Source organism: Tamandua tetradactyla, chromosome X (genome assembly GCF_023851605.1).
Source record: "Tamandua tetradactyla isolate mTamTet1 chromosome X, mTamTet1.pri, whole genome shotgun sequence".
Taxonomy (NCBI): Eukaryota; Metazoa; Chordata; class Mammalia; order Pilosa; family Myrmecophagidae; genus Tamandua; species Tamandua tetradactyla.
The window spans coordinates 97,885,886-97,944,431 of NC_135353.1; the positions used below are offsets into that span (position 1 = coordinate 97,885,886).

A 58,546-nucleotide genomic window follows, 5' to 3' on the forward strand; every position below is an offset into this window, starting at 1 on the left:
TGGTGGGGTGACCCAAGCCTTCATTCCTGATTTTTTAGAGCTATTGGTAGTCTTGCCTGGATTGGGTTGTTGCAGTTTTCCATTGATTTTAATCACAGGACATGGTAGTACCGAAAGATGCCCTAGGGGATCTCCTATATTCCAAGAAAACTCCTCTTTACCTACAATGCAGTTGCAGTCCTATTTCCCCTGAAAGACAGGGTCAGTCACCCCAGACAATAATGTAATCCCCTTCTTGGCTTGTTGATCCAGGGGCATAAGTAACCCAAAATGACCAGGTGGCAGTCTTAGAGTCCAAATCAATGGAATCATTGCTGTTTGTCCTGATGGAAGCACTCCCTGTTTTGGAACTAAAATCTGTAGACCAGCAGAGCTCAGGATCGCAGGTACAGGAAGCAAAAATTTCCCTAGTGGATCGCTAGTGGTAATAGTAAGTGGTACCACTCCCATTTCCACCCCTTGGTTCCTGGACATGGATCCTGGCTATGGGAGAAACAGCACCATACAGCAGAGGCTGATTCAGAGCATATGCAGCTTCCTGGAGAACAATAACCCAGCCTTTCAAGGTATTGCCACCTACTTGGCATTATAATTGAGTTTTCAAAAGGCCATTCTACCGTTGTATCAATCCAGCTGCTTCTGGATGATGGGGAACATGGTAAGACCAGAAAATTACACGAGCATGTTCTCCTTTCCACACTTCATTTGATGTGAAGTGTGTTCCCTGATCAGAAGCAATGCAATGTGGAGTACCATGGTGATGAATAAGGCATTCTTTAAGCCCACAGATGGTAGTTTTGACAGAAGCATAGTGTGCAGGGAAAGCAAACCCATATCCAGAGCATGTGTCTATTCCAGTTAGAACAAATCACTGTCCCTTCCATGAAGGGTGTGGTTCAATGCAATCAACCTGCCACCATGTAGCTGGCTGGTCACCTTGGGGAATGGTGCCATATTGGGGGCTGACTGTGGGTCTCTGCTGCTGATAGATTGGGCACTCAGCAGTGGCTGTATCCAAGTCAGCCTTGGTGAGTGGAAGTCCATGTTGCTGAGCCCATGCATAACCTCCATCCCTACAACCATGACCACTTTGTTCATGAGCCCATTGGGCAATGACAGGAGTTGCTGGGAAAAGAGGCTAACGGTATCCACAGTACAGGTTATCTTATCCACTTGATTATTAAAACCTTCATCTTCTGAAGACACCCTCTGGTGTGCATTCACATTCGACACAAATATGTTCGTGTTTTTAGCCCACTCAGAAAGTCTATCCACATACTTCTTCCCCAGACCTCTTTGTCACAAATTTTCCAATTATGTTTTTTCAAAGTCCCTGATCATCCAGCCAGACCATTAGCAATAGACCATCAGTCAACATACAAATGCACTTCTGGCCAGTTTTCCTTCTAACCAAAATGAACAACCAGGTGCACTGCTCAAAGTTCTGCCAGTGGGAGGATTTCCCCTCACCACAGTTATTCAAGGACACCCCAGAAAGGGGTTGTAGTGCTACAGCTGTCCACTTTCAGGTGGCACCTGCATATCATGCTGAACCATCGATAATCCAGGCCCGAGTTTTCTCTTCCTCAGTCAATTCACTGTAAGGAACTCCCCAAGAAACCATAGCTCTGGTCTAGGAAAGAGAAGGTAATGTGGCAGGAGTGGAGAACATAGGCAATTGGGCCACCTCTCATGTAACTTACTTGTGCCTTCAGGACCTGCTCTGGCCCTATCTCGTATATACCATTTCCATTTTACAACAGAGTGCTGCTGCACACATTCAATTTTAAGGCTTAGTGGGTCAAACAACACCCAGCTCATGATAGGCAACTCAGGTCTCATGGTAACTTGGTAGCCCATGGTTAAGTGTTCAGTCTCTATTAAGGCCCAGTAGCAGGCCTAAAGCTGTTTCTCAAAAGGAGAGTAGTTATCTGCTGCAGATGGTAAGGCTTTGCTCCAAAATTCTAAGGATCTGCATGGGATTCTCCTATAGGGGCTTGCCAAAGTCTCCAGACAGCATTTCTATTTGCCACTGACCCTTTCAGCACCATTGAATCTGCTGGATCATATGGCCCAAGTGGCAGGCAGCTTGTACAGCAGCCTGGACTTGTCACTGAGCCTCCTCTTGTTCAGGTCCCCACTCAAAATTAGCAGTTTTTCTGGTCACTTGATAAATGGGCCAGAGTAGCACACCCAAATGAGGAATATCTTGTCACCAAAATCCAAAAAGAACAACTAGGCATTGTGCTTCTTTTTTGGTCATAGGAGGGGCCAGATGCAGCAACTTATCCTTCACCTTAGAAGGGAAATCTTGACATACCCCATACCACTGCACACCTAGCAATTTCACTGAGGTGGAAGGCCCCTGTGTTTTTGTCAGATTTATCTCCCATCCTCTGACACACAAATGCCTTACCAGTAAATCTAGAGTAGTTGCTACTTCTTGCTCACTAGGTCCAATCAACATTATATCACCAATATAATGGAGCAGTGTGATGTCTTGTGGGAGGGAGAAACGATCCAGGTACTTGCGGACAAGATTGTGACATATGGCTGGAGAGTTGATATACCCCTGAGGTAGGACAGTGAAAGTATATTGCTGACCTTTCCAGCTGAAAGCAAACTGTTTCTGGTCGTCCTTACTAATAGCAATTGAGAGAAAAGCATTTGCCAGATCAACAGCTGCATACCAGGTACCAGGGGATGCATTAATTTGTTCAAGAAAAGGTACTACATCTGGAACAGGAACTGCAATTGAAGTTACCACCTGGTTGAGTTTACAATAATCCACTGTCATCCCCCAAGACTCATCTGTTTTCTGCACAGGCCAAATAGGAGAGTTGAATGGGGATGTAGTGGGAATCACCACCCTTGCATCCTTCAAGTCCTTAAGAGTGGCAGTAATCTCTGCAATCCCTCCAGGAATCCAGTATTGCTTCTGATTTACTATTTTGCTCTGTAGGGACAGTTCTAGTGGATTCCACTTGGGCTCGCCCACCATAATATCCCTCACTGCATGAGTTAGAGAGCCAATGTGGGGATTCTGCCAGTTGCTCAGTATGTCTATACCAATTATATATTCTGAAACTTGGGAAATACCTACAGAATGGGTCCAGGGGACCACTGGATCAACTGTGAGATGAGCCTGAGCCAAAATTCCATTGATCACCTGGCGTCCATAAACCCCTACTCTGAGTGGTGGACCAGAGTGACGTTTTGGGTCCCCTGGAATTAATGTAATTTCTGAACCAGTGTCAAATAATCCCCGAAATACCCGGAGAAGATGGCGGCTTAGTAAGATACGTGGGTCTTAGTTCCTCCTCCAGAACAGCAACTAAGGAAGTAGAAATGGTACAGAACAGCTCCCGGAGCCACAACAGAGACCAAGAAGACAGCGTACCCCACTCTGGAACGGCTGACTGGCTGGTAGAACCCGCTGCGGTGAGATCACCGAGGGGCGCGAGATTCCCCGGGCCGGGGCGGCAGGTGGCTGGAGTCCCTCCCTCCCTCCTTCCCGGGCCTGCTGGGAGAATTGAACAGGTGATCCCCTCAAGCCACAGCGGCTGGCACCCCCCCTCACGTGAAGCCCCCCGGACCAGCTGGGAGAATTGGATCAGAGATCCCCCAAGCCGCGGAGACTGGAGACCGGGGTCTGTTCCAAACACGTGGCTTCCCGGTCTGGCTGGGAATGGTGGATAGGCACTCCCCCAAGCCATGGTGGCCGCTGTCCCCACGCCATGCTTGGCACCCCGGGCCGGCTGGGAAATTTGGACAGGCGCTCCCCCAAGCCGTAGAGGCCAGCGCCCCCCCACCACACTTGGCACCCAGGGCCGGCTGGGAAATTTGGACAGGTGCTCCCCCAAGCCACTGAGGTCGGCGACCCTCCCCATGTGTGGATTCTCAGGCCAGCTGGGAGATTTGGATTGGCACTCCCCCAAGCTGCTTCAGCTGGCGACCCTCCCCTACAGCAAGAGTTTTCCAAAGTTAAAGGAGCCGCAGCATCTTTTACTGGTGGGACCCGCAGACAGATGAGCGCCACGAGTGCCACCCACTGGGCAGGATAAGAAAAACAGAGCCCAGAGATTTCACAGAAAAATCTTTCAACCTGCTGGGACCCACACCCAGAGAAATCTGATTAAATGCCCAGACGCCAGCAGAAGATAACGGATCATGCTCGGAAAATTGAAGCTAGGGCCCAGTCAAAGGAACAAACCAATAGTTCAAATGAGATACACAAGCTGAAACAACTAATGCTGAATACACGAACAGAAATGGAAAACTTCTTCAAAAACCAAATCAATAAATTCAGGGAGGACATGAAGAAGACATGGGCTGAACAAAAAGAAGAAATGGAAAAACTGAAAAAACAAATCACAGAACTTATGGGAGTGAAGGATAAAGTAGAAAAGATGGAAAAGACAATGGATACCTACAATAGTAGATTTAAAGAGACAGAAGCTAGAATTAGTGAATTGGAGGATGGAACATCTGAATTCCAAAAAGAAACAGAAACTATAGGGAAAAGAATGGAAAAATTTGAACAGGGGATCAGGGAACTGAATGACAATATGAAGCACACAAATATACGTGTTGTGGGTGTCCCAGAAGGAGAAGAGAAGGGAAAAGGAGGAGAAAAGCTAATGGAAGAAATTATTACTGAAAATTTCCCATCTCTTATGAAAGACCTAAAATTACAGATCTAAGAAGTGCAGTGCACCCCAAAGAGAATAGACCCAAATAGGCATTCTCCAAGACACTTACTAGTTAGAATGTCAGAGGTCAAAGAGAAAGAGAGGATCTTGAAAGCAGCAAGAGAAAAACAATCCATCACATACAAGGGAAACCCAATAAGACTATGTGTAGATTTCTCAGCAGAAACCATGGAAGCTAGAAGACAGTGGGATGATATACTTAAATTACTAAAAGAGAAAAACTGCCAACAAAGATTTCTATATCCAGCAAAATAGTCCTTCAAAAATGAGGGAGAAATTAAAACATTTTCAGATAAAAAGTCACTGAAAGAATTTGTGACCAAGAGACCAGCTCTGCAAGAAATAATAAAGGGAGCACTAGAGTCAGATACGAAAAGACAAAAGAGAGAGGTATGGAGAAGAGTGTAGAAAGAAGGAAAATGATATATGATATATATAATACAAAAGGCAAAATGGTAGAGGAAAGTATTACCCAAACAGTAATAACACTAAATGTCAATGGACTGAATTCCCCAATCAAAAGACATAGAGTGGCAGAATGGATTAAAAAACAGGATCCTTCTATATGTAGTCTACAGGAAACACATCTTAGACCCAAAGATAAACATAGGTTGAAAGTGAAAGGTTGGGAAAAGATATTTCATGCAAATAACAACCAGAAAAGAGCAGGAGTAGCTATACTAATATCCAACAAAATAGACTTCAAATGCAAAACAGTTAAAAGAGACAAAGAAGGACACTATCTGCTAATAAAAGGAACAATTAAACAAGAAGACATAACAATCATAAATATTTATGCAACGAACCAGAATACCCCAAAATATGTGAGGAATACACTGCAAACACTGAAAAGGGAAATAGACACATATACCATAATAGTGGAGACTTCAATTCACCACTCTCATCAATGGACAGAACATCTAGACAGAGGGTCAATAAAGAAATAGAGAATTTGAATATTACTATAAATGAGCTAGAGTTAACAGACATTTATAGGACATTACATCCCACAACAGCAGGATACACCTTTTTCTCAAGTGCTCATAGATCATTCTCAAAGATAGACCATATGCTGGGTCACAAAGCAAGTCTTATCAAATTTAAAAAGATTGAAATCATACACAACACTTTCTCGGATCATAAAGGAATGAAGTTGAAAATCAATAATAGGTGGAGTGCCAGAAAATTAACAAATACGTGGAGGCTCAACAACACACTCCTAAACAACGACTGGGTCAAAGAAGAAATTACAAGAGAAATTAGTAAATATCTCGAGGTGAATGAAAACAAAAACACAACATATCAAAACCTATGGGACACAGCAAAGGCAGTGCTAAGAGGGAAATTTATTGCCCTAAATGCCTATATCAGAAAAGAAGAAAAGGCAAAAATTCAGTAATTAACTATCCACTTGGAAGAACTGGAGAAAGAACAGCAAACTAACCCCAAAGCAAGCAAAAGGAAAGAAATAACAAAGATTAGAGCAGAAATAAATGAAATTGAAAACATGAAAACAATAGAGAAGATCAATAAGACCAGAAGTTGGTTCTATGAGAAAATCAATAAGATTGATGGGCCCTTAGCAAGATTGACAAAAAGAAGAAGAGAGAGGATGCAAATAAATAAGATCAGAAATGGAAGAGGAGACATAACCACTGACCCCACAGAAATAAAGGAAGAAATAACAGGATACTATGAACAACTTTATGCTAATAAATACAACAATGTAGATAAAATGGACAGCTTCCTAGAAAGGCATGAACAACCAACTTTGACTCAAGAAGAAATAGATGACCTCAACAAACCAATCACAAGTAAAGAAATTGAATCAGTCATTCAAAAGCTTCCCAAAAGGAAAAGTCCAGGACCAGGTGGCTTCACATGTGAATTCTACCAAACATTTCAGAAAGAATTAGTACCAACTCTCCTCAAACTCTTCAAAAAAATTGAAGTGGAGGGAAAGCTATCTAATTCATTCTATGAAGCCAACATCACCCTCATACTAAAATCAGGTAAAGGTATTACAAAAAAAAAGAAAGCTACGGAACAATCTCTCTAATGAATATAGATGCAAAAATCCTCAACAAAATTCTAGAAAATCGAATCCAGCAACATGTTGAAAGAATTATACAACACGACCCAGTAGGATTCATCCCAGGTATGCAAGCATGGTTCGACATAAGAAAATGAATTAATGAAATACACCATATCAACAAATCAAAGCAGAAAAATCACATGATCATCTCAATTGATGCAGAGAAGGCATTTGACAAGATTCAACATTCTTTCCGGTTGAAAACACTTCAAAGGATAGGAATACAAGGGAACTTCCTTAAAATGATAGAGGGAATATATGAAAAACTCAGAGCTAATATCGTCCTCAATGGGGAAAAACTGAAAACTTTCCCCCTAAGATCAGGAACAAGACAAGGATGTCCACCATCACCGCTGTTATTCAACATTGTGTTGGAAGTTCTAGCCAGAGCAATTAGACAAGAAAAAGAAATACAAGGCATCAAAATAGGAAAGGAAGAAGTAAAACTATCACTCTTTGCAGACGATATGATACTATACGTTGAAAACCCGGAAAAATCCACAACAAAACTACTAGAGCTAATAAATGAGTACAGCAAAGTAGCAGGTTACAAGATCAACATTCAAAAATCTGTAGCATTTCTATACACTAGTAATGAACAAGCTGAGGGGGAAATCAAGAAACGAATCCCATTTACAATTGCAACTAAAAGAATAAAATACCTAGGAATAAATTTAACTAAAGAGACAAAAAACCTATATAAAGAAAACTACAAAAAACTGTTAAAAGAAATCACAGAAGACCTAAATAGATGGAAGGGCATACCGTGTTCATGGATTGGAAGACTAAATATAGTTAAGATGTCAATCCTACCTAAATTGATTTACAGATTCAATGCAATACCAATCAAAATCCCAACAACTTATTTTTCAGAAATAGAAAAACCAATAAGCAAATTTATCTGGAAGGGCAGGGTGTCCCGAATTGCTAAAAACATCTTGAGGAAAAAAACGAAGCTGGAGGTCTCGCGCTGCCTGACTTTAAGGCATATTATGAAGCCACAGTGGTCAAAACAGCATGGTATAGGCATAAAGATAGATATATTGACCAATGGAATCGAATAGAATGCTAAGATATAGACCCTCTCATCTATGGACATTTGATCTTTGATAAGGCAGTCAAGCCAACTCACCTGGGACAGAGAGTCTCTTCAATAAATGGTGCCTAGAGAACTGGATATTCATATGCAAAAGAATGAAAGAAGACCCATGTCTCACACCCTATACAAAAGTCAACTCAAAATGGATTAAAGATGTAAACATTAGGTCTAAGACCATAAAACAGTTAGAGGAAAATGTAGGGAGATATCTTATGAATCTTACAACTGGAGGCAGTTTTATGGACCTTAAACCTAAAGCAAGAACACTGAAGAAGGAATAAATAAATGGGAGCTCCTCAAAATTAAACACTTTTGTGCATCAAAGAACTTCATCTAGAAAGTAGAAAGACAGCCTACACAATGGGATACAATATTTGGAAATGACATAGCAGATAAAGGTCTAGTATCCAGAATTTATAAAGAGATTGTTCAACTCAACAACAAAAAGACAGCCAACCCAATTACAAAATGGGAAAAAGACTTGAACAGACACCTCTCAGAAGAGGAAATACAAATGGCCAAAAGGCACATGAAGAGATGCTCAATGTCCCTGGCCACTAGAGAAATGCAAATCAAAACCACAATGAGATATCATCTCACACCCACCAGAATGGCCATTATCAACAAAACAGAAAATGACAAGTGCTGGAGAGGATGCGGAGAAAGAGGCACACTTATCCACTGTTGGTGGGAATGTCAAAGGGTGCAACCACTGTGGAAGGCAGTTTGGCGGTTCCTCAAAAAGCTGAATATAGAATTGCCATACGACCCAGCAATACCATTGCTGGGAATCTACTCAAAGGACTTAAGGGCAAAGACACAAATGGACATTTGCACACCAATGTTTATAGCAGCGTTATTTACAATTGCAAAGAGATGGAAACAGCCAAAATGTCCATCAACAGACGAGTGGCTAAACAAACTGTGGTATATACATACGATGGAATATTATACAGCTTTAGGACAGGATAAACTTATGAAGCATGTAATAACATGGATGGACCTAGAGAACATTATGCTGAGTGAGTCTAGCCAAAAACCAAAGGACAAATACTGTATGGTCCCACTGATGTGACGGACATTCGAAAATAAATTTGGAATATGTCATTGGTAACAGAGTCCAGCAGGAGGTAGAAACAGGGTAAGACAATGGGCAATTGGAGCTGAAGGGATACAGACTGTGCAACAGGACTAGATACAAAAACTCAAAAATGGACAGCACAATAATACCTAATTGTAAAGTAATCATGTTAAAACACTGAATGAAGCTGCATCCGAGCTATAGGTTTTTGTTTTGTTTTGTTTTGTTTTGTTTTGTTCTTACTATTATTACTTTTATTTTTTTTTCTCTATATTAACATTCTATATCTTTTTCAGTTGTGTTGCTAGTTCTTCTAAACCGATGCAAATGTACTAAGAAATGATGATCATGCATCTATGTGATGATGTTAAGAATTAGTGATTGCATATGTAGAATGGTATGATTTCTAAATGTTGGGTTAATTTCTATTTTTCCGTTAATTAAAAAAAAGAGAGAAGGGGTAATTGGAGCTGAAGGGATACAGACTGTGCAACAGGACTGGATATAAAAACTCAGAAATGGACAGCACAATACTACCTAATTGTAATGCAATTATGTTAAAACATTGAATGAAGCTGCATGTGAGGTATAATTTCTTTTTTCTCTCTATTATCGTTTTAATTCTTATTCTGTTGTCTTTTTATTTCTTTTTCTAAATCGATGCAAATGTACTAAGAAATGATGAATATGCAACTATGTGATGATATTAAGAATTACTGATTGTACATGTAGAATGGAATGATTTCTAAATGTTTTGTTAATTTTTTAATTAATAAAAAAATAAATAAAAAGTTAAAAAAAAGTTAATGGACTGAATTTCCCAATCAAAAGACATAGAATGGCAGAATGGATTACGACCCAGCAATACCACTGCTAGGTATCTACTCAAAGGACTTAAGGGCAAAGACACAGATGGACATTTACACACCAGTGTTTATAGCAGCAGCATCTACAATTGCAAAGAGATGGAAACAGCCAAAATGTCCATCAACAGACGAGTGGCTAAACAAACTGTGGCATATACCTATGATGGAATATTATGCAGCTTTAAGACAGACTAAACTCATGAAGCATGTAATAACATGGATGGACCTAGAGAACATTATGCTGAGTGAGTCTAGCCAAAAACTAAAGGACAAATACTGCATGGTCCCACTGATGTGAACCGACATTCGAGAATCAGCTTGGAATATATCATTGGTAACAGAGACCAGCAGGAGTTAGAAACAGGGTAAGATAATGGGTAATTAGAGCTGAAGGGATACAGACTGTGCAACAGGACTAGATACAAAAACTCAAAAATGGACAGCACAATAATACCTAAGTGTAATGTAACTATGTTGGAACACTGAATAAAGCTGCACCTGAAATATCGTTTTTTGTTTGTTTGCTTGTTTGTTTGTATCTTTTGTTTTTTTCTTTTTCCTTTTTTTATATATATATTTTTATTAGTATTATTATCTTAATTCTCTTCTCTATATTAACATTCTATATCTTTTTCTGCTGTTTTGCTAGTTCTTTTCCTAAATCAATGCAAATGTACTAAGAAATGATGATTATATATCTATGTGATGATACTAAGAATTACTGAGTGCATGTGTAGAATGGAATGATTTCTAAATGTTGTGTTAATTTCTTTTCTTTTTTTGATTAATAAAAAAAATTAAAAAAAAATTGTGGGGTGCAACAAAAGCAGTCCTAAGAAAGAAATTTATTGCCTTTAACAGCCTACATTAAAAAAAGAAGAAAGAGCAAAAACCAAGGAATTAACTGTTCACTTGGAAGAACTGAAGAAAGAAGAGCAAACTAACCACAAAGCAAACAAAAGGAAAAAAATAACAAAGATTAGATCAGAAATAAATGAAGTTGAGAACATGAAAATAATCAAGGAAGTCAACAAAACCAGAAGTTCGTTCTTTAAGAAAATCAATAAAATCGATGGGCCCTTAGCTAAGCTTACAAAAAAAAACATGCAAATAAATAAAATCAGAAATGAAGGGGGGCATAACCACTGACCCTGAAGAAATGAAAGAGGTAATGAGAGGATACTATAAGCAAATAAATGCTAACCAACTAGACAATGTAGATGAAATGGACAACTTCCTGCAAAAGCATTGCCAACATTGACATGAGAAGAAATAGATGACCTCAGCAAACCAATCACAAGTAAAAACATTGAAACCAGTCATCAAGAAGCTCCCCAAAAAGAAAAGTCCAGGTCAAGATGGCTTCACATGTGAATTCTACTAAACATTCAAGAAAGAATTATTATCAATCCTTCTCAAACTCTAAAAAAATTGAAGTGGAGTGAAGCCTACCTAACTCATTCTATGAAGTCAACATCACCCGAATACCAAAGCCAGACAAAGATACTACAAGAAAAAAAATACAAACCAATCTCTCTAACGAATATGATGCAAAAATCCTCAACAAAATTCTTGAAAATCAAATCCAGCAGCGCAATAAAAGAATTATACACCATGACCAAGTGGTATTTATTCCAGGTATGCAAGGATGATGACACGTAAGAAAATCAATTTACATAATACACCATATCAACAATCAAAGCAGAAAAACCACATCATCATATCGATTGATGCAGAAAAGGTATTTGACAAAATTCAACATCCTTTCTTGAAGAAAACTCTTCAAAGGATAAGGATAGAAGGGAACTTCTTCAACATGATAAAGGGAATATATGAAAAATCACAGCTAACATCATCCTCAATGCTGAATAACTGAAAGCATTTCCTCTAACATCAGGAATAAGACAAGAATGCCCACTGTCACCATTTTTGCTAAACAATGTACTGGAAGTTCTAGCCAGAGGAATTACACAAGAAGAACAAAGAAAATGCTTCCAAATTGTAAAGGAAGAAGTAAAACTCTCACTGTTGGAAGATGATATGATACTATATGTCGCAAATCCAGAAAAATCTACAGCAAGGCAACTAGAGCTAACCAATGAGTACCACAAAGTGGTAGGGTACAAAATCAACACCCAAAAATCAGCAGTGTTTCTATAAATGAGTAATTAGCAATCTGAGGAAGAAATCAAGAAAAATTTCCATTTACAATAGCAGCCAAAAGAATCAAATGTTTAGGGCGGGCAATGGTGATGCAGTGGTGGAGTTTTGCCTGTCATGCTGAAGACCGGGTTCAATTTTCATGCCTGCCCATGCAAAAAAAAAAAAAGAATCAAATGTTTAGGAATAAATTAAGTAAGTATGCAAAAGACCTGTACACAAAAAACTACAAGAAATTTTTAAAAGAAATCACCAAAGACCTGAATAAATGGAAGGGCATACCTACTTCGTGGGTTGGAAGACTAAATATTATTAAGATGTCAATTCTACTGAAACTGATTTATAGATTCAATGCAATACCAATTAAAATCCCCAAATACTTCATTTTCAGAACTACAAAAGCCAATAATCAAATTTATTTGTAGGGGAAGTATGCCCCAAAAAGCTAAAAATATCTTGGAATGAAAAATATTTCACTCTACCTGACTTTAAAGTATATTACAAAGCCACAGTGGTCAAAGCAGCATGGTGCTATCATAAAAACAGACATACAGACCAATGGAACTGAATAAACTGTTCAGATATATTCTCATTTATAAACAACTGATTTTGAAAAAGCAGTCAAGCCAACTGACCTAAGACAGAGCAGCCTCTTCAATAAATTGTGCTTTGAGAACAGGACATCCATATGCAAAAGAATGAAAGAGGATCCATATCTCACATTCCTTACAAAAATTAACTCTGAATGAATCAAAGACCTATATATTAGAGCTAAGACCATAAAACTTTTAGAAGAAAATACATGGAAATATCTTATAAATCTTGTAATAGAAGGCAGTTTCCTAGACCTTACATCCAAAGCATGAACATTGGAAAAAGAAATAGATAAATGGTAACTCCTCTAAATTAAACATTTGTGTGCATCAAAGAACATTGTCAAGAAAGTAAAAAAAAACAGCCTAGGCAATGGGAGACAATATTTGGAAACCACATATCAAATAAGGGTTTAGCATCCAGAATATATAAAGAGATTCTTCAACTCAACTACAAAAAGACAAGCAACCCAATTAAAAATGAGCAAAAGACATGAACAAACACTTCTCAGAAGAGGAAATACCAATGGCTAAAAGACACATGAAAAGATGTTCAAATTCACTGGTTATTAGGAAAATGCAAATCAAAGTCACAATGAGATATCACTTGACACCCACTAAAATAGTCATGATCAAAAAAAAATTACAGAAAATGACAAGTGCTAGAGGATGAGGAGAAAGACGCACACATATTCACTGTTGGTGAGAATGTAAAATGGTACAACTACTCTGGAAAGCAGTAGAGCACTTCCTCAGGAAGCTAAGTATAAAATTGCCATATGATCCAGCAATCCCATTCCTTGGTATATATTCAGAGGACCTGCAGGCTAGAACACAAATAGATATTTGCACGCCAGTATTTATAGCAGCATTATTTACGATTGCCAAGAGATGGAAACAGCCCAGATGTCCATCCACGGATGAGTGACTAAACAAGCTGAGGTATGTACATATGATGGAATATTACATGGCTGGACAGAATAAAGTCATGAAGAATGCAAAAAAATGGATGAATCTTTGGGACATTATGCTGAGTGAAATTAGTCAGAAACAAAAGGACAAATACTATATGGTCTCACTAATATGAACTAACATTAATGAGTGACCTTTGAGAACTGAAGAACACAGGTTATCAGGAGATAGAAATATGGTAGAAATTGGGCCATTGGTGCTGAAGAAATACAGATGGGTGAACAGGACTGATTGTAAAAATTCAGAAATGGATAGCACAATGCTACCTGGTTATAACACAACAATATAGGTACACTGAATGTAGCTGAATGTGAGTATGATTGAGGGAGAAGAGCTGAGGGCACGTATGAAACCAGAAGGAAAGATAGAGGATAAACACAGACGGTATAATTTAGGATTACCTATAGTGGACAATGAAGGTGATTAAATGTACAAGTGAAAAAACTTTTTTGCATGGTGGGGAACAAATGAATGTCAATATTGCAGGGTGTTGAAAATAGATGGTATACAGGAAAAAGTATAGCCAATGCAAACTATGGTCTGTAGTCAACAGCAACATTGTAATATGCTTCCACTGAATGTAACAAAGGCATTATGCCAAAACTAAATGTCAACAATTGCTGGGGGCAGGGGGAAGGGGGATGGATTCTTTGTGGGAGAAAAGGAAATGTCTTCATATAGATTATGGTGGTGAAGGCATGTCTATACACTTAGATTGGATTGTATGATGTGAGAATAAAACTGTTTAAAAATGAACAGAGAGAAACAAGGGCTAGAGAAAATGTGGAAAAAGAGATGTACCTATTCACTGTCAGTAGGAAAATGGAGAGGTGCAGCCCCTTGGAAGGCAGTGTGGTGATTCCAGATTGGCTAGGTACTGAGTTGCCATATGATCCTGAAACATCATTGCTCATTATATACCTGGAAAACTGAGTGTGGGGGCACGAATGAGTATTTGCTCACTGGTGTTTATGGTGGCAATGTTCATGATCCACACTGGATGAGGGTGGTCTAAGGGTAAAATGCCTGAGGAATAGAAGAGGTAACTGTGGTATATACATACAATGGACTACTGAGAGGCCCTAAGAAGGAATGAAGTTGTGAGGCATGCAAATTGTTGTATGAACCTTAAGGACTGTATGTTGAACGAAATGTCAGAAACAAAAAGACAAATATTATCATGCCTCAATCATATAGACTAACTATATTATAAAAACTCACTGATGTCGAGAACATGGGTTATCAGGTTGGAGGCTACTGGAAACAGTTCTAAATTGTAAGCTCTTACAATAGTCACATATATTCAGGAGGTGTAACTGATATTTCTAAATTCTGAGGTGCTGAGATGTTTGTTTATAACCTGGTCACTCCCAGAAATTTCGGGTGTTTATGTGACACCTGAAACTCACAGTTAGATCTCAGAAGCTATGAACGTCAGCAGTACCTCATACAGGAACTGTTTAAAAAGTTGAAATATGATCAGATTTTGACTAGAGATATGAAGGAATCTGATTTGGATAGGACTAAGGTAAAAAAAAATACAGGCTAAAGGATGATGGTGTCCATATTTTAAACTTCAACTTCTGTGTGAGACTAAAGGGAGAGATATTTATTTTGTGCAAAATTTATATTTTGGGTAGTGCATTTCTTAATTTAACTTTTGTAGTCAGTTTAATTGAACACCATAAATGCATGGAATCTTGAATAGTGTGTGAGATTTTGTTGGTTAGTGTGATGCCCTGATGTACCCCAGAGTAATTTGGGCAGGGAATAAAGAAGTATTTGCAAAGTTTCCTTGGAGACTGGAGGGAAAGGAGAAAATATTCAACTTCCAAATTTGGAGAATTTCTGATATTCGCACAAGCAGTGGGGATAACCAAATCAATAAGCTGAGCCCTTGATCTTGGGGTTTGCCCCTATGAAACTTATTCCTGAAACAAATAGGCTAAGCCTACTTAAAATTATTCTTAAGAGTCACCCCCAGAAAACCTCTTTTGTTGCTCAGATGTAGCCTCTCTCTCTAAGCCAACTTGGCAGGTGCACTCACTGCCCTCTCTACTATGTGGGACATGACTTCCAGGGGTGTAAATCTCCCTGGCAATGTGGGAAAGAAATTCTGGGATGAGCTGGCACCCAGCATCAAGTGATTGGAGAAGCATTCTTGACCAAAGGGGGAAGAGAGAAATGAGACCAAATAAAGTTTCAGTGACTGAGAGATTCCAGATTTGAGAGTTTATCCTGGAGAGGTTATTCTTATACATTACATAGATATCCTTTTTTAGTTTATAGTGTATTAGAGTGGCTGGAGGGAAGTACCTGGAACTGTTGAGCTGTATTCTTGTAGTCTTGATTGTTGAAGATGATTGTTATAAAGATATAACTTTTACAATATGACTGTGGGATTACAAAAACCATGTGCTGTTGCTCCTTTTATCCAAGATATGGACAGGTAGGTAAAAAATATTGATAAAAATAAATAATAAGGGAGAGAAAGGATAAAATAAATTGGGTAGATAGAAATATTAGTGGTCAATGAGAGGGTGTGGTAAGGGTCATGTTATGTATGAGTTCTTTATTTTTTCTTTCTATTTCTTTTTCTGGAGAGATACACATGTTCAAAAAAATCATGTTGAGTACACAACTATGTGATGATACTGTTAGCCATTGATTATACACCATGTATGAAATGTATGTGTGTGAAGATTTCTCAATAAAAACATTTTAAAAATAAGATGCTATAAGAAAGGAAAATTATAGACCAATATCCTTAATGAACAGAGATGAAAAAGTCTCAACAAAATACTTGCAAATTGAATCCAACAACACTTTAAAATAATTATACACCACAACGAAGTGGAGTTTATACCAGGAATGCCAGGATAGCTCAACACAAGAAAATCAATGTAATGCAGCATGTAAACAAAATGAAAGGGAAAAATCATATGATCATCTCGATTGATGCTGAAAAAGAATTCAACAAAATTCACCATACTTTTCTAATAAAAACACATCAAAATGTAGGAATCAAAGATAACTTCCTCAATATGAAAAAGGTCATATATGAAAAACCTATAGGCAGCATCGTACTCAATGGAAAGAGACTGAAAGTTTACCCCCTAAGATCGGGAACCAGATAAGGATCCCCTCTGTCACCACTATTATTGAACATTTTACTAGAAATTTTGCTGAGGGCAATCAAGCTGTAAGAAGAAATAAAAGGCATTCAAATTAGAAAGGAAGAATTAAAACTTTCATTATTTGCAGATGACATCATACTACACTTGGAAAATCCTGAAAAATCTACAACAAAGCTATCTGAGCTAATAAACACATTCAGCAAGGTGGCAGGATATAAAATTAATTTTGCCAAAATCAGTAAGGTTTCTATACACAAGCAATGATCTAACTGAAGAGACAATTGAGGAAAAATTTCCATTCAAAATATCAACTAAAGAATCAAGTATTGACTTCCAGAGAAGATGGCGGCTTAGTAAGACGCGCGGATCTTAGTTTCCCCTCAGGACAGCTACTAGGGGAGTAGAAACGATACAGAACAGCTCCCAAAGCCATGACAGAGATAAAAAAGACAGCGTACCCCATCCTGGAATGGCTGGCTGGCTGAGAGAACCCGCTCTGGTGAGATCGCCGAGGGGCGCGGGCTTCACCGGGCGGGGTGGCAAGCGGCCGGAGTCGCTCCCTTCCCCCTCCCCGGGCCGGCTGGGAGAATTGGACAGGCGGTCCCCTCAAACCACGGTGGCTGGCGCCCACACCACACGTGCCCCCCCGGACCAACTGAGAGAATTGGATCAGAAATCCCCAGGCCACGGGGAACAGCGATGGGGGGGGCCCTTCCAAACCCGTGACTCCCTGGGAACGTGCACTCTCCCGGGCAGGCCGCTGCGGCTGGCGCGCTCCCGCCAAGCTTGGTGCCCCGGGCCGACTAGGAAATTCGGACGGGTGCTTTCCCGGGCTGCGGCGGCCAGCGACCCTCCCCGCGTTCGGACCCCAGGCTGGCTGGAACTCTTCCAAGCCGCTTCGGCTAGCGAACCTCCCGGACGGCGAGAGTTTTCCAAAGTTAAAGGACCCACAGCACCTTTAACTGGTGGGACCCGCAGACAAACGTGTGCCCCGAGCGCCACCTACTGGGCAGGATAAGAAAAACAGAACCCAGAGATTTCACAGAAAAATCTTACAACCTTGTTGGTTCCAACACCCAGGGAAATCTGACTAAATGCCCAGACGCCAGCAGCAGAAGATAACTGTCCATGCTCAGAAGCTTGAGAATATGGCCCAGTCAAAGGAACAAACCAATAGTTCAAATGAGATACAAGAGCTGAGACAACTAATGCTGAATATACGAACAGAAATGGAAAACCTCTTCAAAAATGAAATCGAAAAATTGAGGGAGGACATAAAGAGGACATGGGCTGAACATAAAGAAGAAATAGAAAAACTGAAAAAACAAATCACAGAACTTATGGAAGTGAAGGATGAAGTAGAAAAGATGGAAAAAACAATGGATACCTACAATGAGAGATTTAAAGAGACAGAAGATAGAATTAGTGATTTGGAGGATGGAACATCTGAATTCCAAAAAGAAACAGAAACTATTGGGAAAAGAATAGAAAAATTTGAACAGGGTATCAGGGAACTCAAGGACAATATGAACTGCACAAATATACGTGTTGTGGGTGTCCCAGAAGGAGAAGAGAAGGGAAAAGGAGGAGAAAAACTAATGGAAGAAATTATCACTGAAAATTTCCCAACTCTTATGAAAGACCTAAAATTACAGATCCAAGAAGTGTAGCGCACCCCAAAGAGATTAGACCCAAATAGGCGTTCTCCAAGACACTTACTAGTTAGAATGTCAGAGGTCAAAGAGAAAGAGAGGATCTTGAAAGCAGCAAGAGAAAAACAATCCATCACATACAAGGGAAACCCAATAAGACTATGTGTAGATTTCTCAGCAGAAACCATGGAAGCTAGAAGACAGTGGGATGATATATTTAAATTACCAAAAGAGAAAAACTGCCAACTAAGACTCCTATATCCAGCAAAATTGTCCTTCAAAAATGAGGGAGAAATTAAAACATTCTCAGACAAAAAGTCACTGAGAGAATTTGTGACCAAGAGACCAGCTCTGCAAGAAATACTAAAGGGAGCACTAGAGTCAGATACAAAAAGACAGAAGAGAGAGGTATGGAGAAGAGTGTAGAAAGAAGGAAAATCAGATATGATATATATAATACAAAAGGGAAAATGTTAGAGGAAAATATTATCCAAACAGTAATAACACTAAATGTCAATGGGCTGAATTCCCCAATCAAAAGACATAGATTGGCAGAATGGATTAAAAAACAGGATCCTTCTATATGTGGTCTACAGGAAACACATCTTAGACCCAAAGATAAACATAGGTTGAAAGTGAAAGGTTGGGAAAAGATATTTCATGCAAATAACAACCAGAAAAGAGCAGGAGTGGCTACACTAATATCCAACAAATTAGACTTCAAATGTAAAGCAGTTAAAACAGACAAAGAAGGACACTATATACTAATAAAAGGAACAATTAAACAAGAAGACATAACAATCATAAATATTTACACGCCAAACCAGAATGCACCAAAATACGTGAGGAATACACTGCAAACACTGAAAAGGGAAATAGACACATATACCATAATAGTTGGAGACTTCAATTCACCACTCTCATCAATGGACAGAACATCTAGACAGAGGATCAATAAAGAAATAGAGAATCTGAATATTACTATAAATGAGCTAGAGTTAACAGACATTTATAGGACATTACATCCCACAACAGCAGGATACACCTTTTTCTCAAGTGCTCATAGATCATTCTCAAAGATAGACCATATGCTGGGTCACAAAGCAAGTCTTAACAAATTTAAAAAGATTGAAATCATGCACAACACTTTCTCGGATCATAAAGGAATGAAGTTGGAAATCAATAATAGGTGGAGTGCCAGAAAATTCACAAATACGTGGAAGCTCAACAACACACTCCTAAACAACGACTGGGTCAAAGAAGAAATTGCTAGAGAAATTAGCAAATACCTCGAGGCGAATGAAAATGAAAACACAACATATCAAAACTTATGGGACGCAGCAAAGGCAGTGCTAAGAGGGAAATTTATTGCCCTAAATGCCTATATCAGAAAAGAAGAAAAGGGAAAAATTCAGGAATTAACTATCCACTTGGAAGAACTGGAGAAAGAACAGCAAACTAATCCCAAAGCAAGCAAAAAGAAAGAAATAGCAAAGATTAGAGCAGAAATAAATGAAATTGAAAACATGAAAACAATAGAGAAAATCAATAAGGCCAGAAGTTGGTTCTATGAGAAAATCAATAAGATTGATGAGCCCTTAGCAAGATTGACAAAAAGAAGAAGAGAGAGGATGCAAATAAATAAGATTAGAAATGGAAGAGGAGACATAACTACTGACCTAACAGAAATAAAGGAGGTAATACCAGGATACTATGAACAACTTTACGCTAATAAATACAACAATTTAGAGGAAATGGACGGGTTCCTGGAAAGACATGAACAACCAACTTTGACTCAAGAAGACATAGATGACCTCAACAAACCAATCACAAGTAAAGAAATTGAATCAGTCATTCAAAAGCTTCCTAAAAAGAAAAGTCCAGGACCAGACGGCTTCACATCTGAATTCTATCAAACATTCCAGAAAGAATTAGTACCAACTCTCTTCAAACTCTTCAAAAAAATCGAAGTGGAGGGAAAACTACCTAATTCATTCTATGAAGCCAACATCACCCTCATACCAAAACCAGGCAAAGATATTACAAAAAAAGAAAACTACAGGCCAATCTCTCTAATGAATATAGAGGCAAAAATCCTCAATAAAATTCTAGCAAATTGTATCCAACAACACATTAAAAGAATTATACATCATGACCAAGTAGGATTCATCCCAGATATGCAAGGATGGTTCAACATAAGAAAATCAATTAATGTAATACACCATATCAACAAATCAAAGCAGAAAAATCACATGATCATCTCAATTGATGCAGAGAAGGCATTTGACAAGATTCAACATCCTTTCCTGTTGAAAACACTTCAAAGGATAAGAATACAAGGGAACTTCCTTAAAATGATAGAGGGAATATATGAAAAACCCACAGCTAATATCATCCTCAATGGGGAAAAATTGAAAACTTTCCCCCAAAGACCAGGAACAAGACAAGGATGTCCACTATCACCACTATTATTCAACATTGTGTTGGAGGTTCTAGCCAGAGCAATTAGACAAGAAAAAGAAATACAAGGCATCAAAATAGGAAAGGAAGAAGTAAAACTATCACTCTTTGCAGACGATATGATACTATACATTGAAAACCCGGAAAAATCCACAACAAAACTACTAGAGCTAATAAATGAGTACAGCAAAGTAGCAGGTTACAAGATCAACATTCAAAATCTGTAGCATTTCTATACACTAGCAATGAACAAGCGGAGGGGGAAATCAAGAAACAAATCCCATTTACAATTGCAACTAAAAGAATAAAATACCTAGGAATAAATTTAACTAAAGAGACAAAAAACCTATATAAAGAAAACTACAAAAAACTGTTAAAAGAAATCACAGAAGACCTAAATAGATGGAAGGGCATACCGTGTTCATGGATTGGAAGACTAAATATAGTTAAGATGTCAATCCTACCTAAATTGATTTACAGATTCAATGCAATACCAATCAAAATCCCAACAACTTATTTTTCAGAAATAGAAAAACCAATAAGCAAATTCATCTGGAAGGGCAGGGTGCCCCGAATTGCTAAAAACATCTTGAGGGAAAAAAACGAAGCTGGAGGTCTTACACTGCCTGACTTTAAGGCACATTATGAAGCCACAGTGGTCAAAACAGCATGGTATTGGCATAAAGATAGATATATCGACCAATGGAATCGAATAGAGTGCTCAGATATAGACCCTCTGATCTATGGACATTTGATCTTTGATAAGGCAGTCAAGCCAACTCACCTGGGACAGAACAGTCTCTTCAATAAATGGTGCCTAGAGAACTGGATATCCATATGCAAAAGAATGAATGAAGACCCATATCTCACACCCTACACAAAAGTTAACTCAAAATGGATCAAAGATCTAAACATTAGGTCTAAGACCATAAAACAGTTAGAGGAAAATGTAGGGAGATATCTTATGAATCTTACAATTGGAGGCGGTTTTATGGACCTTAAACCTAAAGCAAGAGCACTGAAGAAGGAAATAAATAAATGGGAACTCCTCAAAATTAAACACTTTTGTGCATCAAAGAACTTCATCAAGAAAGTAGAAAGACAGCCTACACAATGGGAATCAATATTTGGAAACGATATATCAGATAAAGGTCTAGTATCCAGAATTTATAAAGAGATTGTTCAACTCAACAACAAAAAGACAGCCAACCCAATTACAAAATGGGGAAAAGACTTGAATAGACACCTCTCAGAGGAGGAAATACAAATGGCCAAAAGGCACATGAGGAGATGGTCAATGTCCCTGGCCATTAGAGAAATGCAAATCAAAACCACAATGAGATATCATCTCACACCCACCGGAATGGCCATTATCAACAAAACAGAAAATGACAAGTGCTGGAGAGGATGCGGTGAAAGAGGCACACTTATCCACTGTTGGTGGGAATGTCAAATGGTGCAACCACTGTGGAAGGCAGTTTGGCGGTTCCTCAAAAAGCTGAATATAGAATTGCCATACGACCCAGCAATACCATTGCTGGGAATCTACGCAAAGGAATTAAGGGCAAAAACTCAAACGGACATTTGCACACCAATGTTTATAGCAGCGTTATTTACAATTGCAAAGAGATGGAAACAGCCAAAATGTCCATCAACAGACGAGTGGCTAAACAAACTGTGGTATATACATACGATGGAATATTATGCAGCTTTAAGGCAGGATAAACTTATGAAGCATGTAATAACATGGATGGACCTAGAGAACATTATGCTGAGTGAGTCTAGCCAAAAACTAAAAGACAAATACTGTATGGTCCCAATGATGTGAATCGACACTCGAGAATAAACTTGGAATATGTCATTGGTAACAGAGTTCAGCAGGAGTTAGAAACAGGGTAAGATAATGGGTAATTGGAGCTGATGGGATACAGACTGTGCAATAGGACTAGATACAAAAACTCAAAAATGGACAGCACAATAATACCTTATTGTAAAGTAATCATGTTAAAACACTGAATGAAGCTGCATCCGAGCTATAGGTTTTTGTTTTGTTTTGTTTTGTTCTTACTATTATTACTTTTAATTTTTTTCTCTATATTAACGTTCTGTATCTTTTTCGGTTATATTGCTAGTTCTTCTAAACCAATGCAAATGCACTAAGAAATGATGATCATGCATCTATGTGATGATGTTAAGAATTACCGATTGCATATGTAGAATGGTATGATTTCTAAAAAAAAAAAATGGGCAGCACAATACTACCTAATTGTAATGTAATTATGTTAAAACACTGAATGAAGCTGCATCTGAGGTATAGTTGTTTTTTTTTCTTACATATTTTTGTATTTTTTATTTTTATTTTTATTTTTTCTCTATATTATCATTTTATTTCTTTTTCTGTTGTCTTGCTATTTCTTTTTCTAAATCGATGCGTATGTACTAAGAAATGATGATCATACATCTATGTGATGATATTAATAATTACTGATTCCATATGTAGAATGGAATGATTTCTAAATGTTGTGTTAGTTAATTTTTTTAATTAATAAAAAAAAAGAATCAAGTATTATGAATGAAGTTAACTAGGGATGTAATGGACTTGTACACAGAAAGCTACATGACATTGCTAAAATAAATCAAAGAACATCTAAATAGGTGGAAAGACATTCCCTGCTCATGGATAGAGAGGTTAAATATAGTTAAGATAACAATTCTGCCCAAATTGATCTACATATTCAATGTAGTACCAATCAAAATTCCAACAACATACTTTGAAGATTTGAAAAAGCTTCTTACCAAATTCATCTGGAAGGGTAAGAACCCCCAAATAGCTAAAAACATCCTTAAAAAGAACAAAGTGAGAGAATTAACGCTTCCTGATGTTAAAACTTATTATAAAGTCACAGGGGTCAAAACAGCATGCTCCTGCCACACATATAGAGGTATTGACCAAGGGAATTGCATCAAAAGCACAGAAATAGACAATCAAATCTATGGTTAACTGATCTTTGGCAAGGCCCCCAAATCCACTGAACTGGGACAAAACAGTCTTTTCAATAAATGGGTGTTGGAGAGCTGGATATCATTAGCAAAATGAATGAAAGTGGACGCTTACCTTACACCCTATATAAAAATCAAACCAAACTGTATCAAATATCTAAATGTAAGAGCCAGTATCATAAAGCTCCTAGAAGAAAATGTAGAGAAATATCTTCAGGACCTAGGAATAGCAGGTAGCTTCCTAAATTTTACACGTAAAGCACAAGCAAAAAAAAGAAAAAACAGATAATTGGGAACTTCTCAAAATCAAATGCTTTTGTGCCTCCAAAAGACTGTCAAAAAGGTGAAGAGGCAGCCAACTTAATGGGAGGAAATATTTGGAAAGTTCATGTAGGATAAAGTTTGATATCCTGTATGCATACAGTAGTCATACAACTCAACAACCAAAGGACAAACAACTCAATTATAAAATGGGCTAAAGAAATGAATAGACATTTTTCTGAAGAGCAAATGCAGATGCTTAAAAAAGCACATGAAGAGATGTTCATTTTCCATAGCTATAAGGAAATGCAGTGCAATACTGCAATGAGATACCACTTCACACGGATAAGAATGGTTGCTATTAAACAAACAAGAAACTATAAACATTGGAGAGGATATGGAAAAATTGTAACATATATGCACTGCTGTTGAGAATATATAATGGTACAGCTGCTATGGAATACAATTTGGCAGTTCCTAAACGAACTAAATATCGACTTACCCTATGACCCAGTGTTCTAGTTTACTAGCTGCCAGAATGCAATACACCAGAAACAGAAGAGCTTTTTAAAAGGGGAATTTATTAATATGCAAGTTTACATTTCTAAGGCTGTGAAAAATGTCCAAATTAAAGCAAGGCTATACAAATGTCCAACCTAAAGCATCTATCCAGGGAAAGATACCTTGGTTCAATACTACTGATGACATTCAGGTTTTCTCTCTCAGCTGGAAAGGCACATGGCAAACATGACAATGTCTGCGAGTTTTCTCTCCTGGCTTCTTGTTTCATGAAGATCCCCAGGGGGCATATTCCTTCTTCATGTCCAAAGTCTCTGGCTGCATGAGCTCTCCTGGTTCTTGTGGTCCTGATGTTCTCTCCAAAATGCTTCCTCTTTTAAAGGATTCCAGTAAACTAATCAAGCCCACCTGGAATGAGTGAAGTCACATTTCCCTCTAATCAAAGATTAATACCCACACTTGGGTGAGTGTCATCTTCATGGAGATAATCCAATCAAGATTCCAACCTATAGTGCTGAATAGGGATTTTAAAAATGGCCACCCCCATGAGATGGATCAGGATTAAAATATGGCTTTTCTGTGGAACATAATCCTTTCAAACCAGCACATTTCACCCTCTGGATCCTAAAAACGACTTATTTTTTCCATATACAAAGCACATTCGTTCCATCACAATGTCAGGAAGACTGAAAGCATTTCAGTAGCAATACAAATACAATACAATTGAGAAACAGTACAAATCTCAAAGTTATTTGCAAGCATGGCATGTCCTAAGGCACAATTCTCCTCTGTCTCTGGTGCTGTAAAACTCAGAACAAGTTATCTGCTGCCAATATACAAAGGAAGAATAGTCATAGAATAAATACCTCCATTTCCATAAGGAGAAATTGTAAGGAACACAGGGGTCACCTGCAGGACAAACTCCATTAGATTTCAAAGTCTGAGTCATTTATCTGCAAGGCTTTAGAAAGCAACAGTCCTGCCCTTTCCAAGGGCCTACACAGTCAATGGCCCACCTCTCTCCAAATGCAGCTTTGGGGGTTATTGGGAAGACCACTTTTATCTCAGCTCCACCCACTCCAAGCTTCAGCGCCACACTCGGGATCTCTGCTATCACTGGGGCACATGTTCAACTTCTCCATGTGGTGGCAGCCAGGTTGTCCCCAACCCCCAAAGAATTTGCTTCACCCTCTCCAAGACCTGATGTGGCAAAACTCTTCCACTGCAATGAGGTAAAGGCCCATCCTCTGCCTTCAGGACAAACTCACTCTCTTCACATGCTTGGGTGAATCCACCCTTCTTGCCTAAGTCTTCTTGACTTCAAACCCCAGCCTCCATGGTTCTGGCTCTAAAGACATTTTTACCTTCACTTTTTCCTTTTTCTGAGTCCCACAGTCAATACAGGCAGCAGTTCCATTTATATAGGTCCCACAGCAGGCTTTTTATGTAATAAGCAAGGATCATGCCCTTAGGACATAACAAGTTTCCACAAATCCTTCCTGGATAAGTTTATCTGCAATCCTGGCTTTCCCTGAAATGGTTGACAGGCTCCACATTTGGTTAAATCCTCACATGGGGCACTATTCTCTGGGGTCTCCCTTCCTGGAAGCCCAGAACTTTCCAGAACATCAATTTCTGTTTTTTTGTAACCAAGAATTCAGTTTTCAACTTATCTCTTTCCTCTCATATTTTACTATAAGCTTAAAAGGAGCAGACAGGCAGCATTTTCCACATTTAGTTTGGAAATTTCTTCTGCTAAATATACAAGATCATGGCTTTTAAATTCTACCTCCTAGCCAAAGCCACTAATCAACTTTGCCAGATTATCTTCTATATTAGATAAGGTTCTCCAGAGAAAGAGAATCAGCAGGAGATATCCACAGATATAAAATTTATAAAATTGTCTCACATAGCCATGGGAATGTACAGTCCAAGGTCTGTAGGGCAGGCCACAAGCTGGCAACTCCAATGAAGGTCCACAGCAAACTCTCAGGAGAAGCTGACTAGGCAACCAGGGGAATGTAAGGTTCCAAGACCTGTAGGGCAGGCCACAACATAACTCTGATGAAGTTTCACAACAAATTCTCAGGAGAAGCTGGCTGGACAACTGGGAGTGGGAGAGTTCAAAATCCACAGGGCAGGCTGTAAAGCTGTTGACTCCATCAATGGGTCTGGATGAAGTCCACAGGAGAGGCTCATCAGCCAAAGCAGTAAGAGTGTCTCTTCTGAATCCATCTTTAGAATCTTCCATGATTAGATTAAGCATCACTCATGCAAAAGACACTCCCGTTAGCTGATTACAAGTGCAATCAGCTGTGTATGCAGCCATTTTAACCATGATTTAAATCCATGGAATGTTCTCATAGCAACAAACAGGCCAGTGCTTGCCCAACCAGATGATCAGGCATGAGTACATAGCCAAATTCACATGTGAATCTGACCATGACAGTCCACCCCTTGTCAACTTGGCAGTTATACACATCACCCCAAGGCATACTTAATCTCTAAATAGAAAACAATAGCAGACATATTTTTTCCTTGCCTAACAATACTCAACTGTTCCATGTACAACCAGAAATGCATTAAATCTCCCCAGAATATGGTGCAAGTCCTTGGGTAATATGCACTCTTAAACCTGATATCTTACAACTTAAATACTATAACATGAACAAAACAGCATTACAGTCCTTGCTTCTGAAATTGATCACGTGATCATAGTTCATATTCATCACCACCTTCTTCTACTAATCATTCCTTTTTCCCTTTACTTTCAGTAAGCACTTCAGCTGGCCATGGTTCTTTGTCTGGCAGGATGACCCAAAACTTCATTCCTGAAGTTTCAGAGCCATTGGTAGTCCTGCCTGGATTCGACCCTGGATTGCACCCTGTCAGATCTCCTATATTCCAGGAAAACTCTTCCTTACCTCCGTTGTGTAGTTGCAGCAGTATTTCACCCTGACAGTCAGGGTCAATCACACCAGCCAGTAAAGTAATCCACTTCTTGGGCTTGTTGATTCAGGAGCATGAGTAGCCCAAAGACTCCAGGCACAGTCTTAGATTACAGTTCAATTGAATCATTGTTGTTTCTCCTGGTGGAAGCACTCCCCCTTCTGGAACTAAAACCTGTAGAGCAGCAGAGCTCAAGGTTGCAGTAACAGGAAGCAAAACTCTTCCTAGTGGATTGCTAGGGGTAATAGTAAGTAGTGCCAATACCATTTCCACCCCTTTGTTCCTGGACCATGGATCCTGGTTATAGGAGAAACAGCACCATACAGTGGATGCTGATTCAGAGTATACACAGCCTCCTGGAGAACATCACACCAGCTCTGCAAGCTCTTGTCACCAAATTGGCACCATAATTGAGTTTTCAAAAGGTCATTGCACTCTTCTATCAATCAAGCTAGCTCTGGGTGATGGGGAACATGGTAAGACGAGAGAATTCCATGAGCATGTGCCCATTCCCACATTTCATTTGCTGTGTAGTGGGTTCTTGATCAGAAGCAATGCTGTGTGGAATACCATGAAAATGGATAAGGCATTTTTGTAAGTCCACAAGTGGTAGTTTTGGCAGAAGCTTTGCATGCAGGAAAAGCAAATCCACATCCAGAGTATGTGTCTATTCCAGTTAGAACAAATCATTGCTCCTTCCATGATGGAAGTGGTCCAATGTAATCAACCTGCCACCAGGTAGCCGGCTGATCACCATGGGGAATAGTACCATATTAGGGGCTGGGTGTGGGTTTCTGCTGTTGGCAGATTGAGCACTCAGCAGTGGCTCTAGCCAGATCAGCCTTGGTGAGTGGAAGCCCATTTGCTGAGCCCATACATAACCTCCATCCCCACCATGATAATCACCTTGTTCATGAGCCCATTGGGCAGTGTTAAGAGTTGCTGGGGAAAGAAGCTGACTGGTATGCACAGAATGGGTCATCTTACCCACTTGATTATTAAAATCTTCTGCCACCTAATTAGCACCATAATTGACTTTCAAAAGGTCATTCCGCTCTTCTATCAATCAAGCTAGTTCTGGATGATGGGGAGCACGGTAAGACCAGAGAATTCCATGAGCGTGTGTCCATTTCCACATTTCATTTGCTGTGTAGTGAGTTCTTGATCAGAAGCAATGCTGTGTGGAATACCATGAAAATGGATAAGGCATTCTACAAGTCCACAAATGGTAGTTTTGGCAGAAGCATTGCATGTAGGAAAAGCAAACCCACATCCAGAATGTGTGCCTATTCTAGTTAGAACAAATCACTGCTCCTTCCATAATGGAAGTGCACACTCACATGTGACAAAATATCTTCATGTTTTTAGCCTCTCAGAACGGTCTATCCACATAACTCTTCCCCCAACATCTTTGTCACCAATTTTCCAATCATGCTCTTTCCAAGTCCCAGATCATCCAGCCAAATCATTAGCAATAGCCCATGAGTCAGTATATAAATGCACCCCTGGCCAGTTCTTGTTCCAAGCAAAATGAACAACCAGGTACGCTACTCAAAGTTTTGCTGACTGGGAGGAATTCCCATCACCACTGTCCTTCAGGGACATCCCATAAAAGGGTTGTAGTACTGAAGCTGTCCATTTTCAGGTGGTACCTGCATATCATGCAGAAATATCTGTAAACAAGGCCTGGGTTTTCTCTTCCTCAGTCAATTCACTGCAAGGAACTCCCCAAGAAGCCATGGCTCTGGTTTGGGAAAAAGAAGGTAATGTCACAGGAGTGCAGATCAGGGGCATTTGGGCCACTTCTTCATGTAACTTACTTGTTTCTTCAGGACGTGCTCTGGCCCTATCTCATATATGCCATTTCGATTTTATGATGGAGTGCTGCTGCGCATGCCCAACTTTATAGCTTGGTGGGCCAGACAACAACCAGTTCGTGATAGGCAACTCAGATCTCATGGTAACTTGGTGGTCCATGGCTAAATGTCCAGTCTCAACTAAGGCTGAGTAGCAAGCGAAAAGCTGTTTCTTAAAAGGAAAGTAGTTATCTGAAGATGGTAAGGCTTTGCTCCAAAATCCTAAGGTTCTGCATTGTGATTCTCCTATAAGGTCTTGCCAAAGTCTCCAGACAGCATCTCTATTTGACACTGACACTTCAGCACCATTGGATCTGCTGGATCATATGGTCCAGGTGGCAGAGAAGCTTGTACAGCAGCCTGGACCTGTTGCAGAGCCTCATCTTGTTCAGGTCCCCATTCAAAATTAGCTGCTTTTCTGGTCACTAGATAAATGGGCTGGAGTAGCACACCCAAATGAGGAATATGTTGTTGCCAAAATCTAGAGAGACCAACTAGGCATTGTGCCTCATTTTTAGTCATAGGAGGGTCCAGTTGTAGCAACTTATCCTTCACCTTAGAAAGGATATCTGGACATGCCCCACACCATTGGACACCTAGGAATTTCACTAAGGTAGAAGGCCCCTGTATTTTTGTTGGATTTATCTCCCATCCTCTGACACACAATTGTCTTACCAATAAGTCTAGAGTAGTTGCTACTTCTTACTCACTAGGTCCAATCAACATGATATCATCAATATAATGGACCACTGTGATGTCTTGTGGGAAGGTGAAACTATCAAGGACCCTGCAGAAAAGATTATGACATAAGGTTGGAGAGTTGATATACCCATGAGGTAAGACAGTGAAAGTATATTGCCGATGTTGCCAGCTGAAAGCAAATTATTTCTGGTGGTCCTCACTAACAGCTATTGAGAAAAAAACATTTACATGATCAGTAGCTGCATACCAATTGCCAGGGGATGTATTAATTTGTTCAAATAATGATACCACATCCGGAAAAGTAGCTGCAATTGGAGTTACCCTTGGTTGAGCTTACAATAATCCACTGTAATCCCTTAAGACTCATCTGTTTTCTTCACAGACCAAATACGAGAGTTGAATGGGGATGTGGTGGGAATCACCACCCCTACATCCTTCAAGTCCTTAAGTAAGTAATCTCTGCAATCCCTCCAGGAATCTGGTATTGCTTCTGATTTACTATTTTTCTAGGTGGGGGCAGTTTTAGTGGCTTCCACTTGGCCTTTCCCACCATAATAGCCCTCACTGCACGACTTAGAGAGCCAATGTGGGGATTCTGTCAGTTGCTCAGTATGTCTACTCCAATTATGCATTCTGGAACTGGAGAAATAACTACAGAATGGGTCCAGGGGCCCACTAGACCCACTGTAAGACAGACCTGAGCTAAAACTCCATTGATCATCTGACCTCCATAGGCCCCCAATCTTACTGGTGGACAAGAGTGACATTTTGGGACCCTGGAATTAATGTCACTTCTGAACCAGTGTCTAATAATGCCCAAAATATATGATCATTTCCTTTTCCCCAATGCACAGTTACCCTGGTAAAAGACCACCGGTGTCCTTGGGGAAGGTTTGGAGGAAGATTAACAGTATAAATTTGTGGCAGTGTAACAGGGTTCTTCCCCAAAAGGACCTGGCCTCCCCTTCATTCAAGGGGCTCTGGGTCTGTAAATGGTCTCAATACTGGAAATTGATTAAGGGGCCACAACCTTTTGTTTTGTAATTCAACTTAGACTTCTGTTCACTTCACCTAGAACTCTTGCTTACACAGCTCAAACAAGAATTTAGTAGACTGCCCATCTATTGTACTTCTCAGTACCCAGTGATCTACCAACCAATGCCATAAGTATCCGCTAGTCAGATTACTTTGACTCCTGCTTTGAGTCTGCTGTCCATTATGATAGCCATGTCGACCTTATCTTTGGTGATTAGTGCTGCCACCTGTTTTCTGTCAACTGGGGATCTGATCATCCCCATTGTGTTTAAGGATTCCGGCTCAGTGACAGCAATTCCCAAAATAATATCTGACCTACAGAGAAGGACGACTACAGAACTCTTCAGGGATGATGGAGCTAGTTTCACAAATTTATCTCAGTGTTCTGGTAAAAGGTGCATCCACCAGAGATTCCTGGGGTGTATGAGCAGACCTTCCATGATAAGTCCACTCTAACATTCCAACCTCTCTAAGCCTCTGGATCCCCTCATCAACATTATACCATGGCAGTTCTGGTATTTCAACCTCAGGTAATATCAGCCACCTTTTAATCCATATTTCAGCCACCCATTCAAACAAACTGTAAATGCCTTTTCTAACCCCTCAAGCTATAACATTGAATGCAGAATCTCTGCTTAGCTGGCCCATATCAATAAATTCAGCCTGATTCAGCTTTAAATTCCTCCCACCATTATTCCACACCCTTACGATCCATTGCCATACATATTTCCCTGATTTCTGTCTATATAAAGTGGAAAACTCATGCAGTTCTTTTGGAGTATAACATACTTCCTCATGGGTGACACTTTGTATGTCACCTTTTGGCGCCTGTTGGGACTTTAGTCTGGTTATAAATCTGAAAGAAAGGAAGGGTAGTGGGGGTGGATCATGAAAAGAATTAGAAGTGTTTTCCAAGCCAATTGCTTCAGGGCATTCATTTGCAGTTTCATCTGGTGAAACAGGATTAATCACTCTAGGGTTAATTCCTTTAGGTGGAGGTTGGATGGACAACTCCTCAGGGAAGGCTGGAGGATGGGCATCTATGTCCTCAGGGCAGACTTTTACAGGGTTATCTATAAAAGACTCACATGACCTAGGGTTCCAAGCTCCCCGCCCACATCATTATCAACTCATATGTCACCATCCCGTTTTTGAGGGTCCCACTGCTTTCCAATCAATGCCCTCACTTTAACAGCAGACACCATGCAAGATTGAGATTTCAGTTTACATTGTAAACTTGCTACTCTAACAGCAGGATTCTGAGTCTCATTTTCAGAGATCTCAAGTCAGTGGCTACAGAAAATAAGATTTCCCTTCAAGGCACTCATAGAAACACTTACATCAGCCATGCGGTGTGTAAGCTTCTCATTTGAAGCCTTCAGCTCATCCGTTTCCCTCATTAATGTATACAGCATATCTAACAACAACCAGCCAACATCTCTATACTTCCTATTTCCACAAAATTCTGTAAAGGTGTCAAAACATTATCCATCAGAACCTGGCTTCGTACAAGTGAAGTATTAGAAGAATCCAATAGCAATATTTTGAGTATCTCTTCTGCCAACTCACCCCATGGATTGGCAGTGTTGTTCTGATTAAAGGAAATAGAGTCCTTAGTGCCTTTGAATCCAATCATTAAAGCCCATTTTTAAGATTCCATTTCTTAAGAACAATTCCCAGTACCAAGCTGTATTAGGTAGGGTTCTCTACAGAAATAGAACCAGCAGGAGATATCTATAGATACAAAATTAATAAAAGTGTCTCACATAACCATGGGAATGTAGAGTTCAAAGTCTGTAGGGCGGGCCATAAGCTGGTAACTGCAATGAAGTTCTGCAATGAATTCGCAAGAGAGGCAGGCTGGGCAACCATGGGAATGTAAGTATTCAAGGTCTGTAGGGCAGGCTGGAGGCTGGTAATTCAGATGAAGTTCTTCAATGAACTCTCAGGGGAGACTCGCTGGACAGCCATGGGAATGGAAGAGGTCAAAATCCACAGGGCAGGCTGTGAAGGTGGCAACTCTGATGATGGGTCTAGATAAACCCCACAGGAGGGGTGCACCTGCCAAAGCAGGAAGAGTGGCTCTCTCTTCTGAATCCTCCTTAAAATCTTTCCAGCGATTAGATTAAGTGTCATTCATTGCAGAATACACTCTCCTTAGCTTATTACAAACACAATCAGCTATGGATACAGCCAACATAATTGTGATTTTAAGTCCATGAAATATCCTCATAGCAACAGAAAGTCCAGCGCTTGCCCAACCAGATGATCAGACACCACCACTTGGCCAAGTTGACTCATGAACCTGATCATGACATCTGCCATTTTAAAACAAGAATCACCTCCATTCCAGTTGGCAATAACACGTGTCGTTTCTGTCTAGAGCCTCATCAGAGGTTGTTTTAGAGTTCACATTTCTACCAACAATCTCTTCAAAGCATTTTAGGCCTTCTCTGTCAAGCACCTCATAACTTCTCAAAAATCTTCCCCTTCTCCATTTAAAAAGCCATTACAACATGTTTTGGTATTTGCAAACTGCAGCAGCATGCCAATTCTCCAGTACCAAAATCTGTTCTAGTTTGCTAGCTGCCAGAATACCAGAAACAGTATGGTTTTTAAAAGGGGAAATGTATTAAGTTGCATGTTTTCAGTTCTAAGGCTGTGAAAAATGTTCCAATTAAAACAAGTCTATAAAAATATCCAAATTAAAGTCCCAACAAGAGGTTACCTTCACTCAAAAAAGGCTGATGAAATTCAGGGTTTCTCTCCCAACTAAAAAAGGAAATGGTGAACATGATAATGTCTGCAAGTTTTCTCTCCTGTATTCCTGTTTCATGAAGCTCCTGCAGAGGCATTTTCTTTCTTCATCTCCTAAGGTTTCTGGCTGCATGGGTTCTCGTGGTTCTCATGGCTCTGATGCTCTCTCCAAAATGCTTTCTCTTTTAATGGATTCCAGTAAACTGATCAAGACCCACCTGAAATGGGTGGAGTTACATCTCCCTCTTATCAGAGCTTAATAACCATAATTGGTTGAGTCACATCACCACGGAGATAGCCTAATCAAGATTCCAACCTATAGTGCTGAATAGGGAAAGGACTGCCTCCACGAGATGGATCAGAATTAAAACATGGCTTTTCTAAGGCACATAATCCTTTCAAATTGACAGAGATACGATGGAATATGATGCAGCAATAAGATAAAAAGAGATCTTGAATCATATGACAAGATGGATGAGACTTGAGGGCATAATGCTGAGTGAATTATGCAGACAAAAAGGAAAGATACTGTATGATTTCACTTTTATGACCATGGTAAAGATCAAATCAGAGGCTTATAATGTAGCATATAGGGGACCTAGAGATACATGGAAGCTAAAGATGACAAATGGTTAGCTAATGAGGTTGAACTAAATGCAAGGGAATAGATAGCAGTGAATGCAGTTCGCCTGTCAGTCTATAAGTAATAATACCATATTGAGGGTGAACATGATTGAAAGGAATTATATAGAACCCATGTGTCCTACCGATTAACACTACAAATATAAATAAGTTCTTGCATGAACTACTTCAAAAGTATGAATCTTGAGTAAGTGTGTAAGTTCGGGGTATATGGAGAAAACTGCTATCACATGCTAACGGATATGTTTAACAGGAAAACATCAACAGTACCATAGCAACAGAAGAGGTAAATAATGGGTGGAGGGACAAGAGTTAAGGGGAGGTTTGGATTTTCTATTTGGTGAGGGTGTGTTTATTAATTATCTTTCAATGAAATGAGAAAAAATGAAAGTATCTAAAATTGAGAGTTTTGATGGACTGTTAATTTTGTACCTGAAACTTAATGAATGGAGGTAGCTGAAGGGTGTCTGACTGAGAAGTTAACTGGTGAATGATAGCATATACATATGATCAGATATCGTGTTGCTATAAAAAGGAACAAGTTGTAAGGTATGCAACATTGTTAATGAAACTGTGAGACATTGGGTGAGCTTAAATAAGCCAGATACAAAAGAGCAATTATTGTATTGTCTCATTTAGAAAATACTTGTAAGAAAACAGGGGTTTAGATTGTAAGATCTTATAGCAGTTACATTTATCTCAGAGTCATAATTATTATTTCTGGACTTTTCAAGGCTGTGTTATATGTGTATAACCTGGTACTTAGGGTTAAGAATGAAGCCAGTCAGGTCAGTATTAAGGTAATTCCGAATACAGGAGTAAGGAAGACATTGTCTATATTTCACAACTTCATAAATTCTTTGAGACCAAGGGAAGAGACGTTTATTTTCTCCAGAATGTAAATTTTCTATAGCACATAATCCAAATCAATAATAGATCATTTAAACAACCCAAAACACAGGAAGCCCAGAATAAGAATGAGGACTTTTAATCCTGTATAGGGTAATGTAAAGCCTGGATACATCCCTAAGTATATTAAAAAGATAACCAAAAAGTATTGGCACCTTCCAGGCCAAGACGGCAGTTTAAAAATGTGTGCATTTTTGTTCGTCATCCAGAAAAACTACTAAATAACCAGAAACAATACAGAACAGCACCTGGGGCCATGTCAGTGACCGGACACACAGTGTACCCAAGTCTGGACCAGCTGGACTGTCTGCAAGCCCCCCCCTCCCAGAACTGTGAGTTCCCTAAGCTACGGTGGCTGGGGCCCCTCCCCCATGGGCTGCTTCCCAGAGGGGAAAGGAACAAGACTTTACCAGCAGCAGGGGCTGAGCCCAACTAAACGCCAATTGTAGAACTGATTCAGAAATTCTGACTACTAAGAATAGGTCCCCAGCTCAGGTGAACCTGGTCAAAGGAGAGGTCGCTGATTGTTGCACTGGCAATGAGGGGGTGGGGCTGATGGAAAGAAAAACAAAAGGAAACGGAGGTTTTTCTTGCTGTGTTTCTACAAAGGCCTGACTGCCTTTGGATACAGCAGCAGGGCTTCTCAGGCTACAACTGACGCAGGCATAGGCAGAAACAAGCTCATTTGAGGACTTGTCTGGAGCCTGTGCCTTCACCAGGGGAGGGCTGAAGCCCAAATCAGGTGGAAACCCTCCCTCAAGGAATTCAGACACCAGGGCTTGGTAATTTGAAGCCATTAAAACCAGCCTACGGGCGGGCCGCGGTGGCTCAGCGGGCAAAGTGCTTGCCTGCCATGCCGGAGGACCTCGGTTCGATTCCCGGCCCCAGCCCATGTAAAAAACAAACAAACAAACAAAATACAATAAAACAAGAAAATGTTTAAAGATGTTTCCCTTTCTTCCTCCCTTCCTTCCTTCCATCCTTCCTTCTCTCTGTCTTTCCTTCCCTTCCTCCCTCTCTCTTAAAAAAAAAAAAAAAAAAAAAAAACCAGCCTACAACCTCTCCTCTGTCTCCACCATGCCCCGAGCAGGGAGAGTCTGCCAAAGTTAAAGATACCACATCATCTTATGTTGGTGGAACCTGCAGGCAGACAAGCACCACATACTGGGAAGGATAAGAAAAACAGAATCCAGAGACTTCACAGGAAAGTCTTTTAACCTGCTGGGTCTCACCCTCAGGGAAAACCGATGCAGGTGACTTTCCTCCTAGTAGGAGGACAGTTTGGTCTGGGAAAATCCAGCTGGGGTCTATAATACCTAAGTAGATCCTCCTAAGTGTATGTGTGTGTGGGGGGGGGGGAGGCACCATACAAGCAGGACAAGAAACAAGAAAACAAGAACTGAAAAATTCTCTGTTAAACAAAACCTAAGCTAGAGGTCCAGATAAAGCTGAACTGAATGTCAAAGAACAGACAGACAACAAATTCATCCAGCAAGAAAACCCTAGGTAAACGAAGTGAAAGCAATCTACAGAATAAACTAATTAAGGTAATTAAATGCTTAGACACCAGCAAAAAATAACAAATCACACTAGGAAAATAGAAGATATGGACCAATCAAAGGAATAAACCAACAATTCAAATGAGCTACAGGAGCTGAAACAATTAATTCAGAATACACGAACAGACATGGAAAACCTCATCAAAAACAAAATCAATGAATTGAGGAAGGATATAAAGAAGGCAAGGAATGAACAAAAAGAAGAAATTGAGAGTCTGAAAGAACAAATCACAGAACTTATGGGAATGAAAGGCACGGTAGAAGAGATGAAAAAAGCAACGGAAACATACAATGGTAGATTTCGAGAGACAGAACATAGGATTAGTGAACTGGAGGATGGAACATCTGAAATCCGGCAAGAAAAAGAAAATATACGGAAAAATATGAGCAGGGACCCAGGGAATTGAAGGACAATATGAAGTGCATGAATATACGTGTTGTGGGTATCCCAGAAGGAGAAGAGAAGGGAAAAGGAGGAGAAAAACTAATGGAGGAAATTATCACTGAAAATTTCCCAACTCTTATGAAAGACTTAAAATTACAGATCCAAGAAGTGTAATGTACTGCAAAGAGAATACATCCAAATAGGTGCACTCCAAGATATTTATTAATCAGAATGGCAGAAGTCAAAGAGAAAGAGAGAATCTTGAAAGCAGCAAGAGAAAAGCAATCCATCACATACAGGGGAAAGCCAATAAGATTATGCATAGATTTCTCAGCAGAAACCATGGAGGAGAGAAGACAGTGTGATGATATATTTAAATTATTAAAAGAGAAAAACTGCCAACCAAGAATTCTATATCCAGCAAAATTGTCCTTCAAAAATGAGGGAGAAATTAAAACATTTTCAGACAAAAAATTACTGAGAGAATTTGTGACCAAGGGACCAGCTCTGCAAGAAATACTAAACGGAACACTAGAGACAGATACGAAGACAGAAGAGAGAGGTGTGGAGAAGAGTGTAGAAAGGAAGACTATGAGTAAAGGTAAAAAGAAGGAAAAATAGATATGACATATAAAATCCAGTGGGCAAAATAGTTGAAGAAAGTACTACGCATGCAGTAATAACACTAAATGTTAATGGATTAAACTCCCCAATCAGATGACATAGACTGGCAGAACGGATTAAAAAACAAGACCCATCTATATGCTGTCTCTACTCAAAGGACATGAGAGCAAGGACACAAACGGATATTTGCACATCAATGTTTATAGCAGCATTATTTACAATTACCAAGAGATGGAAACAGCCAAAATGTCCATCAACAGATGGGTGGCTAAACAAACTGTGGCATACATATACAATGGAATTTATGCATCCGTAAGACAGAATAAAGTTATGAAGTATGTAACAACATGGGTGGACCTTAAGGATATTATGCTGAGTGAGATTACTCAAAAACAAAAGGACAAATATGTATGGTCTCACTGATATGAACTGACATTAGTGAATAAACTTGGAATATTTTGTTGGTAATAGAGACCATCAGGAGATAGAAATAAAGTAAGATATTGGGTAATTGGAGCTGAAGGGATACAGATTGTGCAACAGGACTGAATATAAAAACTCAGACATGGACAGCACAATACTACCTAACTGTAATACAATTATGTTAAGACACTGAATGAAGCTGAATGTGAGAATGATAGAGGGAGGAGGACTGGAGGCATAAATGAAATCACAAAGAAAAATAGAAGATAAAGATTGAGATGGTATAATCTAGGAATGCCTAGAGTGTGTAATGATAGTGACTAAATGTACAAATTTTAAAAATGTTTTTGCATGAGGAAGAACAAAGGAATATCATTACTGCAGGGTGCTGAAAATTGATGGTAATTAATATTTTAAAATTTCAACCTATGTGTGAGACTAAATAAAAGATGTTTATTTGGTACAAAATTTATATTTTGACTAGTGCATGTCCTAATATAACTTACGTAGATAGTTGGTTGAACAGCATAAGTACATGGAACCTTGAATAGGACATGAGATTTTGTTGGTTTGTCTAGAGTGATGCCCCGATGAATCCAGAGTGATTTGATCAGTGAGTGGAAAAGTATTTGCAAAGAGTCCCCTTCAGGGAATGGTGAGAAAGGGGGAAAATTCAATCCCCCCAAGTTGAATTCTTGATATTCTCTCAAGCTGTGTGGACAACCAAAGCTATAGGCTGAGCCCCTAGTCTTGGGGTTTGTTCATATGAAACTTAACCCCACAAAGGATAGGTCAAGCCTACTTAAAATTGGGCCTAAGAGTCACCCCCAAGAGAGTCTCTTTTGTTGCTCAGATATGGCCTCTCTCTCCAGCCAACACAGCAAGTAAACTCACCACCCTCCCCCTGTCTGTGTTGGGCATGACTCCCAGGAGTGTGGACCTTCCTTGCAACATGGGACAAAAATCCTAAAATGAGTGGAGACTCAGCATCAAGGGATTGAGAAAACCTTCGTGATCAAAAGAGGGAAGAGTGGAAGGAGATAAAGTGTCAATGGCTGAGAGATTCCAAACAGAGTTGAAAGACTATCCTGGAGGTTATTCTTATGCATTAAATTGATATCACCTTGTTATTCAAGATGTAATGGACAGGCTGGAGGGAACTGCCTAAAAATGTAAAGCTGTGTTCCAGTAGCCATATTTCTTGATGATGATTGTATAATGATATAGCTTTCAAAGAGTGACTGTGTGATTGTGAAAACCTTGTGTCTGATGCCCCTTTTATTTACCTTGTCAACAGATGAGTACAGCATATGGAATAAAATTAAATAATAAGGGGAACAAATGTTAAAATAAATTAAGTTTGAAATGCTACTGATCAATGAAAGGGAGGGGTAAGGGTATGGTATGTATAATATTTTTTCTGTTTTCATTTTATTTCTTTTTCTGTTATCTTTTATTTCTTTTTCTGAATTGATGAAAATGTTCTAAGAAATTATCATGATGATGAATATGCAACTTTGTGATGATATTGTGAATTACTGATTATATATGTAGAACGGAATGATTATATATTAAGAATGTTTGTGTTTCTTTGTTGTCATATTTTTAAATTTGAAATTAATTAAAAAAATTTTAAAACAGTATTGGCAAAGTCCCTTGAGGGATGGTTGAAAAATTATAGAACTATTAAACTTTACCAGCAGGGAAACCCCAGATACTGTGCAAAACATTAGGTACACCCACAACAATAGTCCAAGCCCTTGATCTTGAGACTTGCTCTTATGAAGCTTATGCATGTAGCATAGAAGCTTAGCCTACTTATAGGTATGCCTAAGAGTCCCTTCTGGAGGACCTCTTTTGTTGCTCAGATGTGGCTTTTCCCTTTCTGAGCCCGTCTCTGCAAGTGAAATCATTGCCTTCCTCCTACATGGGACATGACATCCAGGGGTGAATGTCTCCCTGGTGGTATAGAAGATGACCCCCAGGGGTGATTCTGGCCCTGGCACCATGGGATCAACAATGCCATCATGACCAAAATGGGGAAAAGAAGTGTAACAAATAAGGTATTAGTGGCAGAGAGAGTTCAAATAGAGTTGACAGTCTACACTGGAGGTCACTCTTACGCATGCTTCAGTTAGACTTAACTTGCCAAACCCCAACCAAAACCATTTCTACCAATGCTAAAGAATACCTCTGGCATTATATAAGATTCCACAAAAAGGTCCACACACCTTTGGAGTAACTTTCCAAAATCTACAACCTCAAGATGTGTCCCTGGATCAGATAAGTCCTGAAATTCAGAGGGGCCAGCTCTCTATCCCATATTATTGACAGCCCCTTGCAAACTTGAAAAAGTTAAAATGGGCACAGCCCAAGTACCCCTAAAGAGTTGGAGAAAGGTCAAAGGTGATGGTGGACTTATACAGAGAAGATAGCATTGAACAAACAAGTATGACTGCTAAATCATTATATCGACATTTCCATTTGTCCCCAGTGTCTTGGAGCAGCTAGAATTAAAAACCTAAAATGTTGGAATTGTAATCCATACCAAAGTCTGAAATGTGTTCTACAATGAATTGTTGCAATGTGCTTTGAAATTTATTGCTTTTTTGTGTGTGTGTATGTTTCTTTTCATAAAAAAGAAAAAAAAATGTTCTAGTCTCCAGTGTTTTGGAACGTCCAGAAGGAAAAATATGAAATAGAGGAATACTGATCCATAACAAACTCTGAAATCTGTTCTGTATCTACTTATTGAAGTGTACTTTGAAAATCATTGCTTTTCTAGTTTGCTAGCTGACAGAATGCAACACACCAGAGATGGATTGACTCTTAATAAAAGGGGATTTATTTAATTAGTTCTTCAGAGGAAAGGCAGCTAACTTTAAACTGAGGTTCTTTCTTATGTGGGAAGGCATAGGGTGATCTCTGATGGCCTTCTCTCCAGGCTTCTGGGTTCCAACAACTTTCCCCAGGGTGATTTCTTTCTGTATTGCCAAAGGCCTGGGCTGAGCTGTGAGTGCTGAGATAAGGTATGCTGAGCTGCTTGGCCTGTGCTACATTGTGCTCTCTTATTTAAGCACCAGCCAATTAAGTCAAACGTCATTCTTTGCAGCAGGCATGCCTCCTAGCCAACTGCAGATGTAAATCAACAACAGATAAGGTTCACATACCATTGGCTCATGTCCACAGCATCAGAACTAGGTGCCTTCACCTGGCCAAGTTGACAACTGAATCTAACTATCACAATTGCTTTCTCTTCTTTTTCTTTGTATATATGTTATATTTAACAATAAAAAACGTTTAAGAAGAAAAGAAAGATATTTCCCTGGGTACTTTACACATATTATTTCCAATCCTAACAACTGTTCTATCTAGTGGATATTTTTATATCCATTTCTCAGGGATCAGGGGTTGAGACTTCCACAGTTGTAGAATGAAGGGTGGTGTTTAAGGTCTTCCCAGCTCTGACATTCAGGTCTCCTATCCCTGGCCCAAAATATATCCACTCCTTCTCCATGACTGGCCTGGTACCTTACTCCAACTTGTGCTCTAACTTTTTCCCTGCAGGAGAGCTCCCAGGAAACTCTCTTGTTTAGCCTGCCCCCAGAACCCCTGTCTCTGCCCTGGCATATAGTGCTTCTGGGTCAGCAACTAACCATTTTTCTTTCTGGGGGCCCTATGGGTCTCCTGACCTGCCCAGCTCATAAATAGAGAAAGAAATAGCATGGAGCTAGTTGTATATAGTGTTATTGTGTACCAAATCTTGCACTGGATGTCATGGGTGATAGAAGAAGGAGGAGGGGGAGAAGAAGGCATCCCAGACTAATGTGCAGGGCAGGCTTCTCCCAGCTTTGCCATTTCCTATTTGTGAGAAGACTTTGGAGAAATGATTTTATGTCTCTGAGCCTCCATTTCCCTATCAGTGTACTGGGGCCAATAGTCTACATCTATATCCCCAGTACTGTAGCACAAGGCTTGGCATATAGTAGGCCTTCAATGAGTGTGGTAGTTGGATTCAAGTGTCAACTTGGCCAGGTGAAGGGGCCTAGTTCTATTGCTGTGGACATGAGTCAATGGCATGTGAACCTCATTTGTTGCTGATTACATCTGCAGTCGGCTAGGAGGCATGCCTGCTGCAATGAATGATGTTTGATTTATGTGGCTGGTGCTTAAATGAAAGAGCTCCATGAAGCACAGCCCAAGCAGTGCAGCAAACCTCATCTCAGCACTTGCAGCTCAGCCCAGGCCTTTGGAGATGCAATAAAGAATCACCTTGGGTAAAGTTGTTGGAACCCAGAGGTCTGGAGAGAAGGCCAGCAGAGAGCATCCTGTGCCTTCCCATGTAAGAAAGAACCTCAGTTAAAAGTTAGCTGCCTTTCCTCTGAAGAACTATAGGTTAACTAAATAAATCTCCTTTTATTGAAAGCCAATTTGTCTCTGGTGTGTTGCATTCTGGCAGCTAGCAAACTAGAACAACGAGTGAAGGCTGTGATTCCACATAAAAGAAATTGACGGGGTAGAAAATGTCTGCTGAAATGGAGAGCCATGATGGGGGGACCACAGAGGCACAGGGTAAAGGCTGGAAGTCATTAGAGAAAGCTGCTTAGAGATTAGCTAAGGTGGCCCTTCAAGCTCCATTGGGATTCAGGAATACGAAGTCAAGAAACCAGACCCTGGGAAGGGATAGTCAACACATCTGTCCTGGTGCTTTGCAGATCAAAATATGGACACCAACAATTTCTCACAATCCCATTGCTGCCCTGGAAGGGAAAAGTTAGCAGGAATTAGTGTCTCAGAAAACATGTAGGAAAAAGGATATAGACAAGAACATAGGCCAAGAAGGGGAAGGAATTTTTACCAAATCCTGCCACATCTCTGTCTATTTGTATGTGTCTGTCAGCATATTTAATCTCTGAGCCTCCCATCTCCTTGATTCTGGGTACTCATATCTGATTCTCCAGCTCTCTGACACTCTCCAACCTCCTGTACTGCAACCACAGGTCCTGGAGAAGAAGTGGGGTCCAGAACTCTTGGAGAAGCCAAGCATGCTATAAGAACAGATGACCTGAGGGTAATTGGGCTCAAGAAAGATCTTAGTGCTAAACAGACCCTTGAAGTGTGGAAAGAGGTGTGGGTTACTAGCCCCACTTCTCTCACACCCTTTCCTTTTAAGGTACCTGAAGCTTCTGACCAGGCCTTGGTATCTGCCCCCTCAAAGTGGCAGAGGAAGCCAGAGGCAGCCAAGGCCCTGCTAACTCTGAGAGATTCTTTCAAGGCTCCTTCTGGTTCTATCTCCCTCCTCCAGTCTTGGGTGGTGTGTATACCAGGTCACCTACTCCTTGAAAGGAGAAAATGGAGTGGAGACAGTGGGAAAATGGGAGGGTGTTGTGGTGTGATGGAACTAACTGGGTGATCAAGGTCAGTGGGTGGAACCTCCTTGGGCCCAGATGCCCAAACTCCTTAGTCTGGTCTCTAAGATGTTAGTTAAGGATCATTCATTGAATCATTAGTTTATACAGCTTTGCACTCAACAGAAAATGTCCATTGTCCTAATGTCAGGAAACAAGGACACTGAGGCCTGGATAGTTGCAAAGACTTGCCCAAGGACATGCAGCATGTCAATGGAAGAAGCAGGTCTCTAGACCCCAGCCTAGAGCTGTCTAGCAAGACCCCTGTGGTCTGGGGAAAGCATAGAGTTTATGAGGGCCTTGTCTGGAAGGAGGTCTGGTCCTTGTCATCAGGGAATTTCCATACTAGTTAGGCAGTCTGGAGGCCTTCACAAGCTGTATTTTGCCACTACATCTCAATGATGAGACCCGTGAGGAAGGGCTGGAGGAGCTCTGAGTGTAAACACCTGGGGATGCTAAGAGGGAAGGCTTGGCATTATCAGACCAACATGGTGGATGAAGCATGGTGTGTAAGTGAGGGAGCAAGCCTAGAGGAACTGCTAGAACAAAAGTGGTGAGGCTACAGAGGCTAGTAATCACAGAGGCCTGACATGCCAGGTTTAGGAGTCTAGACCAGCAACGTGGGTGGTGGGAAGCCAGAGAATATTTCTGAGCTAGGGACCAGTGTATTCAGAGATGCTGGGCTTGATGAAGATAAAGCTTCATCAAGGTGGCTGTGATGGAAGGAGTGGAGGAGGCCAGACTGGAGATAGGGAAATCAGTGAGGAAGAGGTCTGTGCAATAGTTCAGGTAACAAGATTGAGGTCTCAATTAAAAAGAACAAAAGAGGGTAGAGAGCTGGAGGGAAAATGAATGTGGCCTGTCACTGACCACTTTCTGTCTCTTTATAGCTCCTGTTGGAGACAGAGGACTCCAGCCTCTCAGCACCTCTCTCTGACCCCACCCAGTTAGCTCCATTTCTCTGCCTATTGGGAATCTGGGGTGCATCTCCCTCTGGTGCTAGAAGTCCAGAAGATGAGACCTCACTAGAGGACTGAATACTTGGTATTTTTATTTATGAATTTGTAAAATGTATAATGTCTTTGAAAAATAGTAAAATAGAAGTCTTCAGGTGCTTTTATAACTTTCAGACCCTTTTATCATGTAGTGAAATTCCTTGGTCAAAGGTGGACATTCTGGCCACCTCCAGAATTTAATAACAGTCTCTGCTCTGGGGTGGGTTTTTGGGCATGCTCTGAATTGTAGCATTTGCTAATTTCAAGCTACCAGTGTGATCTCACTGAATTCAAAGTTGAGAAGAGATGTAAATAACCTCAAGATGTAGTAAAAATAATTAAGAATTGATTAATTTCAAGAATGCATCATGTGTTGTTATCAACATAATTTGTGAAATTGTAAGTTTAAATAATTTAATTTTTAATAATGGCTATGTTTAACAATGGCCTCACACACTTCCTGAAAATTTAACAGTTGGTTCTTTTGAGCCAGCTCCAGCACTCTGCTTGCTTTAAACCCTTGCCCAGAAAGGCACCTCTTCCAAAGTGCTAACACTGCAGAGCCATAAAGGACTGCACATCTGTTATCTGACTAAAAGCAGCCTAAAATATGGGAGAAAGCATTACTTCTTAGTTAAAAAAATAGATAGATTTTGGTGCATGGGTGGTTCAGTAGTAGAATGCTCACTTTCCATGAAGGAGACCCGGATTCAATTCCATGCGCTCCCCCCCAAAAATAGAAAGATCTGAGCAAATACTGAACAGAATGAATAGTCAAATGTGTGTATGTAAGAATGTGCATTCCTGGAGATGGCTAAAATTGAGTAAGGGTGAGTGGTAGGAACACCAGAATAAGCAAAGTTTATGCTGGAATATGTGCACCAGATTTCTTAAAGGCTATAGGTATAGTGGAACTGGTGTTACCTCTTATCAGAGAGATAGATGTTCATTACTCTCCCTCCACCTTCTTATGTAAATGCAGCATAATCTACATACATTTCTTCACATTGCCTTTTTTTCTCTTAAAAATATATCCTTGAGATCAGTCCATAGTGCTATGTAGAGACATTTCTGTTGCTTTCAACACCGATAGAGTACTCCATTATGTGGATACACCATACTTTATTAAATGACTGTTCTATTGATGGACACTTTGGTTGTTTCTATGGTTTGGTTAGAAACAGACTCTGAAAAATAAAGTATAGAAAAAGTTTATTGAACTAAACTAACATTAATGTGGAACAGCAAAAAAAGGTTACTGTTCAAGAGGCAAGTTTTGAGCTTGCAGTATATATGGCTGCTAGGAACAAAGGGAGGGTATGGGAATGGAGAGGGGGAGCAAGGGAGAGTGAGCTACATGACTTGCTTGGGGCATGATGTTCTTGGGCCATGTTTCATTAATTTTGAAACCCAGAAAGGCAGGATGTCTCTGTAGGAGTGGGGCCATCTAGTGAAGATAAGCAAACCTGTTTCTTTTCTGCAGGGGCAGAGGTCTTGGTTAACACCCTGAAGGATTATTGCTATGTCAGCCTTACTCAGTTGTTCTCTATTTCTTCTTTGTAGTTCCCTGGATAAAAATAAGTTCAAGCATATCAAATTGATTAATGAAGATATTAACCATTCCATTTTCACATTCCTTCCTTTTGATCAAGGACTCCAAAGAACGAGTACAGATGGCTTGTGATTTTAAAGGCTGGAACCCTAAAGCTACAAGGGATGGGGAAAGAGGTGGGTGGCTTTGAGGCATTGCATTACGAAGTTAGTGATGATTTTGATGAAGACAGGTTCAAAGAGTAGGATAACGATTCACATGATCACCGATGAGACTAGGGAATACAACCAGGAAGCATAAGGCAGAAACCGCTTGACTGATTCCCATATGTCTCTAGGTGGCTGTTTAATGTTGTGAAGCCATCTCTTTGCTTGAAGCTTTCTTAGAGATTTGTTTGGATTTGTCTGGTGGTATTGATCCAGATGTAGCAGGAGGCATTAACAACAGCACAAACACCACCTTCTTCAGCTAAAAGATAATCTAAAGCTAGTCAGTTATCCATAACTACAGCTGCAAGGGAATTGAAAGAAGTGATAAATCCTGAGACTTGTCCAGTTTTGGATACTATTTTTCTCAATGTAACACTAAGATTTTGGAGGGTGTTTTCATGCATTCTAAAACTAATTTAAGGGGTGGGTAGGTCTAAGATGGCTCCTGGTCCTTCTAGGATGAGGCTTAATGCTTTATGAAACCATGGGTGGGAGCAAGTGGAATTGTAGATAGTGAAGCTGGGGTGTTAGATTGAAACTGACAGTGCATCATACTGTGGGTATGACTATGTGGAGACAAGAAAGACTGAGAAATCTTTCAGAGCTATTACACAGGAAAGTAAAATCTATAGGGAAGGCAGAATTTTCCAAAGTTGTGCATATTGGCAGCAGAGAGGTTAAGGAAAAAGGGAGGTGAGGTAGGCATAGAAGAATTGTATGCTGCCCAGTTGGATAAAGTTGGGGGGGTCATTTATCAGGCTTGATAGGGCTGTTTGAAACACAAAGACCACCTTCATCTTTGATGAATTTTTCCATGTAATACAGTGGGTTTTTTGAAGTTGAAAGTTACACGGGGTAGATTTTTGGAGTGGGCTGGGGTTGGATTACATAGATTCCTGGTGGAATGGAGATGTCTCTAGCAGTATTACAAGTTCCTGGTCAGTGGGAAACATCATTTAAGGGTGCTCCTCCTGCTCAAGGGGAAGAGTGCTGTGGAGTGTGGTGGATTTTTAATGACAGCTGCAGCAGTTATTTTAATTTTCTACAGTAGCTACTGTTTGGGATAACTGAACACTGGCATTATTCCAAGAAGTTACATTAGTAGAAAAGGAAGACAGGTTGTGAGGTAGGGTTAGGGTAATGGAAATAGAGGCAAAATTGAGAAAGATAATTGGCAATTGCCCATATTAGAGTTTCAGTGATAGTAGAAGCAAGAAGCAGGTACCAATGCTGGCAGGGATGGCTTTCATCATTATCACATAGGGGCTTAGTCATAGGGAACTGACACTCAGCCTTCATTAGAAGATTGGGAGAACAGTCTACTTCTGCTGCCGTCTACTTCTGTGGGATCAAGTCTGGAATCTTGTGATTGCAGTCTGCATCAGTTATTGTCTGCTGGACTCAGTGGAACTGCAGAGTCAGGTCTCTGTTGGATTCAGTCATCCAGTCAGGTGAAGGAGCTGGCTTTAGGTGTGACAGATATATACAGAAGTCTAGTCTTCAAAGTTTGTAAGCTATGAAGGTGATGAGGAAGACTTGGTAAGGTCCTTTCTACTGAGGCTCAAGCCCATCTTTTCAGAGGTGTCTGTGGTAGTTAGACTCAGTTGTCAACTTGGCCAGGGGAAGGCACCTAGTTATGTTGCTGTGGACATGAGCCAATGGTATGTGAACCTCATCTGTTGCTCATTTCATCTGCAGTCAGCTGGGATATGTGCCTGCTGCAATGAATGATGTTTGATTTAATTGGCTGGTGTTTAAATGAAAGAGCTCAAGGTAGCACAGCCCAAGCAGTGCAGTGTACCTCATCTCAGCACTCGCAGCTCAGCCCAGGACTTTGGAGACACAGAAAGAAATCACCCTGGGGAAAGTTGTTGGAACCTAGAGGCCTGGAGAGAAGGCCATCAGAGATCACCCTGTGCCTTCCCACATAAGAAAGAACTTCATTTGAAAGTTAGCTGCCTTTCCTCTGAAGAACTAATGAAATAAACCCCCTTTTATTAAAAGCCAATCCATCTCTGGTGTGTTGTATTCTGGCAGCTAGCAAACTAGAACAGTGTCATTTACAACAGACCCAATTTCATAGGTAGGTATGGAGGCTGGTGGCTTTTTAGAGAGAGATTCAGAAACAGTTTTATGAAGTTCAGAGAGGGCTTGTGAGAGTTTTTTACAATATGAGACTAAGGAAGAAATTACTTTGGCAGTTTGGGACCAAGGAAATAAGGGCATGGGTCTACCAGTAACTATTTCATAGGGAGAAATTTGATCAGGGATAAAAGGCCATCCATGTAAGTTCATAAGAACTAAGGGAAGGATTTTAACCAAGGGAAGAGAGAATTGTTCAGAGAGATTCCTAACTGGGTTTTGATGATGCTATTAGTGTGTTTGACTAATCTTTACAACTGAGGATGGTAGGCACAGTGGATAGGAGTTTAGAAAGAAGGATCCAGTAACGTTGATGTCACAATCACTATGGATTTCATGGGGAATCTCCCATCATAGAACAAATTTCTCTAAGAGAATTTTGGCCAATGTCATTACAGTTGTTTGCCTTACTGGGACAACTTCTACCCATTGAGAGAACATACAAACCATAACAAGATAATTCTTGCACCCTTGGCAGAGGGGAAGTTGGAGGTATTAGCAAGGGTTCTCTAGAGAAACAGAATCAGCAAAAGATATCCATAAATATAAAATTTGAAAATGCCTCACATAACCGCAGGGATGTAGAGTCCAAGGTCTGTAGGGCAGGGTGCAAGCTGGTGGCTCTAATGAAAGGTCTGCAATGAACATTCAGGAAAAACTGGTTGACTGAAGCAGGGAGAAACTGTCTCTTTTGAATCCTCCTTAGAAGCCTTCCAGTGATTAAATTACATTGCATGCATTGCAGAAGGCACTCCTCTTAGCTGATTACAAAAGCAATCAGGGTGGGCCACGGTGGCTCAGCAGGCAAGAATTCTCACCTGCCATGCCAGAGGACCTGGGTTCGATTCTTGGTGCCTGCCCATGTTAAAAAAAAAATAAAAGCAATCAGCTGTGGATGCAGCCAACGTGATCATAATTTAAGTCCATGAAACGTCCTCATAGCAACAGAGGCCAGCGCTTGTCTGAGCAGACAATCAGGCACCACCACTTGATCAAGTTAACACATGAACTGATGATGACATAGGATGAAATTCATTTTATCACATTTTGAAAGCACCTATAGTGGTGTGAATTTTCCAGGAGACAAATAGAAAGGTTGTTCCAGTTTGTATTTGGGACAGAGGCTGCAGTGAGTGGCTGCTATTCCAAAGTTGTCCCACCAGTATTTTCTTGCTAAGTTTTTCAGTTTGTTGGGACTCCAGTGCATTTGGGCATGAAAAGAATTCATCATAGGAAAATTGAGAACATCAGGGAGAACAAGGAGGCTATTTATTCCAACACATAATTCATATATGTAGTCTTGATGCCCACCATGCTTTTGCTGTTGTTTTTTTAAGTTTTTAGTGTCAAAGGTGAGCATAATTTGTCGAGTTGGTACAACATCATTTAAAGGAGACCCATGAGGAATGATTTGGGGCACACCAAGCCCTAAATAGAGTGTTGTTTTTGACCAAGAAGCATAGTGAATGGTTGGTGGGCTGTAGAATCTGCTAACGTGTTTCTTTGTGCTTCTTCTGGATCAACTTTACTAAGTCTCATGGTCAGGTCCATATGCCAACGTGGCCAAGTGGTGGTACCTCTTTTTGTGGTTGGGCAAGTGCTGGCCTCTCTGTTGCAATGAGAACATTTCATAGAATTAAATCATGATCATGTCAGCTGCATCCATAGCTGATTTCATTTGTAATCAGCCAAGGGGAGTGTCTTTTGCAATGAGTGATGCTTAATCTAATCACTGGAAGCCATTTAAGGAAGATTCAGAAGAGACAGGCTCTCTTCCTGCTTCAGCCAGTGAGCCTCTCCTGTGGAGTTCATCCAGATACTCCATTGGAATTGTTGGCTTCACAGCCTGCCCTACAGATTTTGGACTCAGCATTCCCAAAGTCATGTGAAACACTATTATAAATTTTATATTTTGAGTGTTCCCTGTTGATTCTGTTTCTCTAGAGAACCCTAACTAATACAACTTGGTATCAGGAGTGGTTCTTAAAAAATAGAATCCTAAAGATGGGTTTTCATGAATGGTTATCAAAGTAACAACTTTGCTGGGCACAAAGGCACTAAGAATTCTGATTCCCATAATCAGAATGACACTCCCAATTCATGGAGTGAGTTGGTAAAGGAGATACTCAAAATATCATCGTTCAATTCTCCTAATGCATCGCTTGTATGAAGTCAGGCTCTAGGGGATAATGTTTTTGACACCTTTATGGAGTTTTGTGGAAATAAGAGTATAGAGATACTGGCTGGTTGTTGTTAGATATGCTGTATATGTTAAGGCATGAAATGGATGGGCTTAAGGCTTCAAACGAGAAGCTTAAGAGCCATCCAACAGATGTAGAAGCTTCTATGAGTATTCTGAAGGAAAATCTTATTTCCTGGAGCTATAGATTGAGATCTATGAAAATCAGACACAGAATCTTACTGTTAGAGTAGCAACTTTAGAATGTAAACTGAAATCTCAATGTTGCATGGTATCTGCCATTAAAGTGGGGGCATTGATTGGAAAGGAGTGGGACCCTGAAAAATGGGATGGTGACATATGGATTGAGAATGATATCAGGGGTGAGATTGAAACCCTACATCATTCTGAGTCTTCTCTAGATAACCATTTAATAGTTTGTCCTGAGGACATAACTGTCTCACCTCCAGCCTGCCTTGAGGAGTTGGCCACCCAACCTCCTCCTGAAGGAATTAGTCCTAGAGTAATTAATCCTGTTTCACCAGATGAAACCACAAATGAATGCCCTGAAGCAAGTGGCTTGGCAGATGTTTCTAATTCTCTTCATGAGCCTCCCCCCCCATTTCTTCCAGACCTATAACTAAAGTCCCAAAAGACCCCTAAAGGTGAGGTACAAGTATCACACATGAGGAGGTACTTTATACTCCAAAAGAACTGCATGAGTTTTCCAATTTATATAGACAGAAATCAGGGGAATATGTGTGGCAATGGATTTGAAGGGTGTGGGATAATGGTGGCAGGAATATAAGGCTGAATCAGGCTGAAGTTCCTGATATGGGCCCACTAAGCAGAGACTCTGCATTCAATGTTATAGCTCGAGGGGTTAGAAAAGGTATTAACAGTTTGTTTGGATGGTTGGTTGAAACATGGATCAAAAAGGGGCTGGCATTACCTGAGTTGGAAATGCCAGAGCAGCCCTGGTATAATGTAGATGAGAGGATCCAGAGGCTTAGAGAGATTGGAATGTTAGAGTGGATTTATCATGCAAAGTCTGTTCTTACACCCCAGGAATGTCCAGGGAGTGCACCTTTTACCAGAACAGTGAGAAATAGATTTGTGAGACTAGTGCCATCATCCCTGAAGACCGCTCGAGTTTCACTTCTCTGTAGGTCAGATATTACTGTAGGAACTGCAGTCACTGAGCTCGAATCCTTAAACACTATGGGGATGATGGGATCCCAAGTTGGCAGAAGCCAGGTGGCAGCACTTAATCGCCAAAGACAGGGTAGATGTTGCTATTATAATAGACAGGAAACTCAAAGCAGAAGTCAAAATTATATGACACTCAGAGATTTGTAGCATTGGCTAGTAAATCATGGGGTATCTAGGAATGCAACAGAAGGGCAGTCTACTAAATTCTTGTTTGAGCTATATGAATGAAAGAGTTCTAGGTCAAGTGAACAGAAGTCTAACTTGAATTACAAAAACACAGAGTCACGGTCTGTCATGCTCAGGTTCCTGTGTCAACTTGGCCACATGGTGGTACCTGTTTGTCTGGTTGGGCAAATGCTGGCCTGTCTGTTGCAATGAGGACATTCCATAGAATTAAATCATGATCATGTCAGCTACATCCACAGCTGATTCCATTTGTAATCAACCAAAGGGGAGTGTCTTCTGCAATGAGTGATGCTTAATCTAATCACTGGAAACCTTTTAAGGAGAATTCAGAAGAGGTAGACTCTCTTCCTGCTTCAGCCGGTGAGCCTCTCCTGTGGAGTTCGTCCAGACCCTCCATCAGAATCATCAGCTTCACAGCCTGCCCTGTGGATTTTGAACTCTGTGTTCCCACGGTCATGTGACACACTTTTACAGATTCTATATTTGCAACTGTTCTGTTGATTCCATTTCTCTAGAGAACACTAACTAATACATCTTGGTACCAGGAGTGGTTCTTAAGAAACAGAATCTTAAAAATAGGTTTTTATGCCTTCAGTGGGATGTGAGGTTTTCTTGTTTGTCCAGAGTGATGCTCGGATTAATCCCAGATGATTTGAACACTGAATAAAAAAGTATTTGCAAAGTCCCCTTTGGGGAATGGTGAGAAAGGGGGAAAATTCAACTTCCCCAAGTTGAATCCTTGACATTCTCACAAGCAGTGTGGAAAATAAAAGCTATAGGCTGAGGCCCCAATCTTGGGGTTTGTTCACATGAAACTTATCCCCACAAAGGATAGGTCAAGCCTACTTAAAATTAGGCCTAGGAGTCACCGCCAAGAGAATCTCTTTTGTTACTCAGATGTGGCCTCTCTCTCCAGCCAACACAGCAAGCAAACTCACCACCCTCCCCCTGTCTGTGTTGAGCATGACTCCCAGGGGTGTGGAACTTCGTGGTAATGTGGGAAAGAAATCCTGGAATGAGCTGACACTCAGTTTCAAGGGATTGAGAAAAACCCTAGAATGAGCTGAGACTCAGTATCAGGGGATTGAGAAAAACTTCTCGACCAAAAGGGGAAAGAGTGAAATCAGACAAAATAAGTGTCAGTGGCTCAGAGATTCCAAACAGAGTCAAGAAGTTATCCTGGAGGTTATTCTTATGAATTAAATAGATATCACCTTGTTAGTCAAAATGCAGTGGAGAGGCTGGAGGGAACTGCCTGAAAATGTGGAGTAGTGTTCCAGTAGCCATGTTACTTGAAGATGATTGTATAATGATGTCACTTTCACGATGTGACTGTGTGATTGTGAAAACCTTGTGTCTGATGCTCCTTTTATCTACCTTGTCAACAGATGAGTAAAACGTATGGAATAAAGGTGAATAAGAGGGGGAATAAATGTTAAAATAAATTTAGAGTAAAATGCTGGTGACTGGTGAAGAGGAGGGGTGGGTGGTATGGAATGTTTGAATTTTTTTGTTTTCTTTTTATTTATTTTTCTGAATAGATGCTAATGTTCCAAGAAATGATCGTGATGATGAATATGCAACTATGTGATGATTTTCTGATTATATATGTAGAATGGAATGTTCAAAAATTACATATATTTACATTTGTTTGATGCTCTTTGGTATTTAAAAAAACATTAAAAAATTAATTTAAAAAAGAAGCAAAAATGGGTTTTTATGAATAGTTTTCTACTTTGACAGGACTCAAAGATACTAAGGACTCTGATTCCTATAATCAGAATGACACTCCCAATCCATGGAGTGAGTTAGCAAAAGAGAGAGTCAAAATATCACCATTCGATTTTCCTAATGCTTCGCTTGTATGAAGCCAGGCTCTAGGGGAGAATGTTTTGACACCTTTACAGCGTTTTGTAGAAATAAGACATATAGAAATGTTGGCTTGTTGTTGTTAGGTACACTAGCTACATCAACGAGTGAAAGGGATGGGCTTAAGGCTACAAACGAGGAGCTTAAGTGTCGTCTGACACATGTAGAAGCTTCTATGAGTATCCTGAAGGAAAATCTTATTTCCTGTAGCCATAGACTTGAGATCTCTGGAAACCAAACTCAGAATCTTATTGTTAGAGTAGCAACTTTACAACATAAACTGAAACCTCAATGTTGCATGGCATCTGCCATTAAAGTGAGGGCATTGATTGGAAAGGAGTGGGACCCTGAAAAATGGGATGGTGACACATGGATTGATGATGACATCGGGGATGAGGTTTAAACCCTAAATAATGCTGAGCCTTCTCTAGATAACCCTGTAATAGTTTGTCTTGAGGACATAACTGCCCTACCTCCAACCTGCCTTGAGGAGTTGCAACCCAACTTCCTCTTGAAAGGATTAGCCCTAGAGTGATTAATCCTGTTTCACCAGATAAAACTGCAAATGAATGCCCTGAAGCAAATGGCTTGGAAGACATTTCTAATACTTTTCATGACCCACCCCCACCACCTCTCATTTCTTCCAGACTTTAGACTAAAGTCCCAACAGGTTCCCAAAGGTGAGGTACAAAGTATCACACATGAGGAGGTAGGTTATACTCCAAAAGAACTGTGGGAGTTTTCCAATTTATTTAGACAATGGATTTTAAGGTTGTGAGATAATGGTGGGAGTAATATAAGGCTGGATCAGGCTGAATTATTGATATGGGCACACTAAGCAGAGATTCTGCAGTCAATGTTATAGCTCGAGGGGTTAGAAAAGGTATTAACAGTTTGTTTAGATGTTTGGTTGAACCTGAGGTGGAAATGTCAGAACTTCCCTGGTATAATTTAGGTGAGGAGATCCAGAGGCTTAGAGAGATTGGAATGATAGAGTGGATTTATCATGCAAAGCCCCAGGAATGTCCGTAAGATGCACCTTTTACCAGAACAGTGAGAAATATATTTGTGAGACTAGCACCATCATCCCTGAAGAGCTCTGTGGTTGCACTTCTCTGTAGGTCAGATATTACTGTAGCAAAAGCTGTCACTGAGCTGGAATCCTTAAACAAAATGGGAATGATGGGATCCCGAGTTGGCAGAAGCCAGGTGGCAGCACGTAATCGCCAAAGATAGGGTAGACGTTGCTATTACAATAGACAGCAAAGTCAAAGCAGAAGTCAAAATTATATGACACTCAGAGATTTGTAGCATTGGCTAGTAAATCCTGGGGTACCTAGAAATGCAACAGAAGGGCAGTCCACTATATTCTTGTGTGAGCTGTATAAAAAAAGGAGTTTTAGGTCAAGTGAGCAGAAGTCTAATCTGAATTACAAAACACAGAATCATGGACCCTTAATCACTTCCCAAACTTGAGAAAGTTTACAGACCAAGAGCCCCTCTAATGAAGGGGAGGTCAGGTCTCTTTGGGGGAGAACCCTGTTACACTGCCACAAATTTATACTTTTAATCTTCCTCCAAGCCTTCTCCAAGGAGACTGACAGCTTTTTACCAGTAACTGTGCACTGGGGAAAAGGAAATGATCAGGTATTTCGGTGATTATTAGACACCGGTTCAAAAGTGACATTAATTCCAGGGGACCCAAAATGTCACTCTGGTCCAGCAGTCAGAGTGGGGGCTTATGGAGGCCAGGTGATCAATGAAGTTCTAGTTCAGGACTGTCTCACAGTAGGTCCAGTGGGCCCCCGGACCCATTCTGTAGTTATTTCCCCAGTTCCAGAATGTATAATTGGTATAGACATACTCAGCAACTGACAAATTCCCCACTTTGGCTCTCTAACTTGTGCAGTGAGGGCTATTATGGTGGGAAAAGCCAAGTGGGAGCCACTAGGACTGCCCCTACCTAGAAAAATAGTAAATCACAGGCAATACTGTATTCCTTGAGAGATTGTGAGATTACTGCCACTCTTAAGGACTTGAAGGATGAAGGGGTGGTGATACCCACCACATCCCTATTCAACTCTCCTATTTGGCCTGTACAGAAAACAAATGGGTCTTGGAGGATGACAGTGGATTATCACAAGCTCAACCAGGTGGTAACTCCAATTGCAGCTGCTGTTCCAGATGTAGTATCATTGCTTTAGCAAATCAATACATCCCCTGGTACCTGGTATGCAGCTATTGATCTGGCAAATGCTTTTTCTCAGTAGTAATTAGTAAAGACCACCAGAAACAATTTGCTTTCAGCTGGCAAGGTCAGCAATATACTTTCACTGTCCAACATCAGGGATATATAAACTCTCCAACCCTAACTCATAATCTTGTCCGCAGGGACCTTGATCGTTTCTCCCTCCCACAATACATCACAACGTTCCATCATATTGATGATATCATGTTGATTTGGACCTAGTGAGCAAGAAGTAGCAACTACTCTAGATTTACTGGTAAGGCATTTGCATGTCAAGGATGGGAGATAAATCCAACAAAAATACAGGGGCCTTTCACCTCAGTGAAATTTCTAGGTGTCCAGTGGTGTGGGGCATGTCAAGATATCCCTTCTAAGGTGAAGCATAAGTTGCTGCATCTGGCCCCTCCTACAACCAAAAAAGAGGCACAATGCCTAGTTGGGCTTTTTGGATTTTGGCGACAACATATTTCTCATTTGGGTGTGCTACTCTGGCCCATTTATTGAGTGACCAGAAAAGTTGCTAATTTTGAATGGGAACCTGAACAAGATGAGGCTCTGCAACAGGTCCCAGCTGCTGTACAACTGCTTTGCCACTTGGGCCATATGATACAGCAGATTCAATGGTTCTGGAAGTGTCAGTAGCAAATAGAGTTGTTGTCTGGAGCCTTTGGCAGGCCCGTATAGGAGAATCACAATGCAGACCCTTAGGATTTTGGAGCAAAGCCTTACCATCTGCTGCAGATAACTACTCTCTTTTTGAGAAACAGCTTTTGGCCTGCTACTGGGCCTTAGTAGAGACTGAATGCTTAACCATGGGCCACCAAGTTACCATGGGACCTGAGTTGCCTATCATGAGCTGGGTGTTGCCTGACCCACCAAACCATAAAGTTGGGCATGCATAGCAGCACTCTTTTGTAAAATGGAAATGGTATATACGAGATAGGGCCAGAGCAAGTCCTGAAGGCACAAAGTTAAGTGCCTTATAAGATACATGAAGAAGTGGTCCAAATGTCCATGGTCTCCACTCCTGCCACATTACTCTTTCCCAGACCAGAGTTATAACCTCTTGGGGAGTTCCTTACAGTGAATTGACTAAGGAAGAGAAAACTCAGGCCTGGTTTGCAGATAGTTCAGCCCGATATGCAGGTACCACCTGAAAGTGACAGCTGCAGCACTACAACCCTTTTCTGGGGTGTGCTTGAAGGACAGTGGTGAGGGGAAATCTTCCTAGTGGGTAGAACTTCGAGCAGTGCACCTGGTTGTTCATTTTAGGCTTTGAAGGAGAACTGGCCAGAGGTGCCTTAGTACACTGACTCATGGGCTGTTGCTAATGGTTTGGCCTGATGGTCAGGGACTTGGAAAGGCCATAATCGGAAAATTAGTGACAAAGAGGTCTGGGGAAGAAATATGTGAATAAACCTTTCTGAGTGGGTTAAAAACATGAAAATATTTGTGTCCCATGTGAATGCACACCAGAGGTTGACTTCAGCAGAGGAAGGCTTTAATATTTAAGTAGAAAAGATAACCCGTTCTATGGATACCAGTCAGCCTCTTTCGCCAGCAACTCCTGTCATTGCCCAATGCACTCATGAACAAAGTGGTCATGGTGGTAGGGATGGGGGTTATAGATGGGCTCAGCAACATGGACTTCCACTCACCAAGGCTGACTTGGCTACAGCCACTGCTGAGTGCCTAATCTGCCAGCAGCAGAGACCTACACTCAACCCCTGATTTGGCACCATTCCCTGAGATGAACAGCCTGTTACATGGTGGCAGGTTGATTACATTGGACCACTCCCTTCATGGAAGGGGCAGCGATTTGTTCTAACTGGAATAGACACACACTTTGGATATGGGTTTGCCTTCCCTGCACGCAATGTTTCTGCCAGAACTACCATCCGTGGGCTTACAGAATGCCTTATCCATCATCATGGTATTCAACATAGCATTGCTTCTGATCAAGGAGCACACTTCACCAGAAATGAAGTACGGGAATGGGCATATGCTCATGGAATTCTCTTGTCTTACCATGTTCCCCATCATCCAGAAGCAGCTGGATTGATAGAACAGTGGAATGGCCTTTTGAAAACTCAATTAT

At 40.4% G+C, this 58,546-nt stretch overlaps 1 pseudogene; it reads left to right on the plus strand.

Moving 5' to 3' along the window:
- The first annotated feature begins 25,614 nt into the window (after window positions 1–25,614).
- On the plus strand, window positions 25,615–44,859 carry LOC143671958 (doublesex- and mab-3-related transcription factor C1-like; annotated as a pseudogene).
- Window positions 44,860–58,546: the final 13,687 nt, after the last annotated feature.